This window comes from Echeneis naucrates, chromosome 11, assembly GCF_900963305.1.
Source record: "Echeneis naucrates chromosome 11, fEcheNa1.1, whole genome shotgun sequence".
Lineage (NCBI taxonomy): Eukaryota > Metazoa > Chordata > Actinopteri > Carangiformes > Echeneidae > Echeneis > Echeneis naucrates.
The window spans coordinates 4,000,931-4,072,647 of record NC_042521.1 but is presented as its reverse complement, the minus strand read 5'-3'; the positions used below and the strand labels follow the sequence as shown (position 1 = coordinate 4,072,647).

The 71,717-nt window shown below is 44.2% G+C and overlaps 2 protein-coding genes across 5 annotated transcripts in view; both read left to right on the top strand.

Annotated features, from left to right (window-relative positions):
* tmem170b (transmembrane protein 170B) overlaps positions 1–4,124 on the top strand; it is an 11,921-nt gene extending 7,797 nt beyond the window's left edge. Inside the window, exon 3 of the mRNA XM_029514234.1 lies at positions 514–4,124. Coding sequence (XP_029370094.1) covers positions 514–644 — 131 coding nt within the window. The 3' untranslated portion in view covers positions 645–4,124. The remainder of the gene's footprint in view (positions 1–513) is intronic.
* A 19,542-nt stretch (positions 4,125–23,666) lies between these two features.
* hivep1 (HIVEP zinc finger 1) lies at positions 23,667–71,342 on the top strand. 4 transcript variants are annotated; one of them, XM_029513571.1, is made up of 9 exons: positions 23,667–23,691; positions 25,748–25,884; positions 58,495–58,548; positions 60,880–66,671; positions 66,766–66,899; positions 67,002–67,177; positions 67,811–67,912; positions 68,535–69,067; positions 69,345–70,466. In XM_029513571.1, the coding sequence occupies exons 2-9, from the start codon at positions 25,845–25,847 to the stop codon at positions 70,464–70,466; spliced, it is 7,953 nt and encodes a 2,650-aa protein (XP_029369431.1). In that variant the 5' UTR covers positions 23,667–23,691; positions 25,748–25,844. The 4 variants fall into 4 exon arrangements, with proteins under 4 accessions (XP_029369431.1, XP_029369434.1, XP_029369432.1 ...); XM_029513574.1 differs by lacking the exon at positions 23,667–23,691 and adding an exon at positions 24,310–24,574 and having other exon boundaries at positions 68,535–69,202; positions 69,345–69,486; XM_029513572.1 differs by lacking the exon at positions 23,667–23,691 and adding an exon at positions 24,313–24,574 and having other exon boundaries at positions 69,345–71,342.
* Positions 71,343–71,717: the final 375 nt, after the last annotated feature.

Below are 71,717 nucleotides of genomic sequence, written 5' to 3'. Positions count from 1 at the left end.
CTGTTTTATCAGGCAGCTGAGAGTGACTTTCCCCTGTGAGGCCCAAATTATCCACAAACAGAAAAGATTAGACACAAGATCAAACCATTCATATCACTCTGTGTATTCAAATGAGTTTCTTCACTCTACGCAATATACTTTTTAAACTATACCATCCCACCTGTGGGCCATTATGACTGTGTGTACCTTTAGACAGATTTCTCTCTGTATGGAACCTTTATTGACAAATTATGCATCATAAGTCTGCAAATATTTTTTTTTATGACAAGTCACTGCAAAAGCTGCAACATAAGGCCATGTAATCACATTTATATGAGACAGAAAGGTGCATTTTAAAAAGCCGGACCTCAGGCTGAGAACCACTGAGCTGGAGTTGAAACTGGCTCCACCTGAGCTGTAAAATGCTACAGCTGCATTAGTGCTGAGTATTTTGCTGATAATACCTCAGAAGGGTTTTTACTTGTGGTGAGGTATTTGAGCACTTCTTCCTCTGATGTGTTTTTTCTCCTCCAGGTGCAGCGGTGGCGGGGGTTTACCGCGTGGCGGGGAAAGACATGGCACCGCTGGAGGCTCTGATTTTTGGCGTTGGCCAGACCACCCTCTCTCTCATCATATCTGTCTCACGTGTCATGGCCACTCTGTGAAGGAAAATTAAAGGACAGACGATGACAAGAAAGGAGAGCTAAAAAAATAAGAGACTCAAAGCTGCTCCTGGAGGCCGGTGTGAAGAGGGAGAGGGGGCAGACATGCTCTGGACCTTTAGGGTTGGATGCAGGACAGAGCGCCCCCACCCTCTCTGGTGTTTCTGTTCTGTTACTGCCACAATCACTCTGCAACTCAGAGGGGACTCAATGCAGGCGGAGCACCTTCACGGAGCAGCAGCAGGCGGAGATGGTGCCATCTCCAGCCTCTGGACTTGAAAGCCATGTTTTGGTTGTTTTCCCAGAGTTCAGTTCTTCGTGCCAACGACCTTCTCTGGGACGTCCAGAAGCCTTCGTGGCCACTGACTCATGAAGGCTTTCTGTTGCACTTGTAGGAAGAAAAATAAACCCTATTTTTTAAAAAGTGAGGCAGTGATGTTCGTAAAGATCGAATGACGAGCGTGAGAGCAAAAAGTTTGACAGCGAGAGGTGTTAAAGGAGTGACAAGTCATCAGTGTTCATCAGCAGAAACACTTCAAATATCAACCTCACCTCTACAGATTATCATCATCATCATCATCGTCGTCATCATTCCTTCTCAAACGGCTTAGAGGCTGCACCATCCGAATCGCGAGCGAGATGCAGCTTTGAATTTTTGCACTTTGTAAAATGTTGGAGACACTCTTTGCCCAAGACATGTGAAATCAGAGGACGTGGAGGAGAAAACCAGCATCAGTGCTACGTGTGGTTTGTTCTGCTGGAACATCTTTTCATTGTGTGCCAACTAAAACTCAGAGTAGAGACATTTTGGAAAATAATGAGTGTTTACTTTCTCGCTCTGGAAAGGTAGATCAGAAGATTGAGATGGAACCGGCAGGTGGTTGGCTCAACCCGGCCCCACACCGGAGCATGATTGGGCGGATTTTGGATCTGTCACCCCCACTCCCTCCCCATCCAACAACTGAGACTGGTTTAGACCAATGGGAACCATCTTACCAGGAAACCTCAGCTCACTGCCAAATGTGCAAGCCGAGTTTATTCTGTAGTCTCAGCAACGCCTTCATCGTCGCCCACCTGAACCAGCCAACAGCAACAGTCCACCTGGTTCGTTTTGTTCTGAAAAAAGTTTCCAAGTCCCCGAAATCTGAAATTGTTTTGTCATTTTTTTTTATTTATTTCTTTATTTTACATTGGTTAAAATTTTTAAATCTTATAGTGTTCACCAAGACTCTGCCTGCAGGTAACAAAACCCACCTATCATCACCTCTGAAGCCCTCAAATCATCATGTTACATGTTAAAAAAAGAAAAACACACAATTCATCACTTGATAGTGCATTTTATGACACTGATTTGTGTTATGTGTCTACTGTCCACCTGTAAAATTGTCAAGTCACTGTCATGATTGGCAAAAACATGAACTCTTTTCTCGTAATCACTAATACATTCTCTGTAGATTGACTAATTACATTTTGAGCTGCAAAGATTATATTATGAATTATTCATTAAGAGCTGGTTGGTGGGTTTTGTTTCTTTCAGTCAGATCCAGGCTGACTGTTTCATGTCCTTATGTTAAGATAAACAAGACATGTGAGTTGTCACATTTATCTCTTGGCAAGAGAGCGGATAAGTGTTTGTTTTTTTTTTTATTTCTCAACACGTCAGAATATTTCTTTAATTCGGACAAAGAAAGGACCGGTTGGTTTGGGCAAGATCAGGACTCTCGTCATCAGGTTTAAAGTGCGTATAGATGTTAAAAACTGACATTTTTCTGCGAATCTGAGTTCAGATTTTCTGTGGTCACGGAGGAGTCCAGTCCTCCTCGGACCAATGAACCGCCACCGTATGAATCCCCCGGAGGAAGGCCACCCCTCCCCGGCAAAGGTCGACAGATCCTGCTGCTCAGATCAGCCTATTTTTTTCCTCCATTTCTTTTTCTTTTTATGTTACGTATTAACCCGTGTTCCTTAAATTTAATTCTGCGGATTGCACTGAATTTTAATCTGCCTTGTTTCAGCAGCCATGTGTGAGTCTGGTGTGACACCCCGTTACCGCCCACAGAGAGGACGCTGATCATTTTGCTGAAGGATCATAACAGAGGAATGTGCTTGAAGCTACTGTACTCACTCACACCACTGATGAATAGAAACGATTTCATTTAAGTTTATTGCTCCCGGATTCCTTTAGCCCAGGGTGAGATGAGTGAGGTTGTAATGCCAAAGTACCGCCCACATTTTAGCTTTATTTATCATCATTTCATCGATGTCATGGCTGAAACCTATCAGTTTTATTCAGTTTGAGTAATATTTGCACGTCAGCTCGGGTATCAAACAGCCTCCCAGATGAAGGCTGCAGTGGATGTGAATTTGACACAGAAACAATGTTGATGTTTGTCTGCTGGGAGGCTCTGAAGGTAAACAGCGTTTATTTAAATGAATTATGTAACTGGCTGTATCTGACCTTCAGTACCAGCTCAGCACACTGGAGGGTGATGTTGCACAGATATGAACAGGCAGCACGAGCCAGACTGCCTGAAAGATGATTGTGGACTGTTTTGATGTAGACTAAATGTTTCTGCCCCCCCACCCCAACACACACACACACACACACACACACACACACACCTTCCCCTGAAAATTGAAGTGTGAAATGAATATTTGTGAAACGAGATGTCACCTCTGAGGCCCTCCTGGTTTTATCCCCCTGAACACTCTGCACCCGTTATGAATGTTTTAGCTCTATTTTTTTCAGGGACCAAATGTGAGTTGCTGCTGATGACTCACCTGCTGTCATAGCAATGATATCTCTGTGAATCTGTCTGCGGGGGCAGTTTATCTGTTTGATTTGTGCGTGTGGTCAATAGGAGATGTGACACGTGAGTGCTGTTGTTGCCGTGTTTGTCGTCTGTCAGTCTGTGTTTGTGTGTGGTTTGCATGTGAGTAGTAAAAAGAGATGTTTGTAGGAGAGTTTCGGGAGGGATTTTGGGGGGGCTCTCACATTTTTTAGCGGACCCCTGGAGCATCACAAAGGGTGAGGATCTAATTGTAGGTGACACTGTGTTCAGGGCAGCAGTCACAGCAGGTCACTGAGCAATGTCTTACATAATGTGATGGAAATAAAAAAAAAAAAATACACTGCAAGAGCTGGACTGGAGCCGTTCAGTCGGTGCACTTATTGTACATCCTGAGCTGTATATAGCCACAGTCTTCACCAGAACACTTTCACAATAAAAGTCTAACAGCTGGTATGAACAACTAACCATCAGAGTATTTTGACAGCCACCCAGTCGGGAGTGTTCACACTCGGTCACTAAGAATATCATTTATTTTTTGTTTGTTTTTACCTGCTTTAGGTTTCTGTGATTCAGCTGCCGTGCGTGTGTGTGTGTGTTGTAATGTCTAAGGTGACACCCAGCACCTAATAATACCTTCTGGATTTAAAAAAAAAAAGGCACTGCAGTGAAAAGGCCATCTTGATAATCCCATCTCCTTCACAGGCTTATAACTAAATCTGCCCCCCCCCCCATAAATCCACTGTTCTCCAAATGCCACATACCCCCCCGCCACCTCACCCGGGCACATACTGTGCACCCGCTGTGATTGCATGTGCAGTGCAGCTCAGATAATGTGTGAATGGACTATACGGACAATCCAACAAAAGACAATGTTGTACAAACCCAAAGTGGCACCTGTAGATAATGTACAATATGTTCTTTTTTAATTTTGTACCAGCCGGACCGCTGATATTTATAACTATTGCCTATTTATGTACAAATTGTTCTCCTGTACATATTCAACAGTAAGTTGAAATAAAAATCTTTTGCAGTATAAAAGCTCAGGAGTGATGTTTCCGTCCCTGCTCTTCCTCGGACCTCCTCCCAGCTCCTGGCTGCTTCTTCACTCTCTCCTTCCAGGTTCACATCAAGTTCATTAGCAGACGATAGAAGATGTTCCCCCTTTTCAGTTAAGTGTAAAGTCATTTCCAAAGTAATTATTATTATTATTTATGTAAAGTTGATGCATGTTATCAGTTGATAGTGGTTTCATGGAGCTGATAATGGCAGCTTGTATCGTCTTGTGTATAAAAGGTGGAAAATTAGCTCCACCTAAAAGAATCAAATACAGTTAAAATGGTGTTGCCTGAGCATGTCGAACCATTTTTGAGCATGTCAGTTTTGATGATTCTTCTACTTTCACTTAAGTACAACTTTGGTTTCTTACGTGAACAAATAACTCTCTTGGTGAAGTAAAGGATCTGAGATGGATGTTGACTCCAGGTCTGAAAAGTGAAGCCAACTCCAACCTATTGAAGACTATAGGAATATGTACCTGCTTCTTACTTGACTTATTAGCTCAGTAAATGTTTTTCAAATGAGTTTATAGTTTCAGGCTACAATATTTTTTAAATTATCATCCCACTGTTTGCCTTCTGGGGCTGCAATGAGAGGCTGCCACGCGCAGCCCAGTTTGTGAATGCATCTCTATTTCTATTGTCCTCAGGTCCAGGGACGTCACCTCCAGTCACAGCCTGTCTCCTGGTGTCCTCCCCCCCCCTCACACACACACACACAACCCCGGGCCGGAGATGGAGCGAATCAGACAGTAGGCCTTTACGATGCCGCCGACCTCCTGGCACAGTTGTGGGCACTTTGCTGCGCTGTACGTGCCTTCCTGCAGCGACCATTTTTAGGGAGGTAAAACTTGTGTTTTGTCTTCCCCGGGTGGGGGTGGGGGGAAGTTGGCTGTTTTCATTTGGGGCTTTGATACCCAAAAAAAAGTTTCCAGTACATGATGCCTCATCATTGTAACGACGGCGGGGCAGGACCTCCTAAAACATTTTGACTCCAGGCCTGAACAAAACACAATTCAAAACCAGACACAGTTCCTTATTCTCATATCTGATTTGACATTTCATTGCTATTCCGGCCTTGGGAGATGCCCCCCCCCCCCCCCTTCGGCTTGAAAGGATTTAGCCACTCAAGGATAAATATCCAAACCTCGGCCCAGTCAGCTGTCTGTTCTGCTGACCGTAATGTGTTTGTAATGCAGAGGAGAGGCTGTGAATAACACTAATGGAATTTAATCAGCATGCCTGATTTGAAAGGACAAAGGTTCCAAGGTTTTATCACTTTGTTTTTGTTATTTTATTCTTTAATGGCGGAGAACAGAGCCTGTGAATGTGTTCGAAGGTTTCCATTCATCAGCAGCTATGTGGACGCTCCTTTTATAACCAATAAGTGAGAAAGGCTGAGCAGGCCTGATAAGGGGTCAGCGGCGGCTGTATGAGAACAGGAAGTATTTCATAACACGCCAGGGAATGTGGCGTTGGTATTTAGAAGTGTTTCATGAGTGTTTGGTAAACTGAAAAAAAAAAAAAACAAAAACGCTGTGGTGCACTGTCCTGCAGAGACCATTCTCTTTAAGCTGCAAATGAGCAGACTCCATCACTGACTGTCCTTGAACGTGAATTCAGACATTTTTCTATACTGATTAGAAATCTTACTCAACTTTCCATTTGTTGCACACAGTCTCAGGCAAATAGAAGCAGGAGCCTCCTGAAAGGCTCCAGATAAGCTTAAATTACATAACTTATGTTGGATGTTTGCGTCTGAATGTATTTGCTGATTTTAGATTTTAGATTTAGGGTGGTAGTTAACTGCAGTACTAATTTATAAAAAAAAAAAAAAAGAGGCAATAATAGGGGGGTTAATGTTAATATAGAGCTACAGTTACTAAGTTTTAACACGTAATAGTAACTTTTGGAGGACACACTGCAGTCTGTTCTGAAGGAGCAGTAAAAGAGTCACTGTTCCTTTTATAAATAGTTATTAATCAATTTTTCTGCCAAATTAAATACACCAAACTAACAACATTTCCATCTACAGTGTCACAACAGTCAGTGACACAGTGGGTTAATTTGAAGCGATGAGTTGCTGATGCGAAAAACATCTCATTTCCTTAATCCATACTTCTCTCTCGATTTTCAAAGAAAACCTAATTCTGCCTTCTTATAAACCATCGAGAATCATTATCGTAGCCACTCGAGTCGAATAGTCCTTCATTTTCAAATAATCCTGTTTATCCTGGAGAGGAAATTGTGAAACCTGCAAGAGTCTTTGAGAGGGAAACAAATCGAAGCAGGACGAAATTGCTATTTTGTGATTACCGTCTAAAAGGCTAAATGTCTCAATCCCTGAAAATACCAATAATAAATCTTCTGGAGCTAGATGTGATAAACACAGAGCCCCATTTTTGAGGCCTGACTGTGAAGATCGCAGCTCCAAAGGTGTGTGGACGACCTGCATATAAAAGAACATGGAAAACTTTACCTTCCGAACGATGTCACACTCCTAAGAAATTTTCAAAGTTACTTTGCATATGAAAGTATTTAATGATGAAACCCAAACCCCGGCCTTCTGATAACTGCCCTCTCATGAGCCACTCGCCGCTATTGTCTTATTGTTTCCTCTGCAGGAAATACTCAAGAGTTAGGCATGAGCGCAGACGAAGGGATCGCATGCTTGCTTTGAAAAAAAAAAAAAAAAAAAGCACCCTTTCAACAATGGTTGGAACCTGTTCAAATCTGCAGGCCCGGCAGATCACTTCACATTATTGACCTTATCTTTGTGCTCGCTGACTTCAGTCCAGGTCCTCATAATGTACAGTACATAAAGCGCAGACAACAGACAAGTAGTCCATGAGGCCAGTCTCCATCTGAGGCCCGACCTGCTGTCAGAGCAGCGCCCGCCGTCTGGACGAGGCTGTGGTCTCTGTCTGTTAGGACACATCCTCCGTCCACGCCTCAGAGCTCATTGTCGTGTGCTGTCAACACAATGAGGCCCGAGCCAGGACGGGAACCGAGCGTACAAAGACCGATGATGATCATTTTGACCTATTCCCGAGAGGGAGAAGGGGGAGACGTTTTCATTTGCTGATGTAAATGAGGAAATACTGGAAAGAAGTGTTGAAATGTTAGCGAAGGTGCAGATGTGTTGTTGATCGCTGAGGTGGAGAAAAATAAAAGGTTCCACACATCAGGCCGAATGTAAGCCGTGAAAACACTGAGTGCCAGTTCAGAACTTCAAGAACTGAAGGATGAAATGAGCTGAAGTGTAAACACTTGACTTCAGCTGAAGTTTGTTTGTTGTCCTGAGTGGCCGTCCAAGTTTCGGCCCCGAAAGAAGCTGAAATGTCAAAGTGGAGATGATAACTTGAGCTGGCAATGATAATGTTGGCGTCAGAAGAGTTCAATTTTCAACATCTCATTTTACGTCACGAATGAATTTGAAACGTGGGAGAACTGATTCAATGTAATGTTACAGGTATCTGTAAACATGGTTCTTTCTATGGACCTCCGAGCTGTCTCTAATAAAGTACTACTACTACGACTCAAAGGGAACCATGTTCCTGTATAAGCTTACAGGAAATTTGCCCACAATTGTATGTTCTACGAAACTAATTTTGGAAGTCATTGTCATCATCCTGTCTCTGGGACGCTATCACACTGTCTGTCCCTTTGTCCTTCCATATGAAATGATGAGGAGGAGGAAAAACTGTTGAAACATGCCCCCATTGTTCTGCAGAGCCTTTGCTGTACGCTCCCGTTTCTCCTCTTCGATGAAAACAATGAAGATCCCCCACCGGGTCCCTCCTTCGCCGATGATTAGTTTCTGATGGAGGTCTATTGTTTCGGCCAACAGTGGTCGTGTGCGACGACAGCCGGTGTGACAAACATCAGCCAACACCCCCTCGGCCTCTGGCTCCTTGTCCAGACAGGAAGTCTCCATAAGCTTTGATAAATGTGTTTGAATCCAGGAAACCTTGAAAATACCAAATAAAAGTTTATCTGCTTTGAGAAACTGGAGCAGGACCTTCAAACAGTCAAATTCCTCAGTCACCTCTGATCTTTGGACCATTTACATCTCCAAGAGCCAGCTAGAAGTCTGGCTTTCTTATTTTTTCCTCCACCTAGCGATGCTCTTTTTATTAACCAGAAGTGTGTGTGTGTGTGTGTGTGTGTGTGTGTGTGTATATAAAAACAGCTTAAGTTCCTCAAAAAAAAAAAAAAGATAAAAATATATTTCTTTAGAATTTATGAGGAAAAAAAATCTGATCTGCAATAAATCAGAGAGTCTGTTTGTTCAAATCACACCTGGCCTGCTGAATCACTAATAACTGGGAGATACTACATTAATGAATCATTGTCTGAAAATCGGTTTTCTTCCTTATCAGTCATTCTCAGTTCACCTAGTCCTAAAAAGGAGGAATCCACAGTTGTAGTCTGATAAATGGGTTCGTTTCATTTGTTTGTTGGCAGAACTTAAGACAAAAACTAAAGAATGGCCCGACGAAGAAAGCTCCAGTCTGCATATTGGCTGTTATTCTCCTTAAAAGCCAGAAGAGAGCAGCATCACACCTCCCTGGCTGTGAGGCTGCGGTCTCTGCTGGGATCCCCACAGTGATTCATCCTGAGCAGCTGGGACCGACGGCTGAGTCAGAGGGCCCATCACTCATCCACCAGTCAATAGCTCATCTGAGCGGTGATGATCCGCCGTGAACTGAGGCTTTCGCTTTACGTTCACTTGTGGCACAGCAGCACCGAAGGCCGGCTGCTGTTCATCTCATGGGGGCTCTGACCGGGCCAATAAACACACAATACTCAGAACTATCTGTCAGGAGAAAACCGACCAGTCACAAGGAATATTTGCACAGCGTGATGTGATATTTGGAGGAAAAATAAGGGAGTTAGGTGTCGAACTTATCGTAGGAAAGAGGCAAATACTGAGGCAGCTCTGACTAATCTGCAGTCTGCTCTCTGAATCAGTCATCCTATTCACACCTGAGGACACACCGGGATTTATTTTCCTAAACGTTGTACGAAATTGTCTCAAGTTCTTGTTGATGTTTGTTTGAGATTTGTTTGTATAACTGAGTCCAGAATCACAGAATGATGGGGACATTATGAAATGGGAAACTGCAGAAGCTGACAGAAATCCAGCAGCAGAAACCAGAAGCAGCTGGAAAAGAATTATGTTTTGTTAAAATCTAAAAGCTGAAGTCTGGTTTATTTTATCAAAGATTTAGAATGGAAGCACCAACAATAGTTTGGGCCTTTGAGACAGAAAACAACACTGACATCTGCAGAAATGTCATCCATCTTTGTAATTAACTCTGGCCTAAAGAGCCCTTTTCTCTCTTTTCCTTCACATCTGATTGAATCTCGTTTCTCTTTTTCCTTTCAGATGGACAAAAGGGATTTGGAGTCGTGATAAGAATGAATGATGTGTCTTTGAGGATGACACATTTTTACAAAGTGTGATGGTAAGACGCAGCATGTCTCACGGCTGAGATAGCATCTCGCTGCACACGGTGAGTTCGTCGGATGTTTTTCAGACACAAGACTGAAGGATTTCTTCCGTCATGCACTCTGCTGATCTCTTATGTAATGTGTGTTATCTGCAGTGTCTGGTGGTTTCTTGAACCAGATGAGTTGTGCTATAAACAAGATTTCTTCTCATCTATAATGGATTTCCACCATAAAAACATTTATTGTCCCCTCACTTCAGGACGACTTGGTCCAACCTGACATCAGCAGGACAGTTATCGAACAGCAGGAGCAGCTTTTCCAACTTTTGGAAAAAAGGGGGACTGGCTCGGGCTCAGGTTTATCAGGGAGTGGATTTAAAATGTGATTATCAAAGCGATCAGTGTCCAAGACCAAGAGACAGCCCAACGTCACCCATCAGTTTATGAGCTGATGTTCTGGAGCCTTGAGTTTGAAAATTGGTTGTTGCCATCTTTTTTTTTTTTTTTAACCCAAGGGAACAATATTTGTAGGAGAAAGTGGAGCTGAGGAGAAGTGAGTGCTGGATCTGACCGCCTCTGTGCTTTCTACAGCAGGACGCTGTGTGTGCTACAGTCTGTCAATCACACAGTGGCCACGCCCTAACGGACAGCCTGCTTTTTAGTCTATTTTTAACAAAATGGCGACATCGTTTAACAAGTGGAGACTATGTTTTATCAAGGAAGACTTAAAACTAGAGACTGAGACCAAAAGCTCATCAGGAAAATCTTTACTGAGCAAATAAATCAAGGAAGAAGAACGGCCATTTTCCCATAAACTTCAATAAAACCTGGCTTCTTTTCACAACCAGTGGAGCCTTAAACTGAAGTGACTCGATCTGATTGCATTTAGACTTGGAAGTTGAAGATGAGTTTTAAAGCGTGTGTCGGGCTATAAAGTCTTTTTAATCAACTTGAGGTTTAGTGACTCGACTACGTCGCTGTGAGTTCTGGGATCCGTCTGTTTGGGACTGTCTGGGAAACCTTAGTGTTTTCCATCTGTTTCGGTCTAAAAGGCTACAGCCTCATACAATGGCATTCATCAAGATGGAGGGAACAATGGCGGACCCTGATCAGGCCCCTCGCCCGGCCTCCGGGCCTCCAGACCTCCCTGCCAGACCAGAAATTCACATTTTGATTGAGTAACTCCAGTTGGGTCGCAGAAACAAGCCACCGAGATGTTGCTGCTGATTTGTACTTCGGATGGGTGGGGGGGGGGCGGGACACCGGCTGACCTTCCTGCTGCCGTTGGTTTGGAAGTAAATGCCGATTAGCCGGGATGTGACAGTGATGTGATTTCCAGTGTGAGCTGGACAAACTCCAGGCAGCTGCAGTCTCCTAAAATAACGACTTTGCACCAATTCTGATCAGATCTTGTCAGAGACTGTATGCGGAGAGGATCGGGTATAATTCTGTGTTTATTGTGTGGAAATCATCTCACTGATTGCAGAGGAGCCAATAACATTCTCAGGTGGAAACAATCAGGAAATTCTACTTTACAGATGGATCAAATAGTTGTGCTCGACTCTTACGGGGCCTTCGTTAATAATAATATGCTATCACACAGATTCCTCATGTGAAAGTGAATGCAATTTATTTATTTATCTTTTAATCAATGAAGCTTTTATCCTGTGCAGTCACAGGTGAGGACTCGTTAGTGGCAGGCTCTTAAAAGCCACACTGCTACGAGAAGAAGCTTTGATTTGCATTTGTTAAACTGTATCAGCTCCTGAAATTATTTGACTCAGTACAAGCCGGGTGAGTCATATTTCTAAAGCCCCCCCATCCTCAGGCCCTACTGCCTTTCATGTTCAAAGAATCCAACACATGCAGAAAGCTATGCAGCTTATTTTAGCAGAATTTCTGTCTGATCGTTGCCTTTCACATCTTCACAGCGGAGCCTGTGATGCAGGAAAACAATATGTATCTGATTGAGGGATTTAATCACCGCCAGTATGGATATTCTATATGAGAGAATTTGATCCTACAGGAGGCTGAATAACTGTTATACATTCATTTTTATTTTCTCTCAATCGGATGAAGCCGTGATGAGATAATAACAATATTGTGCAGTTGGGAAACGTCTGAACTAATACTCCCTGTTTTTCTTCTTCTTAGAAATAGTGGTGGGTGGGTGGGCGGGCAGATTGTGGGGTAAAAATAAAGAGCAAAGAGAATGAGTCACCGTTCCCTCAATCCCAGTCTGGATATAAATAAATACATCCACATAGACACACGTACATGCATACGCTTCTCCACGCGTGGCTGCCATTACATAAGCTGGAGCGTGGGCGGTGTAATGCGAGGCATGTATAATTCATCGGTGTGGGACTCAGCTGAGGGGTAGCTCTTTTACCCCGAGCGAGCCCCCCAAACGCCAGCGGATATCAAACATGGCAGACAGTGAGGAGAAAGCTCAGACTGTCAGAGTCAACGGCGGCTGGAGCAGAAGTGGGGACCGGAGGAACACAACAGGCTGAAATGAAGAAGCGTTTGTGTCGACCCTGACAGATGTGAGTCCGGTATTCGCTCTCTTTGAGCTCCGTGTTTGTTCTCCACCGACTCACAACCTCCGAAATGAAACCGCAGGTCGGCAAACCAACACGCACACTCTGAGACACTCAACCAAGCACAACAACAACCAGATTTCATTACACAACTGGACTTTTTGTGCGTCTATCCGCACAGATGAGCAGATATGACGTTTTTCACTCCGCACGGTTATTTGAACTGTCAACCCAAAGCTGAGGATCAGGGCCTCGCCAACCAGTCGCAAGATGGCAGCTGTAAGATAGACAGATAGATAGATACTTTATTTATCCCAGACTGGGAAATTGCAATGTAACAGCAGCATTACACACAGGGAATAAAATATATAAAAAGATGTAAAGAACGGACAGAAATCACTGGATTATTTTATCTGTCAATTTCCGCAGAATCAGGCCTCACCTTTGTGTTCTGATTCATTTTTCTAACTCTTTAGTATCTTTTAAATCAGTTTTGATCAGATAATGGGCCGAGAATCATCTCGAACTCACCTTGTGGTTTATTTTTAAAAGCGATGAAGAACGTGCAGCAGGAGTTGACAGGAGTGTGTGCTTGTTTTGTCCACAGGGGGCACAAGAGAGCTGGAAAGCCAAACACCACCGCATGAATCTGCACTGTTAACTGGCTGCAAATGTAAGCCCACATCTTCTGCTATTTATACGATGTGGTGTGCATGCTCCATCATCCTAAAACAATTAAATTTTTCATTTTAGGAGACACTGTTGTTTATGGCCGACAGACTTTTCTGTCAAAAAGAAAAAGAAAAACACATGAAAGGCCGAGCTGCTGCCAACAGTAATGCCAGGAGAGCAGTAAAGATGTGAGAGAGCAGCTCCGGGGAAAGTCTGCATTTGATTTTGATTAGAGCTAATATACTTTAAGCTACTTAAAAGCTAATGTTTCCCGTCCGGAGTGACCAGATCAGAGTGATTTATGACCAGTTGAGATCAGAACTGTGGAAGTGCTTCATTCATGAAAAGCCTAGAATAAATGTTCGATTTGATAATCAGAGGAAACTCTGCCCACAATGTGAGATAAAAAGTAGTTTAGCTTTTTTTTTTTTTTTTACCTTTGAGAAGGAAAACTTATTAGAAAAAATATAATCGGCCTTCATATTAGCAGCTAAGTGTGTCAAATCTGATCCTGACGGTAAGAAGTAACCTACTTTCACACTGAACTTTAGGGGAAACACTGTATATATCAACAACAGCAACCAAAAGGTTTCATTTCCTCATTAAGGTTAAATACGACTAACAGACAAAGAAAGAAACCAAAACTAAACAGTTCAACCAAAGCAATAAATACAAAACCAAAAAGAACAAATGCAGGAACATTAAGTACTGACGAGTACTGACATCTGAACCATGTGAAGTTTAGCTTCACTGTGTTTGTGATTTCAGCTCTCAACAAACACAAACAAGGAGCTTGGTCCAGATTTCGGGCCTTTAATCTTTAAAGGACAATTACTTTTTGGAAATTATACAAATCAGGAGATACAAATACAGAGCCAGGATATTTGAATCCTTCCACCTGTAGCTTGATAATGGGTGTGTAATGAGGTTATAGACAAATCTCCTGTTTGGCCAAACATGAAAAAGAAAATGTGCCACCAGCCAAGCTGTTTCCAAGAAAAGAAGTTCGTATCATGCTTATTGTTTTCCTTACCAACTTCTGATGGAAAAAAAAAAAAAAACAAAACCCCTGGCTCGACAGTTGTGTCCGAGGTCAGTGTTTTAAAAACGGGCCCAAACTTTTACCAAAGGCTGCTCAACAGCACCAGAGAAGTGCTAACAGTCAACACAAGCGGATATTGTTTTTTGCACGATCACATAGTTTGGCAGCAGATGAAAAAAACGTTGCCGCTGAGCATTTTAGTGATGGGATCAGTACCAACATTTCTGCTGCTTGCCAAATATGTTAATTAATCGCATTCAGTGTGTGTTTGTGTCAGCTCTGCTTCGTCGTCTCCCTCGTTGGGACTGAAGCGTCCGCCCGTCTGGAAGCTAATACAGGCTGTTGGTAAATGACTGAAAACATCGACAGTTAAAAGCAGTCCGTGCTTCCTTCTCACAGAAAACCACACACACGGCAGAGAAGGTTTGAGGAGGGTTTACTTTCAGACTCTCATGCAGGTCTCAGAGAGCAGTTAGAGGATCGATAAATTGGATTGTGGTGGTTCCCTCAGCAGGCTGACCTGCAGGTCTCTGGGCTCTCTGCCTCGGAGCCCCCCGGGGCCCGCGCTCTCAGGGGCAGTGGAGCGGTCTTAAGTGCTAACCATAAATCAGCTGATGTATGAAGTACCAGGAGAGCTGCATCCGGCTCCTCCTCTCGGCCCTGACTGATGCAGTGTTTTTCCAACGTTTCTTTGTCTCCTCCCTCTTTCTTTTCCACATGAGGGCCTAAAAGTAGCAACAATACAGCTGACATGATTTTTCCCCCCCTTGTTTTAGTTTTTTTCCTGCGAATGTTTTCCAGGCATTCGGAGCACAAACAAGTGGAAAGAGGGAACAAACTATGATGATTTAGATTTAAAGCATGGAAGAGCAGGACGTGTAAAGAGTTCCACATATATACATTAATTCCCTTGTACACTTTTAGATGTTTACATTTTGCTGTGTCTCGTTACTGTCACTTTTAAGCTTTCAATGCCATCCTGCAGTCGTTTTAACAACATGGTAAGTCACGCAGTTAAAATTGTGAATTTTTCTGCAGAAATCAGCTTTAAAAACCTCCCAAGTGGCAGCAGCTCCTTTTACAATCAATATAATCCTCTTCCTTTAAAATGGATTTGACCATTTAAAACTAGTTCCTTCTTGTTGTCTTGTGGTTTGTCGTTCACCTTGTTGGTGACTCAGTGTGTGACAAACTAAACTGCTTTATGAAATGCAGTTATAATGACGAAGACTAGGAGGATTTAAAGTTTCATTTAACAAAGACTAACTCCACCTCAAATTACAAAATACCATCGTATCAAATTACAGTCGGTCAGATTAGAGAAGTCAGTGTATCTGCATTTACAGGATTAGTATTGATTATTTATTATTCTCTTTGCTCCTCCAGATTTAGACCTTCCTGATTAAACCTACAAGACAACATATTAATCTACTTAATGTACCTTCAATCTGATTTCATCTTTCATCAAAGTCCAGTTAATATTTCAATAAGAATGATTCAATAGTAGACATTATTACACTGCCAGGAAACGTCCATCGTTGTTTCCAGCTGTAATTTTATATATCGTAAGTGCATGTTGTTGCTGAATTGTAATCCATTTAATGCATTTTCACTTCTGAACTTTTTGCTGACAGATTTATGAATCACTTATGTCTTCACTGGCTAAAACTTTGTGAAACTTTTCCACAACTTGTTTCATTTACTGTGAGGTTTGACTGAGTTAGTCGGTTAGTTTAACTGCTGGCACCAAATGAGCGTTAGTAATGAACTGCATCTGAACTTGGTCAAGAAAAGCCCAAGATTTTGAAACAATACTAAACGAGTCCTCGGTGGAAGCTCTGAGTCTGTTTACAAGCCTTACCACAGTTCACATTTCTTTTTGCTAGAGTAATATAATTGAGTGCACCAACTCTCTTAAATATTTCTTTCTTCTCTTCCCTGGAAAGTAATTATTGAATTTCAGCTCCTTCTTTTCCTTTGAAAGCAGTTTATTTACTGTCATACACAGGCGGGCACTCAAACAATTTTCCCTTATTAGCACAGGCCGGCCTTCCCAACAGTAGGGATTTTTCCCTCTGTGGTAACGTCATTGGAAATGTTGACACAGCAGCAGTCTTCTCCCTGAAACACTCTTCTTCTTCTTCCTTTCCAGCCTGGCCTCCCCTCATCCCACCGTCCTACTCGGAGATGCTGTTGAGGTGTCGTCACAGCTCCGGCTCGGTGTCGTACCCTGCAGTCGCTCAGCTGCTGAATGGAAACACAGCGAGGACTGTCATAATTTACTGGCACTGGGTGTGTGGCAGGGAAACCAAATCCCAGAGAAGAGGGAAACAGGCCCTGCTTCAAAGAGCGGCTTAAAAACACATTAGACACCCCCCCCCCCCCCCCCCCCCCCCCCCCCCCCCCCCGCCTTCAACTTAAATGTGGGTCAGAAGGAAATGGTGAAAAAAGGCGGAATTTATTTTTCCTGAAGGCTCATTTTGCCGAGGACTGAGAGCTGGATGAAGCTGCTGGGGTTGAACGGGACACAGGGACGGGGTTTAGCTCAGCTTCGAGTTTAAAGCTGGCATCGGGCAAAGGGATTAGCGTCGGGTGTAAAATCTTTCACATCTTTCCACTGATTAAACATCAAATCCACGTAACTCCACGGCGCTTAGAGTCGGCCTTTAAAGTGGCTTTAGCTTGACTTGATTCCAGCTTTAACCAAGAAGATTAACACAAATAATAACTTCATTTAAAGCAGTTTGCGTCTTATCCTGCGCTGCATGTGTGAAACAAAGGAAGCTGAAGCTCTCTGAGGTGTCATCGGGTATTCAGGTGTTTTCCCTCTAAGGGCCAACGCTCTTCCCTGCTCACGCACAAAAAACACACAATTCACGCAGTCCTTCACCTCTTTTTGTCGATAGCCGTCTCTGGGTCAGCTCAGGTTGCTGAAACAATATGCCTTCATATCAGACGCAGTAGCATTTCTAGCAGGACTGAAACATCTCAGCAAGCATTGGACGCATCGTTGTTACATTTCGTGGTCCCCAGAGGATGAATCCTACCGATTTTGTGGGTGGGACGGTTTGGTTTCTCAAATTTTCGACAACCGTGGGTCACCCCCAGAAGATGAATCTGAGTAGAGATCTGGTTTTGAGTGACATGTCTCGGCAGATTATCGGACAGATTGGTTGAATTGTTGAATGTGAAGGCGGTTTATGGACAAATACCCACAAAGTTAATCACAGTCAGAGTCAGCTCTCCTTAGCTGAAAGCCCATAGCTTTATGTTTTTATTCACCAAAAATGCCTCATGGTGGAGCATGTTGGCATGAGTGTGGCTGGTTGTTTACCTCTCTGTGACTGATGACCTGTCCAGGGTGGACTCCGGCCTCGCCCAACGTCAGCCCCCATAAACCCCAACAGTTAGGTGGTACAGATGACGGATGGATGGCTGAGTGTCCCGGCCAGTGAGTTAAAGGCAAGTAACACGAAAACACGCCACATAATTAGACTTAAATGTTACTGTCGTGCCATAATTCAAAGGATAAGAGATGCGTTGCTGATGTCAAACTCTCTTTAAGCCTGCAGGAGGGTGAAATAATAGTCCTGGAGCAGAAAAGTGGCTTTTAAATGATCCGTTTGGTGACAGACATGGCAGCGGCATCTACGCCTGCCTCCTGGGCCTGAAGCCGGTTCCACTGACTGTCAGACGGCGTGTGACTGGAGCTTCGAGGCGGCTTTAAGGGCCGAGAGCTTGCTCTGCACTGTGCACCTCAACACAAAGAGGGCACCCGTCGATGTTATCGCACAGCTCGGGAAGGCAGGAGCGCCTTCGTGACCTTGAATTCATCCATTGAGCTGAATGCTCGCACAAAGTGAAGCTGAGGAGTTACATCACGTTTTTGCGTCGACGGCGCTTTTGACTGGCAGCCATAAATATCAAGTCGTTTCGGCCCAGGTAGTAAAACCTGGTGAATGTTTAATTTGTTTATCAAACAATGCCGGGGTGAGCCATCATAGCGATGTTTTACAGTCGCTGGTGGATGAAAACATCTCTGAGGAACAACATTTCCTGACACCAGAGAGAGGCCATCTCGTTAATAACGTGTATCAGCGGGCGATGAATCAGCCAGTCGGCTGTGTGGCCAGAGAATGTCCCATTGTGAGCGGGAATGTGTGTGTTTACACTGTGTGTGTGTGTGTGTCGAAAGAGTGGTAGGATGTTTGGGGGGAGGGGTGGGGTGGAGTTGCCACGGCAACAGCCTCAGTTATGTAACATCATATGGTGCGATGTAAACAAAGCATCCAGCATTGTGTACACACCCCAACCTTTTATCAGCGCTGTGGACAATACACAGAAACACTTTTAGCTCAAACCAAAATGTATATAAACTGCAGTCTGTCTCTCTGTATCCTCACTGCACTGATGATTTAAAAAAAACAAACAAACAAACAAACAAACTTTGAGGATACAAATAACACTGACGGCAGGGAACAGTTACCGTCTTACAGAAATACAGAAACAAAGTTTGTTGCTTCTGGATTGTTTAAATAGAAAACCGTCCTGTGATATGTGTGTAAGGTAGAGCTTATCTCCACAGAGCAGCTTGTGTGCCAAAACCTCTGTAACGTATTCATATATGGGAAGCGTACAAAGGAGAAAAAAGAAGGACACCACCCTATAAATACTTGAGCAACATCAGTCTTTATCCCAACGCCTCACTGTGTGGCGAGAGAAATAGAGCAGTCAGGCATTCCCTTATGAATACGCTCTTTCTTTGGAAGGTCGCCTTCAATAAATATCTATTTTTGATAAGAAGGGAAACAAAGATAGAAAAACAGCACACAAACCCCCTCTTAATGTTACAGAGTGACACAAACAGCAGCGCCTTCCCTGCACATAAGAGGCCATTGTTCAGGACAGCTGTGCTTATTTTCTGTGTCCACTCCAGGATATTAATAGCCCCGCTGCCATTCAGTAACATTGCTGTGAGGGCAGATGAGGAAGTCCCCTTCCTATATTATGAGATTATATCGCTGCACTGACAAAGAAGGAGGATGACACAGCAGACTTTGGGAGCCAAACTGTGGTCCAGAAAATCAGCCCAAGTAATCAGGGAGATGAAACACAGACTGGGAGGAGAACTGCTGATATCTGAATGAAACTGAAATATGTAGAGAGGTGAGCAGGAGTGTTAAGTACAGAGCAAACAGAAACAACAACAAACTACGGAGATAAAGAACGACTGACGAGTTCATTCACAAAGAAATACTTTTTATTATCCAGACTTCGCCATAAAACGTTCTGCTCTTTGGTAAAGCAGTTGTTGGCAGGCTGCAGGTTTTTCAGCGCCACTTGTGTCTCAGTAAAAGTCAACACATTCCACTGTTGTATGTTATTTGGATTATTTTAGGGGTTACATGTCTTAAATCGTTTGTTCAGGAGCTAACCAACGAGTCACACACCTCTGTCCATTAGAAAACGTCAGAATAAAGAGCGGGATGTTTTTACAAAAGTTAAAATACTTGCTGCGCCCTTAAATTCACAAACAATGAGGCCCTTTCTTGGGAACATGTATCTTTAGTCTGAGTCTGAGCATAATGCTGTGTCTGTAGCCTTCAGGGGCAGATTTAAGACGTTTATAAAAGTTCATCACTGTAACTGTAAAGGTGAAGGAACAGTTTAGTTAAGTTATGAAGCATCCAGTTTATCCCAGCAGTGTATCATCGACACAGCAGTGGAAATTAATCCAGCTCCTCCATATGAACCTTCCCAAAGGGGAATTATTAGGAGAGATCCCCAATGTGGACTAATACCACATTTCTGCTGAACCTTAAAGACCCAGATGGCCCCGGTCCAGCTCCAACCCACAAAAAAAACAAAAAGAAAACTCTGGTTTGATCCACGCTCACATTGACTTTGGCTCGCAGGATGACAGCTGAAGGCTCGATTAATAAACAATTGTCCTACTCTTGGCGTTGCATTAGCGCAAACCAAACAAGCTGTCTTCTCAGGAAAAAATGTGGTTATGTAAAAAGGTTTTCACAACACACAGACATATTTCCCCTCTTCTCCCCTACTTCCTTGCCTTTTTCATCCTGCTCTGAAAAACTGAAAATATCTACATTTCTGTGTGGGCGCAGAGACCGGCAGTGAATGCAAAAAATAAAATAAAATAAAACAAATAAAAGCAAAGGTCCATAGAGAAAAACGAGAAGTCTCCATCACCACTGTTTCCATCTGATCGTGTGTTAACTGAGAGGAATCGCCTTCAAATATACACCAGGTCACCGAAACACTTCATTCATTCATACAAAATAAATCCTCACACGAACACACACAAGCTGCATCAATACTCAGATACTCAGCTGTGAAAACACAAAACTTGCTCTTATAAAAAAAAAAAAAAAAAACTTCCACTATTCAAATGTGCCATTTAAAGTTTTTGCAGCTGAAGCAGGTGAGTCATAAAGCTCGACTGAGCCAGGAGTCCCTCTCTGCTGTCTGTGATATGATGGTGGGCGGCTGTCACACAATCACTTATTAATCGGTAGTTTTTCCGCGCTGCAGCAAAGTTTCTTTGGGTGACAGTGTGTTTCTCAGAGACGCCGACTGCAGACAATGTTCAGGCTGCAGGTTAGGCTTGTCTTTTCTTGAGCTTGTACGATGAAGTCACTCTTTTAAGTCGGATTTAACGAGTTATCCTGTGATTCCCTGCTAATTGTGAACACATATCCTCACAGAAGAGTTGGCCACCAAGCTCGACCTTTTGATCTGTGTATGAATTCTCTGTATTCGGAAGCTATTTCTGACCACAGCATAAAATAACTCGACCTTTCTCAGTTGCTGATGTGTCATAGTTGGACTAACACATCCGTGGTGGCCGTAGTTTGAGCAGTGCACGATAAAAATAACAGCGCTGTGTGTGAGAGCTAGACACGCCTCTGTGCCAGACATCCTGCTGCCATTTCTTCTGTAGCTAATGACAAAAAGATCTAATGGCAAACTCGTTTCAGCTATTTCAAAGCAAACTATGTCGTTGTACTTGTTTGTTTGTTTTTTGTTTTTTTTTTTGTGCCCTGTTAGAAAGGAGAAACTGAGCATGAGATAAAATTTCCCTCCACGCTTTCAGGGTTTCTTGTCATTAGCATTGAGAATAAAAGGCTCATTAAGCTAAAGCTACTGTGGAAACTATGAGTTAAAGCTGGAGAAACATGTGTGAAAAAGTGGGCGTTAATTGGGAAAGGTCATTTAGATACAGGTCATAGACGGCTATGCTTTGTTGAGTTGAAAGAAAATAAAGTCAAATAAATATTCTTTTTATAAAAATTGGTCATGTCAGGCTTTCGGTGGTGAACAGGAGTGTGTGAGGGAATTAACATTATATTAATGTGGTTATTTTAAAACAGTAAACGGAGGAAGAAAACTAGTGGTGATAAAAAGAGTCATCACGGTTTAGTATTGATGGTGACATTTTTTTTATTACTCTCCTGTGCATCGACAGAGTAGGACAGCACTTCATCTGCGAATAAGATACAGTTCCTCTGAAGGCTGTCAGTTGTCGTTTATAGTAAAATAAAAAGCAATATTTTTTCTGTGTAGAGAAAACACGCTTTCACCTTTCTTTACAGGCGTCATATAAAGAGCTTTAAAAGCTGACAGAAATGATGCTGTGTGATGCCGTAAAACCTCACAGAGGAAGTGATTGTCATATGTTGAGGAAAGGAAGCTGGGTGATCGTGTTACTGTAAACGTTGGCACCAACACTGAAGGCCCTGCTCATCTCTTTCCAGCTTCTAAAAATGGCCGCCCTTTCTGTTCGCTGCTGGTTGAGCTGCTCCGCGAGCAAAAATGTCCTGAACTAACTAACACAAATGTTTCTGTTCACCCAACAAGTCTGGGAGGAACACAGAATATGTTAGATATTTTTAATGTGTTTTTATCGATCCTGTTTGTGTTCTGCTGTTTCACTCATTTTCTCATGTAAAGTGCTTTAAAAATAAATGTAAATGTAGCTGAAGGGGATGTTTATTTTTTGTTGTTTGGTTTCACGGCTCCATTTCATTTGTTGTGTTTGGTTCAGATTAGCAACTCTCAGTTAGCATTTGATCGGACAGGGTTAGTCCGACACCTCGGCAGATGGAAAAGCATAACCTCAGCCTGTTTCGCACCATTTTGATCCACAGAATTTATAATTTACTTTACAGACAGACATAGATGGCATTAGTTGCTAACGCCACTATTTGTAGCTTATTGTACAAAAAACAACATCAATTAAAATATCTGAAAAATATTAATTGGGTTCTTTATTTTAATCCAAAGTCAGAACTATCACTGAATCCATACAAATAGTTTTAATTTTGAATTGGCACTCTGCCTTTTTTACTCAGATCGAAAGCTTCACTGGAAAATCCCAAACTCACCTGTTTTATTAACTGGAAGCCATTCAGATGTATTAAAAGCTTAAATTTCATTTCCAAAGCTCTTGAATACTGACCTGTGACTGCATGATTTACGTTTGGTCCTTTAATTCATTTCCAAGTCCAGGTTGTGTTTCACATGCTGATATTATTAAAGTCACTGAAATCTAAATGTGGTTGCTCAATAATTCACATCACCCTCCTTCTGTTGTATAAGCATTAAAAATATGTTTTAGCTTCGTCTGTTGAAGCCTGGAAATGTAAAGGAGGGGCGGATTCCCTTAAAGGAGCGCTATTGAGTTTTGGTTTTATTTGAGAGGTTCTTCTGGTTTCCATCGGCCCACAGGCTGCAGAGAGGCCGGGCCCCGGGTCTCTGCTGCGGGCCAGTTCACGGGAAAGCCCGGCTGTTGGCGGCGGAGGGGCACAACGTGACCTGAAGACAGGAACCTCCGGGAAGACCTCAGATATGTGCAGGAAGGACAAGGAAGGAGGGGGGGGGGTCACGACTGACGAAGTGTGCTCCTGCTCTTCATTCATGGACAGGCAGAGGAGGAGGAGGAGGATGAAGATCGGCTCCGGTGCTGAGAGTGGTGGAGCAGCTTGTCGTCCGTCGGGAGCCCCCCCTCCGCCCGCAGAGGAGCCCTGTGTGGCTGGGAGGCGGAGACGGGACCCCCGCTGACGTCAGAGGGCCTGTCCGTTTCCTGCAATAGAAAGTGAGCGACAAGGTGAAGGCAGAAAACAGAGCTGCCCCCCCCCCGTCCTCATCCTCCACCTCCTCCCCTCCCTCACTACACCTAAAGGTGCCTTACGGCCCCCCCCCCCCACCCATCCACCCACCCACCCGCCTTCCTCCGGCTGCACCTGTGAGTATGAACACATCCGGTCCGCCGGAGCGGGCTCGTGTCCCGGTGATCTCGGCCGCCGTCGGTCGCTGCAGCCTCGGAGAGTCGGACATGCTTCTGCCGCTGCCGGAGCTCCGCTCCGCTCCCAGCCGGCTCTGAACTTCAGCTTTTGTTTGTTTGTTTGTTTGTTTTGTTGTTGCTGCTCTTTTTTTTTTTTTTTTTTTGGGGTCCGGGAAGAAGCAGGTGAGAAGCTGTTTTTATTTATTTATTATTGAACATTTTTTGGCGCAGTGTGTGTGTGTGTGTGTGTGTGTTCTCAGCGGTGAGGACCTGTGCAGCGATCCGAGCTGTGAGGAGCCAACTTGGACTCTTTATTCTCCGCCTGCTCGCTCTCTCTCTCTCTCTCTCTGGGGCCCGGAGCGGAACCGGACCCGGTTCGTGCCTCCTCCGTGTGTTAGACGGAGAGCTGAAGCTTTTGTTGGGTAAAGCTGGTGTAGTGTAGCGTTGGGGTGGGGGTGGGGGGGGGTCGGAGGGGGGGGGGACGCTGCAGCCGGAGACAGTGAGGGGTTTTCCCTGGCTCCTCCCCTCCATGCAGGGCGTTCACGTGTTGCAGCGGGCAGCAGAGACGCCGTTCCCACGCATTGTTTTTGCTGACTTCACTGGCTGATTCCTCACAATCACTGTGCAACACAAACCGTCATGTCCACGCCATTCCCGTTATAGGAATGTGTTGTTATGTCACGCGCAGGACGCCGTCGGTGCGTGCGCCGCTGCTCGTTTTTTTTTTTTTTTTAATTAATTAAGAAAAAAAAAAAACAAAAAACATAATGTCCGCTCAGGCTCGAGCTCAGGTGTGAACGGAGGTCATCAGTCACCTGCAGCAGCCCGGACTGGGTGACAGACATGGCGGTGCAGAGCTGAATCACCGCTCCCTCTCCAGGATCAGGGTGTTTCCTCAAATATCTGCACACACTCAGAGAGACAGGCAGGCAGGCAGACAGGCAGACAGACCGGAGCAGCAGGGAGACAGAGATAACGTGCATGTCCTCCTCCTCCTCATCATCTTTATCATCCTCCTCCTCCGGCTCACCCGCACCGCCGAACCTGCACTGAGCATCGGATCCAGGTGAGCCTCTCTGCTGACCCCCCCCCCCCCCCCCACTCGTGTTCTGTGACTTCCAGCCGACCTGGATATGTTTTTTTTTTTTTTTTTTTTTTTTTTTTCCTGGAGCCCCATAAACCAAAATCCGCTGTGAGATGATGTCATTGCTGTAGCGCCACATGTACCAACTGTATGGAGGAGGGGATAGAAATCATATTGTAGTAAGTGTTATGTAATATTGGTGATGGAGTGTGATGGAGGGAGGAAGGCTGATTCCCGCTGTTTAGTGCAAGGTGCATTGCTCCAGCATGCTCAGAGGTGTTTGTGGAGACGTTGTGAAGATGATGCAAGGCTGAGAAAGCTCCCCAAAACGTGAGTAAATTGGATCTTTAGTCATGATTTCCTGTCTGAACGAGCTGAGCTGTTCCTCTCTGATTGTTGTTTATCTCAGAGAAAAGCTCTTCAGTCTCTGTTGTGAGCCCCCCCACACACCCTTCTTTTTTTTGTTGTTGTTGTTGTGGTTGTGGTTGCTTATTTTGTTATTATCAAGCTTTTAATCTTCCGTCTTTATGAGGGGCCATCAAAAGGAATGAGGCCGTTCCTTTGTGCAGGTGGGTTCAGTTCTGATGTTTTGACTTTCTGCAGTGAATCTAACTTCAACAGGGAGATCTCTCTGATAGCAGCATTTCATCACCGGCACACAGAGGAGCTTATTGTTTTTTTGCATCGTTCGTCATCTGCGCTGACATTCATCAGAGTGAGGAGCAGGGCTGGTTATCAGCCGCTGACGCGTCCATCAGACGTTTCCCCACAAACAGCGGCCGCTCCTCCGCCTTCTTTTTGTCTTTGCTTTGAGCTCAGAGTGGAAGATAGCAGCTGCTGCAGAGGTTGTATTGACAATGTGGGAGGTGACATATTCTCACCTGCTCCCACCGACAGCAGAGAGAAGCGCAAGTCTGCACTGCACATTATTATGAAGGAGGAGAGAGGAGGAGCAGGGAGGCCTGTGTGTGTTTGGGGAGGGGGGGGGCGGCCTGGGCACCTGTTCGAGGAGTAAACTCAATCAGCGGCTCTGTGCTGGACTCCCAGACAGCTGCCAAGTGAGACGCCAACATAGCGCCTTATTGATCTGTGGAGTTCACGTTGAGCTGCCTCTCACTCCATACATCTTTTTTTTTCTCTCCCCTCTCTCTGCAGATGTACCCAGACTGTGGATCAGGAGTTGGAGCTCATCTCAAAGTCCAGCATTAGAAACCACTTTCAGCAAGATGCACATGTGAACTGAGGCGGAAAGATGCCGCGCACCAAGCAGAACAACCCCAAAAATCTAAAAGGTGAGCTCGCCGCTTCCCGATGACTCCAAAACTTTGGCCTGGGATGTGTGATGTGACATCACATAATGGGGCCAATGTTGTGAGATGCTAAAAATGAATTCATGTCAAAGTCAGTGTTCGGCTGCACCGGCGTAGTTTATCTGGACTAAATCTGATGCTTCTGCTTTTAAACACTGAGGTATTTTGTGCTGTCGTCATCTCTTCACCGTTTCACGCTGTTGGATGAGCCTGTATTTGGATTCAAACGTCACTTTAGTGTGACTCCGTCGAGCAACAGCAGTCTTTGTGTTGTGTGTTTGCCGGCTGCACAGACCTGAATATACACCGTGAAGTAATTTGGATGTTGTGTTGTGTTCGAGCCCTCAACAATAAATATTCACAACCTCAGATAGTCATTTGGATTGTGGGAGCGCAGGTGAAACATGATCGTGTGCACAGTTGCGGGTGTTTTGTAGCAAATATGTTGCTCAGTTAGCAAGTTTTCAACTTGGTTAATAGTGAGTCATTTGGAGTCAGCGTTGGAAGGATTGTGTGGAGTTTTGTGCTGCCGCCGAGGAAATAAATGAAAAGAAACGACATCAGAGCATCTCCTGATGTCTGCAGAAGTAAATGTGGCACAAAATCTGTCAAACAGCCAAAAACTGGAGTGATGCAAGTGTGACAGGAAAGGATGGAAGTAGAAGTCGCATTTAAACCGGCGTTGAGCTGCTGCATCAGGTCCCCGACCCTCCATAACCGAACCTCCTCGGTACCATCACGGGGTCCCTCCCTGTTCCGAGCCAACTCCTCCACAGTGGAGTCAGCAGCTAAAGGCGCCGTGCTGCATTCTGCTGGATGTAGTAATGAAAGAGCCAATCCCAGCTGATGTGGGGGGGGGCAGGGAGCAGGGGGGGCGCCATGGACAGGCCGCAGTCTCTCACAGAGCCGACATATAGAGATATACAATCATGTTAACACCTGTGGGCAGTTTAGATGCATCAGTTAATGGAGGGAGCGAGGAGAAAGGCCCGGGTCCCCTCTTATTGTGAGACCAACCACTGGACCGTCATGTGGTCACACAGTGGCTGTAGTCTGAAACCCCATGAAGCCCAACGTGCCGTGTGCAGATGTGGATTTCAAAGCCTTTGCCGTTTGCGTTAACGTCGGGTTAAATCTGAGCAAACGCCTGAACATCAGGGCCGACGGCACGCTGACACGGCGCCGTCTCTCTGCACAGGATGCGAGGCACCAATTGGCTGGAAGGGCTTCGTGTTATGTTGAGAATTGACAGATTCACGTGTCAACAGACGTTTGCAGTTCACAGATCTCTTGAATTTGCAGCGTTACATGCTGGGTGTGAAAATGTGCATCACTGCCATTCCCCAGCAGTCGACTCGCAGAGCAGATTTCCTCGTGTCTGCAAGCAGCAAGCCCAGAGTCCCTCTGTTTATCCATCATAAAAACACTTCCTGTGCACTGTGTGTGTGTTTTTTCTTCTTCATTGAGCTTACTTGGCCAAACAACATAAATAATTAAGTTTTCGAACAGCCAACAGAGGACGGGCGAAACGGCAGCCAAATGATACTTGATTCTATTTTTAATGGTGACTGTTCCCCCGTTCCTGCCGGTGCAAACAACAGAGCTGCAGCTGCTGCAGAGCTCTGGGGTTGTTTTATGAGGCCAAAGGATCTGGATTAGAAAAGATCGTAATTGGCAATAATTTGAGTGGGACTCCTGGGGTGGGGGTGGGGGGGGGCAAATGACAAAGAGAGGTGTGTGTGTGTGTGTGTGTGTGTGTGTGTGTGTGTGTTTGTGCTGGGTTTGTGTCACATCCTGTGCTGTATTGCGGCTCTTCGGTGCTGTGTTGGCTGTGCTTTTGCAACTCTTCATGATTGTTTTGCGTGTGTTTGATCGACTCTCAGACAACCTTCCCCGGGAGGCTCCTGTCAGTGTGTCAGATCTCCACTTGAGCTCGACGTAACTTGTCATCTCTGGTTCTGGTGAAATGTTTTCAGTGAATGGGTGAACAGCTCACTTCTTCATCTTTACACAACGTGTTGAGACATTTAGTGCATCTGGTTGTGCTTTTTGACCCAGTTCATCAGCGCTCCTTCCTGGGCCGACACTGAAGGCTTCTTTTTCATCACACAGGAAATGCTAATTGTGTGGTATGCTATCACATGCTTAGACTTTTCTGTGGAAAATGTGTCTTCCTGGGAACTTGCAGATCTCTCCTCACGCTGCCTTAAAGCTGTCACGCCAAGATGCTTAATGCCTGAGACCAGCTTTGAGGCGAGTAAGTCTTAAACGCAGTATTTGTTTAATAACTCAGCAGTAATTAAACTTAGCGCGGATGCAGAGGTTGTGTTGAGCGCGGCCTTTTGGGTTTTGGCTGGATGAGAGGAAGCCTCTCCTCTGATCTTCTCTGCCTCAGAGGCTTGGCAGCCGTTGGACTCTGGTGTTAAAGAAACCACACTAACATTTTACCTCCGGGGTGTCTGAGATCTGACTGGACACGCTTTGTCCCATCAGGAGGCGGGAGTTGGGGGGGGCACAAAGAACAAATTGTTTTATGGACACTATCAGGTGAATCTGAGGCAGCAGGCTGTGTGAGAGGGGAATAGGAGCATGAAGGAGGGAACGAGTTTATACGGGCAATGAAAAGACATTAACTGCACTTTAATTTATGGCTGCAGTTCTGCATGATTTCAACCATAATTCCCCCCAAAACCCCAAAGTGAAGTTTATTGAGTGCAAAAAGTACAAGCCTTTAGTCAGTAGTATGATCAGATGTTTCGCAGTCACGATCAGTTTCCTCTATTAACTCTCCACCGTAAAGGAACAGTGATTTTAAAAAACCCTGTAGTTCGGGATCATGAGTGAAAAAGGACTGCGGTGTGAGCTGCAATGTCTGATTAACAGGAGCAGATGAACTTCTTCATGTCTGTCATCAATATATTTGTGATTCAGATACTCCAATCATTGAGGGTGTGTGTGTGTTCTTGCTTATCTTGTGATCTGTTACGTTGTCATGGCTTAATGAGATGAAAAAATAAATCGTTCTGCGATATAATGACTCATGATTTCAGATGAAATGATCACTTTGATCACTGAAGAAAAGAAAATCTGATCCATACACTGAGGCGTCTCTGTACCTGCACAGTGCTTCATTTATGGGACACAATTTTACCTTTTCTTTTTAGCACAAAATGGCAGCTTCTGTCATTTTGTGATTTGCAACACAACACCTTTTTGTAGAGCTTCTGCAAATGTTATCTTTTTTTTGTCCAATATAAAGAGATATTTAATTTACCGGGCTGATCGGTGTCATTTCAATATTTTGATCCATTGGTTGACTAACTTATTCAGTTAAATTCACCATTTTCTTCGAGTTTCGTTCTGCACTCTGGCTTCAGTCAGTACTGTGATAATCCTGATAAACAGCCAATGGAAAAGCACAAAGCAATAAATCCTGATGTGATCGCTGATGTTTTTAACTACATCGGAAACTGTGCAGGAAGACAAAGTGATTAAATGGCAACATCCAAATCTGACCCTGCAGAAAGTTTGTAAATCATAACATCGCCCTTTAGCCTGATGGTGAATCCTCCTGGAAACAGCTGGATTGCTGTACAATGTGTGTGAGTGAATCTAATGAACTGGAAATCAGCAGAGTGGAGGGAACTGAGTCAGAGGTGTTTATCAGTCTGTGGGAGAGCGTTTCTGTCTGAACCAAGACAAAACCATCACACGCTGTGATTTCTAAAATGCATGCTTAGTTATTTTCTGCTCCTTTCTTTGTTTGCGTTCATGAGACAGAAGGGAGGAAAGCTGAGTGAGTCACTTACCCTTCAGGGACAGTTGTGAGACTCATTCATTAAGCGTGAGGCTCATTAAAACAGAGCTGGGCAGAATAGAAATCTTAATTTTCACACAACTTGCAGCAGGTTCCTTATAGTTTCCAATCCTGCCATGCCAGTATGCAGTTAAAGTGTGTGTGTGTGTGTGTGTGTGTGTGTGTGTGTGTGTGTGTGTCCGCTGTGAAGCCCGATCCTATGACGCACTTTGTGGGTAGCAGTGCAGGAAGTGAGGAACTCCTGAGCCCCTCCCCTCAGTCTTTGTTTACTTTTCTCAAACAGCTGGTCTCTAAGCAGCTCTGGAGGGATACACAGTGGTTTCCCCTTCTGACAGACACACAAAACCACCAGTGTATGTATCAGCAGAAATCCATAATAATATGCATTCATGTGTCACTCAAATTCACCAGTTTCTCAAATTCATGTGACGTTAAAGAGGAAATAATGAACAACGTTGTTTGTTTGACATCAGAAATATAATAATAATATTTATCTATTTATTTATTTATTTATTTAATAATAATAATAATTGTAATTATTATTATTATTTATATAACATAAGATCAGCACAGCTATTACCTTTTCAGCTGTTGAATCAGACACTTCAACTTCCACTTAGAAATGTGCAGCCTGTAAAAAGTGTGATGGCGGTTTAGTTACCTCGGGTGTTTTGTTATTGTCACATTGTGCTGAAGCAGCATCATGATGTTGCTGAGGGACTAATTGTATTTGTGATATTGTGCTGTTGTGAGCTGAAGTGCGAACAGGCTGTATGTGCAGCTTGTTTTCTTTTAAAAAAAAAATGAAATCTCAACCCCCAGTCTGGTTCTGCTCGAGGTTTCCGCCTCTTAAAGGAAATTTAAAGGTGTTTTTGCTTGTTGGGTCTCAGTATGAGATGAATGAGATAAGCTCTGTTGTGAACTGGTGCCATACAGATAAAAATTGGCTCGACTCAGAATAAAACTTGCCATTTTAGATGGTAGTAACATGAAAGTCTTCACAGAGTTTACCTCAAACTGATCAGTGAAATTCCACCAACTATATTTTCTGTCATGAACGTCTTGGTGATTAAAAGTGAGACTAAAACTGTTGCATTCAGGGCCTACTATGTAATCAAACTAACACACTGTCACCTATACAAAGCCGCAGAGTACTATGTTGACTTTTTAACCCAGTGGAAGTTTCCACTGAAGCAGAAGAAAAAGGTCTGTGGTTCCTGCAGCTCAGGAACATTTCACACATAAGAAACACCTATTCAGCTGTACATTTACAGCATTATCTGGGTACGTCAGTTTTAAATGTGCAAAAGAAAATGGCATGAATTTTGAATAAAATGCAACTGGAAAGTTACTGGTGCTGGAAATGTGGAGCCTGCTGCCCAGCCGTCCCGTGAAAAGACCCCATCCTGCATTAAAATACAGCAGAACTCAGTTTAAACGATTCAACGGAAACCTGTTTGTCTCCATCTCAAGAAAGATGTGTGTGAAAATGGCTGGAAGTGATTCCTGTTTGAAGTCTGTCGCTGTGAAATCCTTAGAGCGTTTATTTCCACTGACAAAAAAGAGCAGAAAGAAAAGTGTGAAATCAGCTGCTGAAAATTTCATCTTTCCAAGGAGGCAGAACCTGAGAGACAAAAAGGTGAGAAAGGTGCTTTTTTAAATGTATTTATCTGATTTTTGTTTTTGCTTTTAGACTCCTGCAGCTAGAAAATCTAAAGCCAGAGAAAGCTTTGACAGAGACGGTCAAGCTGTGATGTTAGTAACCAGAACATCAGAAGTTAAAATCAATAGTTTTACTTTTACTTTGTCTGAAAAAGTGCATCTGTAGTTAAAGTGTTCACAATTTGCAGGCCTTTTTTTTTTTTTTTTTTTTTTATGAAAAATGCTTCAGGTTTAAATGGAGTCATTGGTTGTGAACAAAGGAGCCACTATTACTTTTCACTCGCGTATATTTCCGAATCACAGGCGACGTTTCCACCCAGAGAGCAGTGGAGGCCGATCGCAGACACAGAGGTTTACCTGCTCTGGTTTCCCTTTTCTAGACCGGAGGACCAAAAACCTCTAAAAACTGCCACAGTACGGTGACGTCGAACGGCCTGCATCATCTTCACCATCCCCGACGCAGGCCGAATCAGGAGTCCGCCCACTAAACAGCAGCAACGTTTGTTGTTTCTGTCTTCACACTAAAAGTCATTTTACTGGACTGACTAAAATAGGTGAATAAATGTTGATGGGACTTTCTTCACTTTATAAATATCGGTATAATTTGGAGTTTCCTCGTGAACTCCTGAGTGTAAACAAACTGACTCATGAGCTCGATTTGTCGTTTGACGCAGATCTGCATTCAGAGATTATAAATATTTCAACACTTTTCCTTTTGATAAAACATGAAACTTTGTTGGTCTCATGCAGGAAAAGACCACAAAAGATGCACAGGAGAAAGAGCAGCCGTGAACTACTGGAGATTTTTATGTTTGATGACTCTATTTGTAAACTAAAACATGAGCCTGGTTTTTCATTTCTCCACCACAACCTAAAGATTATCGACAATAAGATATGAGTGAATCTCCAGCTCGAGTTCAGTAGAAACTACATTTTATAAGCATCTACTTTACTAGATAGAAGTGAAACATGAAACTAACTGAGGCTTCACAAGCAATTAAAAAAAAAAAAATATTGCACTTCCATATTTAACTCCAACAGCCTTCATTTTGTGTTTCCACCTTGTCTTTAAATATGTCTGTTTTTTAAATGTAATGCAGTTGTCCATTTAATTTGTGTAAATACAGACATTACTGCAGGGCGGTAAAATGAGTGGCCTCGTTATTTGCAACACAAAATGTGATCAGGATATAAAACTTTTACTCCTCCTGTGTCGACCGGACATCGCTGCTCGTCATGTCCGTCCTGTGTTACGTTTGTTTGTTTGTTTTTTTTTTGCCCCCACCCTGCGGCTCTTAATGCCCCTGAAAATGCTCAGACTTATTAGCAGCACCGGTCTTTATTGACCTGAGTCTGCATTCCCCATGTCTAATAAAAGGCTCCTCGCACCGAAGCCCAACAGGTCTGGTCCTCACAGTCCGGCCTGCCCCCCCCCCCCAGCTTCATGCTGCGTGATAAATGGTGAACAACTGCAGTGAAAAGGTGGGGGCGCATTTAACAAGGTGGAAAATGTTTACCCTATAAAGGCAGGAGATGGAGTTCCCCCATCCCTCCCACGTCCCGCACTGTGCTGACGCCGATGCTTCTGCACAGAAATAACGTTTTTGTGCGTCTTCAGACTTTCATTAGACGGCCGGTGGTTCTTTACAAGGACGGACTGGGTTTGTTGTGATTTCAGCAGAATCTGAACCGCCTCAGTAGTTTGCAACAAAGTGACAGCAGTTTCCTGTTAATGATTAACGGCACATATGACCACAGCTGACTGAGGGTAAATATGCAGGGGGCAGAATCAGCTGCCCCAGCAGTAATCTCCAAATAACCCCACGGTGGAAACGCAGTTGTTTGTTTTAACATGTCAGGCTCTTCTGGCCTTGTTTTTTTTTGTCCTGACAAACGGTCGGAGGTTTGTGACGCCTCTTCTGTCAGCACTTTGCTGCGGCCTCGTGCTTCATGTCAGACCTGCTGAGAAGTTCCTCTCCAAACGTTCTTTGAAGCTGCTGCCGGATCAGGTTAGGGCTTCAGCTGCTGCTCAAACGGGACACAAATGAAGGACGAGCCGTTTTCTGTAGCTTCTAGTGAAAATAAATTATATATTATTCACCCCCCCGTCCCAAATCTTTAGCAATATGTCATTTCTAATCTTTGAGTGAAACCTTGACTCCCTTCACTCGGCTCTTTTTTTTTTTTTTTTTTAATTATAAACCCTTTTTGAGCCACAATATCCAAGACAGGAAACATCAATAACAACAAGAAACATAAAAAAAAACAACAACAACATGGAATTGTCTTTCAGTACTCAACTGAGCTACGTGGAGTTTAGTTGGATTTTGAAAAGGTTTTAAGTTCCAGTTTAATTTTTGCTCTCTTTGTGTACATATTTATATGTATTCAACAAGTTCTTCTAAAGATGAAATGATTTAAATGTCATCAAACTGTAACCTTTGACTGTGATGGGTTTGAGGTTTAGAGGCTATTTCCACAAACCGCACAATTTAAATGTCAGGTTTATTTTAAACCTAAAGTTAACACACGTGTCTTCTTGTAATTATTGAGAACATTTTCCCGACGTAGCTGCCTGAGCGGCTGCAGAGAAAGAGTTAACATCCCGGCCTCGGCGAACGGATTTTTACATGTTGTGTCATGCTTAGGCAGCCAAACCAGTGTTTCCGTACAGTCCCTTCAAATTACAGTATGTGAACGCAGCGAGACTCACACAAAGGGAACTTCTCTCCCAGAGGCAGGAATAAACTTGGGTTTTAGCAACAGTAACTACAACAGACGGGCTGAAACCAGTTCAGGGATGTCTGTTTAACTTGGTGGTAACCTCAGAGAGGCTTTCACTTTGATAGGGAGGGGCCAGCCAGGGAAGAATTTTCATGGCCATACCTCGTACACATGAAGCTAAATATGACACACACACACACACACACACAAAAGGAAAAGATGGCTCACATTTCCATCCTGAAATGTGGGCTAATGTCTATTCCTTATTTTTAATAGAGGAATAAAAGCAGATACTTTAGTGCTCTTTCACCGCCGACTGGCAGTTCAGACGCGACAAAATACGTTTTTAATGACGGAAAAATGTGATTATCGGAGAGCAGGAACTTGTGCCCTTTTTCCATTTTATGTGAGCTGCTAATTGTGAGGTGCATCGTGCAAATGCCAGTGTTTTTAATCACTGTGGGCTCGGGCTAAGTGGAGGGCGGTCACTGAGACGAATCAGCCCCGAGGCTGGGAAGAGGAGACCTCCCCAACACCTGGGAACATCTGGTTGTGGGGAAGCTAATTTGTCAGTTGCCTAATTTGTGAAGACGTCAGATGGCAGCCATATAATTATTATTATTTTTTTTTTTTTTTTGGAGACGTTGACATTTGTAAGTGTTGATGAAGTGATTGTGAGTCACATTTACTGACTTTATTTTATTGTAACCCACATTGGAAATATTTTAGTTTGAGTCAGAGCTGCATCAATTCAGTGATTTTTTTTTTTTTTTTTTTTTTTAACTCAGTCCTGCAGCTGAAAGTGTAATTGATGACCACTTTTAGTAAAATCAATCTCAGATTTAATCATTTTAAGTCAATAACAAAAGCATCGGCAAACGTTTGATGGTTCTACGGTCTGAAGTTTGCAGCAACAGCATGTTTTTGCTCTGGTTTGTACTGTTACACGTACCAAATGCTGAAGAATCCAGTCTGTTAATTATTGCACTCCAAAGGTCAAACTTTTAGGCCGAAGTATAGCTATCAATCAAATAACAGGACTCAGCTAATTAATAGCTAATTTTCTCTTTTCCATATTTTTGTTACATTGATGGTTCAGATTTGACCAAATGTGTAGTTTCTTAAAATCAGCTCTGCAGTGGCTCATCATTGATGAAACTGCTGATTATGTTCTTGATTAATTGTCTAAATGATGATTAAAAATGTCCCGTTCAGCCCCTAAAGCAAAGTAGACAGTCTTTAATTGGTCGATTTGTCCGCGATAGCCTCTTAACTGTAGCCTAAGACAAAGAAAAATGAAATCCTGCAGAAAGTTTGAGTAGTTAAATGTTTAATCATTGGTGGGTTATTAACTTGTTGGAGTTGCTGCCAGTGCAGCTGCATACAAACATATTTCCCTTCAGGCCTGTGCTTTTATCCACCTTTACCACAGTTCTCAGGTTGTTGCTGCTTTTGACTCAGTCCCACCTAAAACCACTGTCTGCGTACAGACTCTCACTTTGAATGTCTTTCGATCTTGACCTGTTTCTGAGATGCCGGTGACTAATACCACAGCTAACACCATCCGCCTGCTTCTGCAGAACAAGCTCTCACAAGCTTGTTTTTTATTTTTCTTTTTTCTTTTTTCCCTCATCTGTGCGTGTTTGTGCACCTTCTCATCTGTGCCGCTAGCGTCGCTCTGTGGAGGCCGTTGTGCATTTTTCTCATGAGATGTTTTCTGCAAATGTTCAGGAGATTCATTCATCTGCAGCTTTTTCTTTCTCTACCTGCCCGGTCGCAGACATCCACAGCTGACGTGTGTGTGTGTGTGTGTGTGTGTGTGTGTGTGTGTGTGTGTGTCACCATCAGCCTACTCTGGCAATTACATACGACTTCCTGAAGACGGTTAGCCTGCCTGTTTACAGCATTGTTTGTGTGTGTGTGTGTGTGTGTGTGTGTGTGTTCATCTTCGGTCAGTAACAGTGCCTGCTGCCCAATCAGGGAAATTATTGAGCTTAAACTTTTCAAATTGAAGCAGTAGTGAAGGGTTCAGGCAGCCGAGTCAAATTGGAGCTAACGAACGTTGCCTCTCTCGCGCACGCACACACACACACACCTTTTCCCTCAACAGGCCGCAAAAGTGCACCTGTGGAGCGACTTACTGGAAACTTGGTTGAGCAGCATTAATGTTGGCAACTCAGAAAGGTGAGCGTGGGCGTCGGAGCGGGAACGATGGAGGAACAAAGCGGGGAGGGGGGCCGGCAGGATTTGCCTCTGCTCACGTCAGCACACAGACCCAGAATAGTGGAAGAAATTCTCCCTGCGGCAGAGAGAGCAGGACCAACGCTGGGACTGGATGCCACATTATGTGGAAACGCCGCGCTCATGACACACTGAGGGGGCGGAGAGCGGCGATGCACACTGAGGATGTATGTCATCTGCAGAGAAATGCCCCAACAAAACCTGCCTCTGTTAGACGGGGACCGCTCGTTCCCAGGGGCTCCTTCTTTACGATTGTGGGGAAAATGTGATGGCAGTTCAGCTGCTGGAGTTTAAAAAAAAATAAATAAAATAAACAAATACATAAAAAAAAAAAAAAAAACCTGCTCACATAATTAAAAAAAAATTTAAAAAAGAAAAAGAAGAAGCTATGTCGGCCAGCCGGAAACACTTAAAAGGGTGGTTGTGTGGGGGCGCGTTGCTCTGTGTGTTTGTGTGTGTGTGTGTGTGTGTGTGTGTGTGTGTGCGCAGCTGTGTGTGTGTGTCTATGCAGAGCTGGCATTGCTTAATGGTTTGCACAAGCAAAGCCCAATGTGAGGGTTGCCAGGGAAACAGAGCAGCATGAGTCTCGGTCTGCAGGTGCTGAGCCTTGTGTCCTACTGCTGGATCCTCCTACGACGGAGGGAGGGAGGGGAGAAAAGCATTCTGGGAATGAGGGGTGGGGGGGAACTGGTAAAAGCAGAATAACAAGCGAGGAAAGTTGGACAAAGGTGAGGTGGATTCAAGTTAAAAATCAGAGCTTCTGCCGTTGATATCACTCAAACAGGGGCAGCGGCTCAAGTCCTTGTTTTTCTTTTCCATTTTCTTACAGGCTCTTAAAAAAAAAAATCAGACTTTGCTTTAATCAAAAAATTAGTTCAGACTCCTCCGAAGTTGTTGTTTTAAACATAAAGTCCCACCTTTGTGCTGACAAACATGCTCTGGATGAAAATGAAAGCGGTTGTGAAAGGACGAGAAGTGGCGGTGAGGTCAGTCAGGAAGCGGGCGGAGGTGGCTGTGTGTCATTCGTTGATTGTGTGGATGTGAGTTTAGACTGAAAAGGGAGGAGACAGCAGACCTCCCCCCCCACGCACACACACACCCCCTCTTGAGGATCTGAGTTGATCTGGAGCGTCAGGCTGTTGCTCGGATCATGCATGGATTCATGAAGCGGCTCTGAGAGCTGCTGACTCGGCCTCTCCCCTCAGATCTGTTTATGAACACGTCGTCTCTGTTCACATTAATGAGGGCAGTTTGTGCAGCAGCATAATGAATTCAACGTCAGCGCACACATCTGTGGCGGCAACTCGTTTTCTTCTGCTGTCGCCTCAGTTGGGCCTTCGGGAGGCCTCGTCCTCCAGATGCTGAGGTGGAGCAGAGAGCAGGTGGGAAGGTGGAAGGTTGTCTCTGTGGTTCCCTTAAGGTCGCGCCATGGGCTGCGTCTATCTATACTGACACTTCTCAGCTGCGTGGGACGTTTGTCATCGTTGCTGCTGCATGCCGGCCAATCAGGTTGTGCTGTTGACAGTCACAAGCACTAACAAGGACTAACTGTCAGGTCTCATGGGAACGGTGGGTGAACAAACCCCCACAACACATTAAAAACCCCACCTTTAAAATGTGGCACTCCTCTGCTCCACCAGAGATCAACCTTTAAAAGAAAAAAAAAAGGTTCTGGGTTTGATTCCTGGGACGGAGCAGCTTGTATTTTCTTTTTTTTTTTTCAGACCTGAAGATGATGTGCAGCGAAGGATGGTGTTCTGTGTGTTTGTTGACTTGCTGACAGCTGCTTTTTGAATGACACATCTGTTTGTCATGTTCAGACACGCTGAGTAACATTTTTATTGTATAGAATCAGCCCTTTCTTCCGATGCACAGCCAACCACGCCCTGACACCAACTCTGTACTTGGACGATACTTTCCAAATTTCCTTTGCCTGCCAAGCGCTGAACGTTTTGCTGCCGGTGGAGATGTGACATCTCATTATTTTTTTATGTCTAAAGGTCGCTGATCTCCAACCGTTTTGGATACAGTTATAAACTCGGTCTCTTCAAAGTGAACCCTTTAAAAGCTCCAATCAAAAAGTCACAATGGCTGTAAGAGACACTGAGCGTGAAGTTACAGACGAAATGTGCTGCTTTGTTCTTTTTCTGTTGGCATAAAAAAGAGAATATAAGATCTGTAGTAGTGATTTCATGTGGGAAACACTTTGGAGCCAAAGCCACAACTCTGTGTCAGCAGCTGTTGCAGAGATATCAGGTATCAGGAGACCTGGAGCTTTCGAGCTTTATGTCATTTGTCAGGGTTGGTGGGAAGATGGAGACCAGAACAGATTAGAACGCACCTGAAGCAGTGTCCACAGCAGAAACCTCTAAAGTGCTGAAAGGACACGTTCGAGTCCGACCTCAGCTTCCTAAATGTGATATCTCAGTAATGTGGGCAAGAACTTCTTTTAATTTCTTCTGACCTGATTTGATTTTGGTCGCTGAAGGTCAAAGGTCACCTCAGACAATATTTGGGTCTCGTGTGTCCTTCACAGAGTGCTTTGCAGATTTTAGTAATATTTAAATGATTGTGGATGAACAAATGTAACCTAAACTGGTTTGGGTGGAGGAGCCGATCCAACGGTCCCTCCCGGCGTTCAGCCCGAGCTGAGGCCACGTCCTCCTCTTGACATTCATTCATGCACTTGTTGACTCAGTTTGGAAACACACAGGCTTCAGCCGTCCGTCAGCAGAAAGCAGGATGCTGAATAATGGAGTTGAAACCAATATAGCATCAGACTGTGGGCGTTTTTACGGGAATCAGTGGACCCTTTGCATGTCAGCAAACAAGTTCCCCTGTGGGGCCGCTTTAAAGAAAAAAAAAAAAAAACAACAACAAAAAAAAATAAAAAATAATAACCAGGGGGCCCACCTCAGAGCAGCTCTGCCTGTCCATTCATAAAGTCCACTCTTTGTTTGGATTACTTCCTCACTGCTTGTGCAGGCTGGTTGCCATCAGCAGGAAATATGTTGTTTTTATGTGTGTGGTTTGTGTGTTTGTAAGGTATTGACTGAGTGAGGAAGAGGAGGAGGAGGAAGTGAGTGTTGTGTGCCCTAAAGAGTCAGGGGGTGGGGGGTTAGGTTGGCTGGCTGGCTGGCTGGCTGGCTGGATGGGACTTTTGGTCTTGGCGGCCCAGACCCAGCGGATTCCAGCGGGTCAATGCTGAAAGACTGAAAGCTCCCAAACAGTGAGTGAGCCATGAGGAAGGTTGAGCGGGATCAGCGAGGTCAGGTCAATATTTTAAAGGCGTACGCACACTGGCTGACAGACGAGGCCACACACGGTTGTAGAGCGAGGTCAGGAGGCTGTCGGCTGTGACAGTCAGGTGTGAAAACCCCCTGATTGTTAAAATATTTCCAAAATCCTCAGACGTTGTTACAAAGCCATAAATATAAACAATCATCAGCGCTATTGATTGATTATTGATATTCACTCTTTCCTGCTACAGGCAGTAATGTTGGTTATTAACTGTGATCGCTGTTTCTGCTCATCTGGGCCAATCAAAATCCGGTCCTGCTGGGTTTTGTCCTGACTTTCCTGTGATCTGCCGCATTATGAGAGTTAAAACTGGCGTGTGTGCGTTCACACCTGGATCGGTGAAACCTTCCTCAGACTCAAACAATCTTTCTCTTATTATCAGAGAAAAAGAAATCTGACCACAGCTCCTGACGTTTACCGGCCCAAACCACCAATTTCACCGGTTAACATACGAGAAACGAATTTCTGGATATTTAATCTTTCATATGTTTTTTTCCCTAAAGTGTTGACTTTAGCTTTACATTGTTAGACTCAGCTCCTCCCCACACGGACACATCGAGCCTCCGTCAAACTGCATCAGTCTGATGGGTCAGAAGAACCCACTTCCTTTTTCCGTTTTTGTTTTCAAATGGGAAGCTGGTCATCCGTACAGCAGCAGCAGCAGCACAGTGTTTCTTCAGCCACGGAAAATTTGAAGAGCGGGCAAAATGTGGATGGATGGATGGATGGATGGCAGAAACCAAGAGTTAAAGGTGTGAAAGAGAGCGTGAAAGAGTGATGTCAGGTGGGTTAAGGGGGACGATCCCAAACTCCAGTAAAATTAAATAGTAAATTAAAATCGAAGCCTTTATTTATAACCACAATTCCTATTTTCCATCTGTAAGCCGTGACTAAGAGTGTCGGCAGCAGCTCGCTCGCAGTAACAGAGAAGAAAACAACACACGGCGGCTTCAGAAAGACTTCAGATACACTTTGATGTTTGTTTCTAATATAGAAAGCTGCCGGTCGGTCCAGTTGTCCATTCTGACTCAGTGTCAATGTGAAATGTGTTTTACGGTATTTGGACTCCGTTTCACTCAGACTTGTGGGCTGCTGCTTTCTGTTTGCTTTAAGTATCTTTGAATAAAAAACCAAAACATCTGTGTGGACAAGAGCCTGCAGGCCAGACCAACTCACGATGAATCAAACGGAAACTTCCTGCTTGTAAATGACATTAAATTTAGCCACAGCAAGTAACCTCTGGATTCAGGAGGCGGCTGATGTTTTAGAAGCTTTTTAACCCGTTAATGAGCGCATGAATGTGTTTATTTTATTAACTTCCTGTCACAGTGATACCAACCACATCCTGACTCCAGCTCCTTATTTAAAGCACACAAAGACAGAAGTCGATTCTCTCCTCTCCTTCTGCCAACAGAAACAAGTAATCATAGTAATACTGAGCCGCCTGTTGTTGTTGTTGTTGTTTTTGGTTTTTTTTTTTGGATTTGGATTGGGGGGGAGCTTGGTTTGGAAGATGATGGCTTTTTGGGAGACTCCAGGAAATCACTCCTGCCGTCTTTGTGTTTGTTTTCCCCGTGTTATCTTCAGCGGTGCAGGCAGATGCATTTAGTTTCTCCTTGTTTCCTGTTTTTTTTTCTTTTTATGCTAAGCTAAACTAAGCTGTTTTTAAACTGCACCTCAACACACGCTCCCCACCCAGATTATTTGTCTCTCGGTGGCTTCATTGGCCCGACGGTGAGCGCCGCCTGCTCGTCCTGCACAGATAGGATCAATGCACACAACAGATAGATGAGTATTTATAGCCTCTGCAGGGACGTGGGAGGTTGTACGCCACAATTAGGTTAGCAGCTAATCTGATGTTGATAGTGTGTATGTGGAGGAGTTAACGCCTGCGAAGGAATTAGGGACTTCATCCTCCGTCCTGCTTTGTTTTGCTTCTTTCTCTCTCTCTTTTTTTTTTTTTTTTTTTTTAACACAAAAAGAGAGAGCGCTGTTACTCAGCTCGGGGAAGTCGGAGCTCAGGCAGGCAGGGCTTTCCCAGATTTTGAGTAGGGATTTAAAAGGAAGGAGGAAAAAAAAAGGGAGGAGGAGGGGGGAGGAGAAAGAAGCGTGGTTGCTGCACTGACAGTGGAGAAAGCGGGGAGAAGTGAAAGCGCAGAGACGCAGCTGTGTGTCGAGGACAGACGGCAGCCAGACGCTCGGCTTTCTGCTCTGCAGAGGCATTTCACTTTCCTCCTTTCTTTTTTTTTTCTCCCCCTGGCGGGGGACAGAGAGAGGCAGAGGAATGTCGGCGGTTATTGGTTGGGAAAGTGGTGACTGTCTGGCTCGGGAATGTCAGGTGTTCCCCCAAAAGAGAGCCTGAAACCAGGAGGGCAAAAAGCAGCCAGCCAGCCAGCCGCTCTCAGAGAAAGTGTCGACTTTCTTGGCTCCACTTCTCCCTCCTGACAGGTATTGTTCCAGCGCTGAGAGCTCCTCTCTGTGCGTTACTTTGTGTTTCAGTCCTCACTCACAGTTTTGTGTGTCAGTCTGGGCTCACTTTCATTGTGTTTCCCAATTATTGTTATTATTATTATTTTTTCCCTCCTGTCCATCTCGTCCTCCTCATTTGCTCTCTCTCATATGTTACTTTACATCCTGTCAGTCATCTTCAGCTCCCTCTGACAACCTCTTTGTCTTTTCATTGTTGGTGTGTGGACATCCAGCCGGGACTGGACAAATCCATTATTTCCTCCTCAATCCATTATCTTAGCACAGGGGGACGACTTCATATTGCTTTATTTATTTTTTTTTTTTGTCAGTCCAAACAATGAGCCATTCAAAGCAACTTTCAACAAGAGATTTTTAAAGACAACTCACATTTAATCTGTGAAATGTTCATTTTAACTTCAATGATGGATTGATCAGGAGAACTGCTGCGTGTTCAGGTGATCGGCTCATCAACTCATTGTTTTGGTGTAACTCATATTTACAATCAAACAGAAAAGAGGCTGAGTGTTGTTTGGCCATTCCGATTTGAATTATTTGGGCCCGTCCATCTTATCCATCAGATTATCAACAATGTTGGTCAGGGGGTTGACGGCGGGCCAACCCCTGCTGTGTCTTCCTGCCCTCGTCCTGGCGGCTGTGGCAGCTGACGTACGACATGAGCGGGAGGATAAGCCTGCGTGCTGCAGCCGGAGATGAGCCGAGGGCTGTTATGCAACAGCTCGGCCCAGAGATAGAGCAGAGCTGAACTTAGACACTTCTCGCTGCTTCTTCCACACACTGTGAGATCATCAGGCTCACTTAGCTCCGCTCGCTCTCCCCCGCCGAGCGGCTTCATGTAAGAATAGATGTACCTATTATAGAGGAGAAACACCATGAGGTCATTTATGAGGTCTGCTGCTGCTGCTGACTGTTGTTAATAGCTTTCCTTCTTTTCGCTGTCCTTCAAATGCATCAACTCGTTTGTCAACATCAGCTGGAATTATTCCTCCAGAGTCCGCGCTGCTTCCACTCACCTGTTCTTCTGCACATTCACAGGAAAGGTTGGGACCAAAGGTGGTGAAGCTAAATGGAAACAGACTGACTAATTCATGATGCATACGAAGCTCGTGACTCTTAGACACCAACATTCAGACACCGGAACAATCACAACATCTGCAGCGATCGTTGTGACATAAACATTTTTCAATCATATTTTCCAAATCTCATTCTAGCCTTGTCTTTTCTTAATATTTAAAGACAGCAGACTGAAAATTAGCACCACAAACCTTTAAATGTGCATTCGCATACATCGTGTTGTCACTGCTTTTAGTAAAAACTTCTCAAATGCAACAGTTTGCTGCTTTGGTTTATCTTAGATGAAAATAAATTGAAGATATTCAGGTTTTTAACTCAGCAGAGGAAGTTTGAAGATGTCGTGATGGACGTTTTCTGATTAATCGGCCCAACAAGTCCCAGATGAAGGAATTTATCAGCAGTTGGAGCTATTATTGGTTCTGGTGGCAGCAGTGGGAGCAGAACAGTTTGGTTTCATAAGACTCAGACATGATGTTGGTTACCATGTCCTCGTACTGTTTTTAAACTCTGATGTGATAGAAACGGAGGAGAGGAGTGGGCAGTGGAGCACTGGAGGCAGGAGGGGGGGGGGGGGGGGGGGGGAGGAAATGGGGGCGTAAAAGAAGGTGGAAGATGGAAAGAAGGAGGAAAGAGGGAAAGGGAAGACAAGATGGGGAAATTGAGAAGTGAGAAAATATCAAGACGAGGAGGTGGAAGATAAAAAGACAGCGAGGGAACGCCGTGTCTCTCGCTTGGCATAGTTATGCAACGTTACCTCCTGCCTACTGCTGATGGCAGAGCAAAGCACAGAGAAACAGCAGCAAATGGCTCGGGAGTGGGCGACAACAACACCACAGAGGAAGAATCAGCGGCGGCGTCCATGTCACATCATAGGTCAAAAAAAAATGTTTTCCATCTCCCTGTTTTTCCCAGAATTCAGTCTCTTCCAGACAAAAGAGGTTCACCAGAAACTGGCAGCATCACCATGAATCAGGGACCAACAGTCAGCATACTTTAAATATTCTGTCATAGATAAAGACTTTCATCAACAATCTGATGAAATAATCAGCAGACGGTGGAAACAGTTGCGAGCTGCAGCCCTAATTAGTATTTAGGCAGACGGCGTGCAGGGTAATGATGGTGCTCAGTTTCACTCCGGCTGCCTACTGTAACATGATAACCTGTAAATGTCTCACATACAGTTTTTGGCCCACGCTGACCGCCGTACGTCTGTTTCTGTCAAAAGAAACTTAAAAACCTCACATTTCCTCACAAGTTTGATTCTGGCCACTGGCGTGAGGGTGGGGGAGTTTTGTTGTGGCTGCTGCTGAGACACGTCCCTCCATGTTTACATGCAGGACCAGCCGCGTACATGTGACAGCGTGTATGTGCTAAATGAGCTATAAAAGCAGATGGCTGTCTGAGAGAAACCAGAGCGAGGCTCAGAGCAGCTGCAGGAAAGCCCTGTGGGAGTCTACAGAGACGGCCACCGGTCTCTCCGGGCGAGCCGACGGCGCACTGTAACAACACTGCAACAAGACGTTGTATGACAGAAACACACTGCTATGTGTGGGAAAGTCTCCCTTTGAAAGCGCTGTATCCATGTTGGATTACATCACTGAATAGTTCTGACTAAATTCAACCTCTTCGGGATTTCTTCATCGCTCCCGGTGTTTGCCCCGCAGGTCTCTTGTCAGTCAAACACTGTGGCAAAGTGCTGTGGTTTTTTCTGTTTAATGTTTGTGTGGTGATTGTTACTCAAGTCCAAACAAACCACCAATGGACTTTGAATCCCTTCACTTCCTTTGCGGCACAAAAACATCTGCAATTTAACAGACAACAACCTCTGAGTGTGATGATGAAAAAAGTATAGACCCAAACAAACTGTCCCCTTGTGTAGTTAAAAAGAGTTGAAGTGTGACCTTGATGAGGAACGTGGTATAATATTCTGCATTTGGTTAAAATTTGACCTGCCACATTTTGGAGCCACTTGAAGACTTTAAGTATGATCACGTGGGAGAAACGGGACAGTAAACCAGAAAAGTCTGGATCAGGAGACGGGAAAGAATCAAATTCAGTACCCAGATTCTTGGTGCCTTGTTGGCAGAGCGGAATCATTTTTATGGGCTTGTAAAATTGAGTATCATTAGCAAATTTCGTATACAGAGAGAACAGAAAAGGGCCGACAACAGAGCCCTGAGGTCACCCCACATTTCACAGTAGGCACCAAATATAGATTTCACTGTCTGCTGCGTCTCCATCTTTCTGGATTTATCCAGAAAAATGACGACAAAACTCATCTGCTCTCAGTTAAAATGTAAACGTTTGATCTGTTGTAGCCTGAAACACGAGTCTGTATGAGTTGAAACATTCATTTCACACTGTTGACGTGTGCAGCACATCCACGTACACTCGGGGCCCTCATTAACATCCGACCTCCTCCCCTGAGGCCAAGCGGCGCGAGGCAAATGGCTGTGGAGACACGCACATTGTTTTTCAAAAAGGGGGAGGAAGGAGGAAGAGAATAGGTGAGAGGGAGCTGAGGATCTGACTGCTGTTTTGTAACGCGATCAATGACCCGGCCTTCCCTCAGATCCTCATTTCCTTTTGTTACACTCTCACCGTACTGAGCCTCATCAGCTGCAGATCTCATTAAGAGTCATCTCCTTTCCTGAAAGACTCGGCCGCTGTAACAGTCTCTGCTGCTGCAGCGAGGATGCTACTGTGATTAGATTCACAGATACGAGACCGACATCTGTCGACCGGATGGAACTTATTGGCTGCCGTCACGGTGGATTCCTCTGATTGGGTGGTTGCGTCACAGCCTCCATCTCTGATGGGGGGGCGGGGTTGTCTGTGAACTCCTGTTTCAGGTTTTCAACATTTCCCCAGAAATGGCTCCCTGTGGTCAGCAGGGGAGGAAGAAATATGAAGACCCTACCAAAGTAAAAGCACCAGTACATTCATCACAGGTTCAAAGTAAAAGCACAGTTTTAATGTAAAAATACCAGTATGTTAAGGAAAAACTTAAAGTATCAAAATAAAAGTACTCAGCATAAAATATTTCCACCCTCTGACTGATATATCATCATTCATTATTAATCCTGATGTGTAAGCAGGATTTTACTGCACTTTTTACTACTCTTACAGTTTAGCCATGAGGTTCCCCGCTGAGGCATCAGGTTTTAAAAAGGGGCTGAGGATAAATGTGAGGTGCTGTGAAAGGATTAAAGGGAGCAGAAAGAGGAACAAAGTCCTGCTCCACCAGCCAGCTGCTGTTTGTGCAATATTAGATAATTTGAACTCAGTGAAATGAAACCATGTAAGAAGCAAGCAGTCTGATTTTTTTATTTATTTATTTTTTTTTAAAGATGTGACAAACTAAAAAGGTTTGCAGCTGTCGATTAAATCTTCGTGTGATATCTTTGATGAGCTTCTCGTATGTTTTAGTTTTGAAAAGGAGCCGGTCAGAGAGATGTGGCAGAGTAAACGTTGAGCTCTAAGTGGTGAAGCAGAAGTATGAAGTGGCTCATCGTGAAATTGACGAGTGGCCTCAAGTGACTGTGCCGGTTAGACTCTGCCGGTCTGCTCAGGTGGAAATGAACCAAATCTGAATGTGGCCTTTGTCTGCATTTCTGCTCTGATGTTGTGAGAAGAGGGGCATGATGGGAGCTCTGTGATCAGACAACTAGACGACGATGGTGTCAAACTGGAGAGTTTCGTTATTCGTCAGCTCTGACCAGGCGGTTTTGGATCAGATTCAGTTTGGTATTGAGGGTGTGAAGGAGTCTGCGTGGGCGGCTGCTGTGTGCGGGGAGCAGAGGAAGTTTTGGCAACAAATGCACTTGGACTATTTTGAAGATGAATGACTGAGGATGTGTGTGTGTGTTCTGCAGACATCTTTAACCTAATGGACACCGTGCATTAGTTGAATTATCACCAGCTCAGCTGTCATTGATTCAGATGTTCCTACAGGCATGAGGCAGTGTGTCCTTCATACACACACACACACACACAGACAGGCAAACACATACTTTGTTTGCAGAGTGATTCCTCTTCAGGTCATCTTTGAGAACAGGAGGGGTCGATTCGACGGAGCCGTCGGAGTGAGTCAGTGCTTACTTTTGTTTATAACTCACCAACAGCGACTTTACGCTGCTGCTTTGGTCGGAATAATTACAGAGCTCCGTGTTGATCCTGGACGCTTCGCCTGTCAAGTATTTATCTGGTGTGCCTCAGTAGTGACGCTGCAGAAAGTGTCTGGCCACACTGTTTGTTCTCCCCAGCCTGCATAAATATTATCTTTTTTTTTTTTTTTAACCTCTTTTGTGGCCAAACTGTAAAACCATCAGAATTCCCAGGAATGACGAATCCAAAAATAAAACAGAGAGAGCTTCCCGGTTTTTTTTTTTGTTTTTTCATTTTGTGAGGTTAAACCTACAGCCGAGCGTCAGTCAGGGAAATGCCTCTGTCATTTAAGAACCAGATAGTCATGTTTATGTAACAAAGCGGGCTTAGCCCTCACCGGGGTGAATCCCTTCCTTTAAATATCGACCATGCCGCTTTTTTTAAAAGCTCACAGTGAGCCCTTCCTCCGAGCCTGCAGCTTTATCTTGGCCGTCGGTGTCAACATCGGCCTGTCAGTCACTGACTGTTTACCAGCCTCTCCTCTTTTTAGAGCTCTAGCTGAGAGCTACAATTTCATATTGACTTTAAAAAGCTCTCCCAAGATCCTGCAGTTTTCCCAGCCTCTTCCAGCGCCCACACACGGCCTTGAATGTCTTTTTATTTTTTATTTTTTTGGAGTTAAAAACAATATTGCTGCTGGGTGTTTTTCCACGGATTCCCTCAGTTAAGATTAAGAGCAGCAACGCTTTGCTCTTTTTAAGTCAAAGCAAGGAAAACCTTTTTTTTCTCTTTTTTTCAGGCTGCTTAATGTGGTTTACATGGACTCCAGTCAGATAAACTGATAAAATCTAACTGAGCTTTAGAAGAAAATCTATTGGTTAGAGGTGCAGAAAGAAAAACATAAGCAGCACGGAGGGAAAAGAGAAATGTGCTTTTTGGAACTACTTTTGAAATTTGAGCTTCATTTATCTGCTGAAGAAGCCGTTTCTGTGCTGTAGAAGGATGAGTAGTGACATTTTGACTAATCTGGAGGTCGATCACTGACCAACCTCATTATTACGATTAAAATGTTCCGAAGTTGAACTCAAACGTGAGAACACTGGAATCGTCACCGTTTGATAATCTTAAGAAGAAAAAGGCCGAAATGAAGAAGCATTTATCAAAACTGTTGCCAGTTAATTTGTCACTCGACTAAACGATCACTACACCAATCAATTGTACTTTTCGATGAAGAAGGAGACAATTAGGCCAACTCATTGTGGAGAAGCCACATCAGTCACAAATGATAACCCAACCCAATTTTTGCTAAATTGTTCCCCAAATAGTTCAACTTTTCTATTTAAAATATATTTAATAACGTCAGCTGGAATAAACAATCAGGAATGCAACACAAAGGAAAAGCGTCCAAATCTTTCAACATGTCTGAAGGGGATTTTTAAGGCGACTCTGCTCTAACAAACACACAAAAATCAAACTGAAACCAACAAACTGCTAACACGCAACTTCACCACTGAGGAGGAACTGAAAGGGAGGCCGTAGGATCGCATCAGGTTGTTGAAATAAAATTTGTGCTCTGCTTCAAAAACCTCAGAGTTGTTCTCACTCAGTAAGTGGAGCTGTTGGGCAACCAGCAGTTGGCAGCGCCCGTTCAATCCCTCCCCTTCAAACACAAACACAGAGAGGGAGGGAATCTGAGAGAAGGATCCCCTTGAGGGTGCCAAAACCGGTTTGAGTGACGTCACCCAGCCTGCTCTGTTTGGGCAGGTCCTCCTCCCCCCTCCTCCCCTCCCTCCCCTCTTCCTGGGCCTTACAGGAATTCCCCTCCTCGTCACATTATTCTGCGGAAACCACTGGCTACACCCCACATCGCTGCAGCTCCACAGCTGATAGGATGAAAACGCACACTCGTGACTGCTTGTGTTGACACAGGAGTGTGTGGTTGTGTGTACTTGTTTTTTTTTTTTTTTTTGTTTGTGTTTTTTTTTTTTTTTTTTGTCAACTTGCCTTTTGTTCCTGAACAAAAGGAGTCGCTGAGTGTTTGTTCCATGAAACATCAGCAGAGTCCCGGGTAAGCACTGAACATTTTGTCCTCGTCACTGTTGAGAAACACTTTAACCAACAAGCTGAGAGCGAGAGATGCTGCATTATTTTACTATAAAGTGACTGTTTGTCCTGTGCTGAATGGGACTTTGAGGCCAGATTTGTGTGTGTGTGTGTGTGTGTGTGTGTGTCCGGGCTCCGAAGGGTTGAAAGCTCCTAAAAGCCGCCGTCCACCAAGAGATCTCGGCTCACGTCAGACTGGATGTGACAGCTCCTGTCAATGTGAACGGCTCAGTCAGTCAGTCAGGAAGCAGTCAGTGTGCTGTCACTCAGCTGTGGCGCCACGGTAGCCAACAACAAGTGGGCAGGATAGGACGGTGGCGCCTGAGGATTCACGCCGTTGTTGGTAGAGTCGCTCTCTGTTTCTGTCTGACAGGCACTGAGGGACCACTGGCAGCTCCGTACAAAACATACTGATGTAAGTCCTGAGTTTTATTCATCGTGAAGTCTGATTTGTCCATTATCATCACCACGAAGCTGTGACCTGCAAACTTCTCTTAAATTAATGTTGTCTGTTAGCTGCTTTACTGTGGTGCAGAGAAGCTTTGCATTAAAGGCTGCATGTTTAATGCAAAGACTTTTATTTGATTGTTTTCTGGTTTTATTAACTTTCAATAAAATAGTGAAAACTTGAAGCTGCTTAGCAGATTTCTGTCTAAAAAATAACTTTCATCAATCTATCAGCTTTTGCATATGAACAGCAGTAAACATGCTGTAAAAATGCACAGATGAAAAAGCCGAAGCACTTCAAAAGAAGCTTTTATGACTTTTATGAAATTCAAACCAACAGTTTTCCATGACATTTGAGATTTAAGACTAATCATATATCAGTAGCTAGATAAAGTCTTCTGTCAGTATGCTCAGGATTAGTTGACAGTTTCTTCATCATGATTGCAAAACACACTGTGGGTCTTTTTAAGGTGTCACCACTTCTCCTTTGGCTGACGCACAAAGCTCGCTGCGTGCTTGCCAAATGTGTTTCTGCACTGAAACCAGTGACATGTGCTTCCTGCCTGATGAGCCCCGTCCAGGCGTCGTTAGACGACTCTACAGCTGCGACATTAGTGTCAGGACTCTGACAAACCTGAGGGGCTGAGACGCAGACTGGACAGAGGTGATGTGCTGCTCGTTTTTTGTTTTTTTTTGTGCCTCCATAAAGAAGGAAGTGAGCAGTGTATACATTCGAGGTTGCGCTGCTGAATTCAATGAGCTGTCTGCAACTTATCTGACACAGTTAGACTCAAAATGACAGAAACCAAAAGTGAAAAGTAGTTCCGAGTTCAGTCAGGACTTAGAGAACCGCAGCTCAGTGTCACAGCCGAGAATATTTGTCTAAAAATATTTGCTCAGGTTCTTTACTTTAAGCTGCTATATACACATTTTAGCTGCTCTGTTCGACTGTAGTTAGCATGCTAGTTATGTAGCACGGGGTTTTTTCTGTGTTGGACTGACGGCACGATTCTGCTCGTATGAACATCTTGAACGCAGAGGTTTTACAAGTGCAGCATCTGGGGAGGATTTACGGTTTCTCTGTTGTGTGCACTCTTTTCTTTTTCTTTTTTTTTTTTAAACACTCTCTCTGACACTTTGTGGATTAAATCAATGTGGTTCCGCTGTGGAGCATGTGGTTGTTCTTTCAGCATCATTCTGCACAGCCGCAGCGCCTCTTAAATGTGTTTTGTATGCCTGGACGTCGGCTGCAGATCCAACACAGGTTATCTGCACACCGCAAACAGACTGCTGCTTTTATAGCTGCATTTATTGAAATGGACGAGTCATAATGATTCATTCAGTTTTATTGTTTGTCATTATCTGGAGTACGTTTTGTATCAGGCCAAGTATATCATGTCACAATCGCCACATTTTAGTTGTGACCTGACTTGTTTGTTAAAAGGAGACGATGAGGGAGTGATTTGTAAGAAAAAAGAAAAGAGTTGGAGGGCATATTTTAGTGTCTCAGGCTCAATCTGTCATTCTCAGAATGCACAAGCTGAGAAAAAGAGCCCAAAGATTGATCGGTAATGACAATAACGCATTAACTGCTTGCTGCAGGTTGTATTCTTGTGATTTATTTTACTACATCCTAAAACGGGCTTCCCAGACTTCACACCTTCTATGAGTTGCGAGTGCGAGGGAAGGAAATCACGACTTGGTGTTTCTTGGCTCGGCGGTTCTGTATTGTGTTTGCTCGGGCTCGTCCTCGTCTGTTTTGGTGCAGGCAGATTTTTGGGGGACGGTCTAGAAAAGATGCAAGAGGTAATATTCACATTCACATTCACGTTCCGTCCTCCACCTGCACTGTTACCCCCCCCCCCCAAAACACATTTCTACCCACCCAGTAGGTTTCTCGCTCTATCAATTTTTCACGAGGGTGCCCACGCACTCCCAATAATCAGTGGCCTCCAGTCTGCTGCTGCTTCTTCCACCTACAGTTTCCTGCGGGGGCAGCAGCACTGTACAGATACCGCACCAAACCACTGTCTGTGTGTGCAGGAGGCAGCGTGTGATCAATACTTCATGTGTTGACTGCTTGTTTGCAGCTTTGGAATAATTACTTCTCCTCCAATTACTGTCGTTATTGAAAATGGAACAGGTAACTCGGACAGCTGCATTGTTCATCCTCCGTATGTGTGTTTGTGCGCTACAGCTACATCTCTCCCTCCGTTCGCAGCCATACATTATTAAAAGGTGCCTTCCCAGAGCTCTGGCTGGTGCCGAATTTTTTTAACTCGTACCTGCCTCGGCTCTGTGGTTTTCTATTCAGCTGTTTGATGCTGCAGATAAACAACGTCTCCCCAGTTGAGGGCGAAACTCCAGCCTGCAGAGAGCAGGACTCACTTCAGCTCTTTGTTTTATACCGAACCCTAAACCCAACGTGAGACGTTTCATCTGTCAAGCTTTTTGATACACAACTCCAAATTTGATGGATTTGCTTCATTAAATGTGTAACTAGTTATTGATTCATAAAAGTTTTATGAATTTATTGTTCAGTTTTTTTAACAAAGCATATATATATATATATATATATATATATATAGATATAATACTGCAATTATTACTGAAAACATTTTGATTTGGTGAGAAAAGGATGGAACTAATTGACAAATCTGAATGTTTATTGTTAAATCTGGATACTCTTCAGTCAGTGTTACGGGCTAAAAGCTGAAACAATTGGTTTATAAACAAAATTTGATGGTTTTAGATTAAATCCCCAGCTATTCTTATTACTGATTCATATTTTCAGCCATGAAAATTTTCTTCCAGCCTTCTTCAAGGTGAATTTTGGATTTTGTCTGTTTGGTATAATGTTGTTATTTTGTAAATTTAAAAGAGAAAGCATCATGAAAATACAATTTTGATCTTCATGAAATCATGACAGGCATTAACAGGAACCCAAAATGAACAAACTAAAATTGGATTTTTTTTTCCTTTTGTAAATCTGATTGTCACCACCTATACCCAGCTCTGTCTTTACGTCTTCACCCCGTCTGTCTCTGTCCCCTCACACGTCCATTACACTTGACAGAGCGAACCGCTCCGGCTCTCAGTCTGACTAACTTGAGGAAGTCACTGAGTGGACTGATGATGACAGACTGTGTTGCATCATCGTCCGTCCATGATGACCGGGACAGAAATCACCACACTTCCTGTAGCGCTCGCTCTCCTCAGTGAACTCCCCAGGCTGGCTTATCTCCCCGGTGGCTGCCGGGAGTTTCTTTGTACGGGCGTGTCCATGAACATAAAGACCTTGTCAGACGCTGACAGTATCACTGACAGCTGCTGAGGGCTGCAGAAAACAACCTCTCCTCGGCAGGCCGCAGGAAGAAAGAGGAGATAAGATCAAGACGTTTCCCTTAAAGGAAGAAGGCAGATCTGCAGAGCTCACACATCACCCAGCTGTTGTTATGACGATCGGAGGAGATGTCCCTGTTTAATAATAGCTGTTTTATCGCATGAAGCATGATTGCAGTTGTTCAGAAAGTGATTCACTGTCAAGGGAGGACGTTTCTTTCACATGAAAGAACAAACTGGGCGTTTTTCAAAGTGAACCTAGCTCAGGATTTGGCTGCTGCAGCTGGATGGCGCTCAGCCTCCTGCAATGAGACTCACTGTAAAACAGTGTAAGGAAAAGCCATGTGGAGGGAAGCTGCAGCCAACAATTACAATTACTTATGAATTCATCTGTGGAACAACCGTCTGTTTAATCAGTGTATTTTTAAATGTCAGAAATATGAGGAAAACATGATGAAAATCATCCCAATCTGCCAGAACCTGATGTGACATCCTGTTCAGCTTCAGCTTGCTGTTACATAAAACGAAGCTGGAAATCTTCACCCTCAATGTTTGCTATTGTTCTTCAACAGTCTGCTGGTTCAGGTTATTTTTCTGCTGATTACCTAATCCTTAACTTCAGCTCTAATGTTAGATGTAGATGAGCTTCATGTTACGCTTTTTTTTTTTTTTTTATTATTGTCAGTTCATTTCTCTGTGAAATGTAAAATGTCAGAAAATATGAAATAGTTTTTCAGACAGTGTTTTTTGTCCAGAATCTGAAATTATTTTCAAGATCACATAAGACATAGAAAAGCAGGAAAATCAGTGGAGTTTTTTTTATTTATTTATTTTTTTTACTTACAGGGTCAATAAACGATTAACATCCTGTAGCAGGTGCTGAATTTTCTTCGGCTCAGCCAACAGCCTGCGTTTAGGTTTCCGCCCGTGTTTACCATCTGTTTTTGTTGGGTTGGAAAATGTCTTTCTCGGTGACATCAGTCGGTGTGTTTGATGTTTGTGTGTGTTTGCACTCAGCCGGGTGGGTACGGCGAGCTGGTGGAGGTGCTCGAGTTACATAATCTCCAGCTCCCTCCCATAGAGTGAAAAGGAGGAAGGGGGCAGCTGCCGATTCCCTTCTCGTCATCTTCAGCCTGCTGAAGCATCTCGAGCTTTCCTCTCCTCCTCACGTGTCTTTCCCTCTTCCCTCACATCCTGCTGCTCTCATCCAACCATCAAACCCATCTGAACCTTTGCAGAAACACGAATACGAGCTCCACACCAACAGGGGAATGACTTTAAAGCATTGCTGTTGGGTCTGTTGCGTCATAAGGTGACTCGCCGTTCACTCATCCGGTGCAGTTCCTGCATGCTCCTCTGCTGGTGGACGCCCCATCTGTCCACACACTGTGGTCCACTGGCATTGTTCAGGCTTGTTGCTGGTATGCTGGCGCGGTGCTGCGCATACTGATGACACCTCAACCCTCACAGATGCTGTTTTTGCTAAACACCCAGCCGACCCCCACCCTTCTTCCCTCAAATCTCATCTTTGATGCTTGCAGCAAGAGCTGAAGCCAAGCCGCCAGGGCCATCTGAAGCACGTGAATGCGCCGCATATGGCTGTCATGAAAAGCTGCCACTATGCCGTTGATGGCTGCCACTTGGCAGGGTGAGGCCCAGCAGGGCAGGCTGTTGAGCAAAATATGAATGAGTTACAAGCTGGCTGAGGGGGAGGGGGGCGAGGAGTCCGGTGGGTATTTGTTGGGCAGCAGACGGGGGGGGGCGAGGCAGTTGTGCTGGCCGGAAGTTGCCACTTTGCTCTCTGTAATCTCATGTAATCAACGGGGGGGGGGGGGGGTCCGTTTCCATGAGTTCGGTTTATTAGGTCTGCAGGTCTTGAGGCGAGTTGGTGCTATAGCTCATTAGCATGTGTTTAGATCTGCAGGTCTTTTCTGATTCTGATCCCTCTTAATGAAGCTTAGATGTGCTTCCCCTCCCACTGTGCACCCCCCCCCCACCGGCTGCAGCTCACACCAGGTGGGTGGCTGCGAGTCAAAAGTGCACACATTTCCTGTGCCGTGACGTCACTTCGGCCCCCTGCTTATAAGTGCTGCCGTTGTCATGACAGTGACCAGTGAAGGAGGCCGACTCCCTCGTCCATGAAATCCTGTTGAACTGACGTGCAACCCCCCCCGCCCCCCCCCCGATCATCCTCAGATTTCACGTTGCACAGATCAAAGATCACGAGTCACCAGCCTTGAGAAAGCAAACAAACCGCCGTCCTTGTGTCTGTGTTAGCTCCAGGAGGAGCCATGTTGAAGGTTATCACGCTTCAGAGTATTAGGACTTATGAACTGGAGGGCAGCTGTAACTATACAAGATGAGCTGTACTTTAAATGGATAATGCAATAAAACTACCACGTTTAATAACATCAGCAGAGTATTAATTCATATTTCACTAAATTATTTAAGCCAAACTGATGTTTTTTTATTTGAGCGAGTGGCTCTGTGTTTTCAGAGCGTTGGCAGCTTTAACTCTGGCAAACAAAGTTAAAGAGTGACTCGTCTGCAGGTTGCACAGTACACGAATCTTAGGAGGGAGTTTGAACATCCTACAAAAGACACATTTTCTCTGTTTTGTTTAAAACCACACTTTGTAAACAGTTTAGTCATAAGCAGAGCTGTGTGACAGTGCTCTCTCTCTCTTCCTGCCCTCAAATTTTGTGGTCGTGCTCCACGGGCTCTGGTTTTCATCTCGGACAACATGCGGCATTTGTGTGCATTCCTTTTGTTGTTTTTCCTCGTGGTTGAAGGACAGTTGAACGGATGGTGATGAATGTCTTGAAGCCCCGCAGTGAAACATGTAGCCATCACCGCGACCACCTCAGCAACCCCAACAGCCAAAATGAGGGAAGTTGAAAGAGTCTGTAATTATTCCCTGTTGTCCTAATAACTCGGGCTTTGGGAATGGAATACTTTTTTTTATTTTTGTCCTTTTGAGGGTACCGCCACCTTGTCCCTTTCCACTGGTTTGGTCTGGGCTTTCCTGTTCTTTTTCCATGCTTCAGAGCTTTACTTCATGGGTGTTATTCAGCCCAAGGAGTCCTGTTTGTGGCTTGTTATGCAAGGAGAGCAATCAGGTCTATAATAGTTTACACTCCAGTCTCCAACCATACACAACCACAAATAAGATTTTTGTTTGGCAGTCATCACTTATGCCTTCGTTTGCCTGTGCGGTCTAATACGAGACATATGTATCAAGCTGTGCAAACAATGAAACATAGACAGGCGAAAATCTTCCTCCAGGGTTTCTTACCACTAAAACAAGCATTTATTATCACAAATTGGTTTGCAGCAACACAGCTATTTACCCGCGGAAGCCGTAGTAACCGAGTTGGCAGTGCTTGTTGCTAGGAAAACACGGACCACCTGATTCTTTTGTCGGACGGCAAAGGTGCTCCGATGGTCATTTATATGTAAATAGGCCAGAGATGAGCGCACACCTCTGTCTGTTTCTCTGCCCTCTCCTCGTGTGCCTCAGTCGCTGTGTTTTCTGCTGGCAGGATGCCTTTGTTTTGCTCCACGGCAGCAGAGGGGTGGGGATGCATTATGTAATGTGTGGTGTGTGCCCGGGATATAGAGGAAACAGAGATGGAGATGGGTGTGACTATAGTAGCGCACACACACACACACACACACACAGATGATGACATAATCTACTGACCTCCTCTGTGGCCCGCTCATGTCCGCCCCCTCCTCTGAGTATTCCCGGCATCGCACTCTAATTTTGGGAACCACAGAAGAACATCCTATTTCACCCTCGATTAGTGTTTGTTCAAACTAGGACAAAATTGTTACCACTGGTCTTCCAAGACTTGTCTTACACTCTAATGTCATGTGCAGGGCATGAAAGCCGCAGTGGGTTTTTCCGTCTAGTTTCCATGGTCATGGGAGGCAGAGGCATGCTGCAAGCTGTGCCAGGCTTTTCTAGTAATCACCCATTTTCCTCTCTGGTTAATGTGCATGTTGCATGTGCACTTGTACTTGCGTACTTACTGTGTCTCTGCTCACCTTTACGTTTCTGTTTCCTCCTGCAAGAAGAAAGCGATTATTGTAGTTTACGTTCAACAACATTTGACTTTGCCACCCAATAATCTCAGGAAGAGCTTCCTGGAAAGAGTAAAAAAGAGTGTCCTCCGCTCACTTCCTTTTAGTTTTAAGTAGCATAGCTTGATACTATTATGAAGAGGACAGGGGGTGTACGAAACATCTAAAAGAAAACGAACATAGAGTTCAGCATTAATTTAGAGTGAAGTTTGCAATTATTAACTAAATGAGTGGAGTCATTGATTTGACGTTGATTCATCCGAAGGCCAATAAGTAGACTCAGTAATGTCTCGACTGTGATTTGAACCAAACCACACGAGCTTTTTCCTGGAGAATTTAAAGAAATGAATGAGAAATAGCGGACTTGTAAAATGAAGCGTTACCAAATTGTCTTGTGGTGAGCGCAGCCAGAAAATGCTTCACCTAATAGGAAGTGAAAAGAAAAATAGGGAAAATTGGAAAATAGCTGCTGTTGGTGCAACAGATCTCCTCCTCAAAGTAATTGGAAAACAAAACTTTTTAAAGTAGACTTTTCATTTTAAAATGTCATCTGTCTTTTCATATTTTCAACAGATTATATATAAACCTGTAGAAAACCTTTCCTGATGAAAATAGCAGGTTTAGCCATTCACACCAAACTGAGTCTGCGTATATAATTGATATTGATTATAGTAACATGCAGTCAGTCACTTCCCACACATCCATACGGTTCATGCAGAAGCAGTCCCTCACCTGGTGCATTGTGGGGGAAGGTTGTGACATGTAGAGGTTGTCCTCTCTCAGGGTGGTGTGGCGTCTGAACGTGCAAATTACTCTGTAGGTTTGATGTAGCTGTGATAATGAGAGTGAACGAACTAAACTTGCTTGCAAACTTAAGCTGTATACTCTCGATGTGTAGGCCTGCCTGTTTGGTTGTGTTATTGTGTGTGTGCGCACAGGCACCCCCCCCCCCCCACCCCCACCCCCACCCCCTTTGTGATTACACTAGTTTCCATAATGGAATAGCGAGCGCGCTCCCTCAGCTTTGGAAGAATATCTGGTTCTCATTTTGAAAGCCCTTCATCCTGCTTCAGCCGTGTGGGAAGCATCCCCAGTATCATTAGTTACATTCTCCACTGCCTTCACTGTGCAGCGGGAGCCCATGTGCATGTGTGCGCCGCACGCTCTCCGTGCTGAAAATGGTTTCTGCTCTTCTGTTACAGATAAAATCGAAGAGGCGCAGAAAGAGCTCAAAGACCCCAAAGGCTCACAGAAAGGTAAGAGATATTGACTGTGAGGAGTTCCTTTAAAAAAAAAAAAAAGAAGAAAAAGAAATGTGAGGAATGTCTGTAGGAGAATTAGTTTTGTGTTTTCCTATTTTCCTATGGTCTGAACTCTAAAGCTGTGTTGTTTTTATAATTGCTGTGTTTTCCTGTAATTGTAATTTAATTTGGCTCGATTATTGTTTTGCTCATTACGTTTTCGGGGACAAATTAAACTATTTACATGTAGATGGAATTAATGATAATATTTAATTGTTCAAATAGCAGTTTTGGATTTCTGCAGAAGCTCTTTTCATGATTGCAATCACAGAATTATATATTACAGATTTCACAAATTGTGTTTTTCTATCTTGACAATATTGACCTTTTAGTAAAAATCTTAAACTTGCATTTTTAATATTTTTTCCAACTTTTAATTCGGGTCTCTACATACAGAAAACACTGCACTGCAGTGGCATCAGAATAATGGCATCATTACTTTAGTCAAGTTGTTATGTAACTGCATTCAAACAAAAAAATCGAGTTTGGTTGAACCAAGGCAGCTTCATGGCATTTGGTAAAGTTGTGTCTGGGAGTGAATCAGCTGAGTTGACTTTAAAAAAAAAAAAAAAAAAAGACCCAAACAACAACAACAACAAAAAACGAGGTTTGATTTTATCAGCCACTGTAAATATGACTGAGTGGAGAGGCTTGATAGAAACACAGTAAAATAATATAGCTCAATAATGCAGCAGGTGCTGATGTCAAACATTTATCATTTTGACAACCACCTTTTAGAAATAACTGAACTGTCAGGAAGAATAAGGAATGACCTTTGTTTTATTTTGAAAATCATATATTCGTAGAATCATGGAATTTAAAACGAGCAATCATTTACAGGAAAGGAAAATAATATCAAGTCTTGTTACCAGTTGATGGAATTTACTGATTAGACAAATTTTATTTTCACCCAAAAACATAAACAACCTTTTATACCAATAAAGGTTCAAACTGAAGATGCAGTGACAAATGCTGTTTGTTTATAAAGCCCTTTTCATGATGGAAAACTTTTGGTGAAGTCATGGAATGTCTTTTGCAGATTTGTCCTAGCAGTGGGTAGGAAGAACTAATCCTTTTCCCATGTCTTTCATCGTCTTATTAAAAGGGGCTATTTTGGTGAAATAAGAAGGTTTGTTTAAAGAGCATGTTATATTTGTTGTGTGCTGCTTTAAAAGGTTTGCTCGTTGCATGCTTGTGTGGAGAACAGATTAACCTATGTCAAGACAAGGCGTTCCTCAATCTAATTATGCCAGAGGCCCTGAAGGAACCCTGACCTCATCTTGGGAAATACCTACATACGCCAGGAAAGTGTGACAGGGCACTGCTAATGTTATGCAATGCGTTCTTTAAAAACACTTGCCTAAATCATTACTGCAGAAGCGACACGACAAATTAGGGAACCACACTATGGGTGCGCCCTTTTTAAAAACAGAACTGCGTTATAAGTTCCGAAAGGTTGAAGTGTAAGGTTTTTCACATTTTCAGATCAAGCAAGCCTTCGTAGGATGAAGTATCTGAAAAGCACAAAAGAGAAAAATAATAGTTTACTTATGTAAGTAATGGAGCGTAGGCCTCTGTGGTATTAGTCATGCAGGAAATTAATAAAAGGACGGGTCAAGTGTCCTAATTATAGAACTTTTACAACCTTTTAGCTTTAGTAAACGATATCCAGAAAATAAATGTGAAAGGCTGCTGAGTGCAAGATTTTTGTTACAGAAGAGCCATGAATGCTGTACATAAATTGTGTAGCCACGTGGCATTGTAATTGAGCTTGAACAATTTTATGTGCTGTGTTCACTTCAAACAAGAACAAATGACTGAAGAAGCAGTGTGTTATCCTCCACAGTTTGCAGTCCACTTGGTGTCGAGTTAAAGTTAAACATAGTCCAGTAAAGAGTGTAATTTAGCAGTACTGTAAAAGAGATCATTGAAAATGTAGCAAATGAAGCTATATTTGCTCTTTGTTCTGAGAAAGAAACGTGCCATGTCCTCATTTTTTCCAGTTTGCTCAAAGAAAATGTATCAGTCACAATAGCTTTATAACCTAAGCGTAGTAATTTAACATGTTAGTGTTTGCCAAACAGTTGATTTAAATTACTAAAAAAAAAATAAAATGAAACCCTTCATTAAATATAGCACTCCATAAAAAATATGTAAAGAATTTATTTTCTCAGCAGGGACTTCTGTGCTCAGTGCCCATACAGTAGAGGGAGAAGTTTGTTGTTTGCCAGTGCTGCCTTGTTTTTTTTTTATTTATTTCTCATTGTTCTCTCTCTCTCTTTGCAGGAATAGCTGAAAGCAGTCGTAGGAATGCAGATAACATAAAAGGCCTGAAAAGGAAAAAGGTTGTTGCAGAGAATCAACTCAAGAAAATTCCCAAATCCCCCGTGAAGAAGCCCCTGCAGTCGAAAACAGCTGAAACGGCGCTCCACAGCACATCATCCAAGGAAACGACACATTTGTCCTCCTCAGCCTCAAACAGTCCCTCCCACAATCCTTCACCTTCACCCAGTGGGAGGAAAGAATCACAATATGCCCCACCAGCTGCTGCATCCCCTGATAAGGGGTCATCTTCAACTGATGCTGAAAGGCTGAATCGGGAGGAAACGTCTTCCAGGCCGCCACCGCTTGAGCCCACTGATGGTGAGGAGGGCTCTCTGAGTGCTGCCAAAGTGTCTCAGCCCAAAGACATCAGCAGCCCAGACCCTAGCTTTGAGGGAGCTCCTTACCACAGCAGTGCTCCACTTGATGTCCTTCTTAAGGCCATGGAGCCTGACTTTAGTACACTGGCTGAGAGGAAAAACTCCTTGCAGGTCATAGCCATTGGAAAACCAGCCTCCACCCTTCATGCTCAATCCAGCGATGAACTAACAACAATGCCAGCAGTCAATGTTGGTCTCCAGACCCCACCCTCCCATATGCAGACTTATTATATCGACAAACAAGGCAACTTTATTGGCATTGCAGCACCAATACAGGGAAATGTGCAGACATCTACACAAGGTACCCCCATGCAGTCCTCTCCGCTTGCTACACCGCATTTTATGTCTGTTGCTCCAAATCCAGAAAAGCCAAGCTTGCACATGAGCTTTAATACTGGACCATCCATGATAACTCATGCACCTGTTCCATCAGGGTCCAACGCTTTGCCACAAAGCCAGCCACCTATTGTGCACACATGCCAGTCCCTGTCAGCAAGTGTTCCCAGCACCATTCAGGTCCCAGTTACACCTGGCAGCAACCAAGTTCAGATGACCACTGTTATGAACTTTGGTGCCGAACAGGTTTCCAAGGACCAAAAGCCTAAGAAGCCAGGAAAGTATGTGTGTGAATATTGCAGCCGTGCATGTGCAAAACCCAGCGTGCTGCTCAAACACATCAGGTCTCACACAGGAGAAAGACCATACCCATGTGTCACTTGTGGCTTCTCATTCAAGACCAAGAGCAATTTATACAAGCACAAGAAATCTCATGCTCATGCTATAAAACTTGGTCTCATTGCACGGTCCGAGTCTGGAGCTGGATCACTGTCTCAAGAATCGGACAAAGCTCTCGGGACACATTCAGAGGCAGAAGAGAGCGGAGACAGTGATGAGGAAGGTAGCACTGCAGACTTGGACCCCGACTCTTCACAGAGCAGTGTGGCAGCTTTGTCTGAAAGCAGCTTACAGAATGCAGGTACGACCCAAGCAAGCCAAGGGGAAGCAGACTTATCAGCTGTGTTTGATTCAATCAAGCCAGTAGCAGGCCAGAGGGCTCATGAGCCGAAAGTGACAGCTGCACTTCCCAAAGTTGTAGTATACCCAGTTAATGTCTCTCCACTGAGGGCAGATAGCCCAAGAGTTACAGGTGCAGCACCCGAGCAAGCTGCTGCACAACGACAACGAGACTTTCAGACAGCTAATCTGAGATCAAGTATCACAGTCTTGTCTTCTCTAAAGGAGGTGGAAGGTACAAATCCCTCACTGGATACTGTGAGTGAAGATGAAGACCAGCAGTGCAAGTCCCCACTGTTGGGTGGACACGCTCAGCTTCAGAGGCAACAAGCAACAGACTTCTCTCAACAGCAACAGGCTAAGTGTTTACTCAGTCCCCGCAGTTTGGGAAGTACAGATTCTGGCTACTTCTCACGTTCTGAAAGTGCTGACCAAGCCATGAGCCCTCCCAGTCCTTTTGTAAAGATAACTCCACCCATCGACATTGACATTGCCAAGAATACTCTTCCAAATGTCCCTCCTGTGGTCGCCACAGTGATGCATGTAGCACCTGACCAAAAGCCACGGGCCACAGAGGGACAGATGCGTCCACCATTAGAAGCCAAACCACTCTCTCTGGAGGAACGCATTTCGAAGTTGATATCTGATAATGAAGCAGTCGTTGACAACAAGCAGTTGGACAGTGTTAAGCCAAGGCGGACATCGCTCTCAAGGAGAGGTAGCATAGACTCCCCCAAATCATACATATTTAAAGACTCTTTTCAGTTTGATCTGAAACCAATAGGAAGAAGGTCAAGTTCCAGCTCAGACATCCCCAAGTCCCCATTCACTCCCACAGATAAATCTAAGCCAGTATTTCTCCTCTCTGTACCTTCTCAATACCCTCCAATGGATTGTTTGCCAATCACAAGGAGTAACTCTATGCCTACTACACCTGGACACTCTGCCCTTCCCCTCAACGTTGCCCCCCTCCCCCACCCTTTGCGAATTTGTCAGTCATTTGATGACAAAATTAGTTCCCTGAATGATGATGTATTTTCATCTGCACCATCAACCCCAAATCCAGCAATGCATCCTCGTACATTGGTCAGACAAGCAGCAGTGGAAGACTTTTCCACAAGCGAGGGGCATGGTCTCCCTTCTGTTCGCTCCATGGATGATGGCTATCACGGCCCAGGCAGTTCGAATGAACTGATGCAAAGAAGCAGATCCTTCGAACAAAGTCAAGACAGAAACAGGAAGCCTCTGCAGAATAAAGGCACGATGTACGAGTGTGAAACCTGTCGTAACCGGTACAGAAAGTTAGAAAATTTTGAAACTCACAAGAAATTCTACTGCTCAGAGCTCCATGGTCCAAAAAACAAGCCAATCACTGTTAAGGAAACTGAGCATGAAGTTTTTCAGCCCTTAGTCTCTAGATCAACTTGTGGCCCAGGAATACTTGATCACCAGACATCAATTAGGAAGCGAAGGAAAATGAAAAGTGTTGGAGATGAAGACGATCAATCTCCAACTGACACCATTCCACCTTGTTCTGTTAGTTTTGAGCTACCAACGGCTCCGCCAAGTCGAACTTTTTCTCAGCCTGCTGTAATAGTAGATATACAGCCCAAAAACAACCAGCCAAAACTACCTCAAATTCAGCTCGTAGCAAGAGGTCTAAATACTTCAGATTCCAGGCTGTCACCAATACGAGAGACACAGATCAGCACTTCCACTAAAGGAGAAATGCAAAGGCAAGGCAGTGGTACATCAGTCATTCGACACACCAACTCTCTAAGTAGACCCAATTCATTTGAGACAGAATCTACTGACAGGGCTTCTCCTGTTGATAGTATGGAGAAGGATCTCCAAAACAAGCCCAAAATAGATGCAATGGCTGGTGTTTCACCTGACAGCTACCAGGAAAAAATATCCAAACCTAAAAATGCTGACTATGGAAAGCAAAGGAAAGAACAATGTGCTGATTGCACAGTAGCAGCAGTCGGTGAGAACTCCACTCCTGTCCATCAGTCTCGGCTGGTTCGTCAAAATAACATCCAAGTTCCTGAAATTCTGGTCACAGAGGAGCCTGATAGAGAACATGAAATACAAAATACTGAGCCAGCAGATAAACCCACAGATCAGTTCAGCTGGCCTCAGAGAAGTGAGAGCTTGTCAAAGTTACCAGCAGAGAAACTTCCACCGAAAAAGAAAAGAATTCGTCTGGCTCAAATGGACCACTCCTCGGGTGAATCCAGCTTTGAGTCCAGTCTCTCACGAAGCCTCAGTAGGGACAGTAGTCTCTCTCGCTGTTCAAGCATCTCTGCCTCTTTTGATAGAGATGAACCGTCCAGGTCGGAGAGTCCTTCTAGAGGGGAGTGTGTCAGCAAGATTACGGAGCCTCAAGGTTTGCCCACAGCCTTCAACACCCTTGGTGTGCCTGGAATTATGAGGCGTGCTGCATCTGAACAGATCACTTATACACAACCCTCTGTGGAGATTTCATGTGACTACCGTAGCAAGTCTTTTGACTGTGGCAATGTTTCTCCGAGCAGATCTGTGTCACCGGTTGGCCAGCCAAAAGGTGGACAAAGCTCCCAAGCTGCCCAGGTGCCACTAATTGAAAGGAGGCGGGGACCACTAGTTCGTCAGATGTCTTTAAAGATAGGCCCAGAGAGTCAGCAACCAGTTCGGAAAGCAGTTTTACCTTTGGATAAACCTCCCATTACGAATGTTAGCTCTTTAAACCAGAATAGATCCCAGCAGATTCACATTGCCAATAGGCGCCCCATGGCTCAGCCTTTTGTCTTAAAAAGTGGTGAGCCACCCTTGCAAAAGAATGAGCAAATGGTGCAAAGCATTAACTTAGGTAGCCCAACTCAGCAGCCTCAAGTCCATGGCCTTCCACACCCTTGGCATCAAACATCAAGGGTTCAAATATGCCAAAAGATTCAACAACCGCTGAGCCAGATCTTAGTTTGTCGTGACAATGTCCAAAACACTGACTCTGAAGAAAAGAAATGTTTTGTGCCCAAATACCAACTACAGTGTCCGACTCTAAGAGCAAGCCAAAAATTTTCATTCTCCAGTACACAGGGAACTCAGATAGCCTTGCCAGTTTTAACAATACCTATTGCCAATCCAATTTTGAGCATTTCAAAATCCTCGGATGTAATCAAAAATGTATATGCTGCTCAACCCAATCAACCAGCCTCTGAGATTAAGACACAGACCGTAGTTCTGTCAAATGAACAGCATAGAGACCCATTTGATCAAACCCAAGCAGGTGGTATATCATTGCCACAGATCCTGATAACCCATGAGCAGTTACACCCTGCTCCCTCTGTGTCCAATAAAAACAGCCTCTTATCCACTCACAGTGTAGATAGCGATACTCATGCTGTGCCAACTGCAAAGGACAGGACTCCAATTCAAACAATTAATGCTCATAACCTCCATAACCTTGGAGAGCGACCATCCTCTCTTGGGTCATTACACTGCACACAGAAACTGGCCTCAGTGACTTTATGCCCACAGCAGGAACCTACAGCTTCGAGTAAACGAATGCTGTCACCTGCCAACAGTTTGGACATCTACATGGAAAAGCACCAGAAACGTGCTAAGGACGAGCACGGTGTGGCCTGTCTGACTGACGGCAGGTCAGTCAATTATCTCAATTCCAAGATGTCGGAGGTAACCCGCCAGCGGAAGCTAACACTTGTTCGGCAGGTGTGTACAACTGAACCCGTGGACAGTCCCATCGAAACCGAGGCTCCACCTTTGCCCCAGGTTAAAACAGATGGGGAGAAAGACTCAGAGGCTACTGATGATGTTAAGCCCATGTCACCTGATTGTACCCGGCTGGAAACAGGCACAAGCACTGTTATTCACGAGGAGGCAGCCCCCACCCTGAATACTGCACCTGGAAGCCAGGGCACATCCATACCGGTTCATAACACTCTGAGACCCCAAGAAAAAGATGAGGAACAGAAGTGGACCCCTGCTAAATCCCCCATTAGGCCTTCCAGTTTCCATGGTGGTCAGGTCAAACTAACTACATCTGTGTCAGTGGTGAACACAAAAGACAGCCACCGCCTGTCTTTCCCCAGCCTGAAGACAGCCACCACTTTCACGTGGTGTTTCTTGATGAAGAGGAAACCGCTTCATGTTCAACAGACAGACCTGAAGACTTCGGCATACGCTGCATGGACAGTCAGCCCCAATAACCCTAACCCACTTGGGCTTCCCACCAAGGTGGTTATGTCTTTATTCGACTCCAAGCAAAGCTCCAAAAAAATACACTACACCTCGGCCATAAGAACAAATGGAAAGTCCGATTTCTTGTCTTACACGGGCAAGCTGAAAGATGTCATGCCCAGGGTAAGACATAACATAAAAAAAAAAGTCTATTAGATTTACTTCCTTGGCTCTTGATAATATCATTTATTACATCAATTACTACTTCTTCCTGCAGGTGCCAATAACTCAGAGGTCTGTATCAGTTGAAACCAGAGGAAAAGTGCAGACAGAAAATCAAACCAGCAACGACTCAGACAAGGACTTGGTATCTAAAACGGAGCCAAGACGAGTCAAAATATTTGATGGAGGGTACGATTCAAATCAAAAAATGGATTCATCCAGTGATTGTCTACTGTATTGGTCTTTTAAATAACGTGTTCGATTTGCCATCTATCTTGTGTCCTGTCACAGATACAAATCTAACGAAGACTATGTTTATGTACGTGGGCGCGGACGCGGTAAATACATCTGTGAGGAATGTGGAATCCGCTGTAAGAAGCCCAGCATGTTGCGCAAACACATCCGTACCCACTCTGATGTCCGGCCATACCACTGTGTCCACTGCAACTTCTCATTTAAGACTAAAGGTTAGAGCTGAGTGCATGATCAGTGTTCACAGTTTTAAATATGACGCGTATAATGTCAGATTTGTTTTTTTTTTACTATGCAGAAATCAACAACGCTTTGAAATTCCAAGGCTGAACCTTATTTAATTTCTGCATGTGCATAATAATAATTTCCCAATTTGCAATATGCAAATCTAGATGTTAGTCATTCATTACATATTTTTTTATTTAGATACACAATAGCTGGATACATATAAATAAATACACCACAAGGAATAGAGTACCAAACCTTTGACAAAATACTTTTTCAGACACTGATCGGAGCAATTCACATTTGAGATTACATGTTTTTAATTGACTCAACTGCTGCAGTTGTCTTCTTTTTAGAAGTTATTAAATTAAATATGTTCTTTCACCATCACTTAAACCAAGACTGTATGAATCACCATCCTTTATCGAACTTGCCTACCCACGCGACACTGCAGAACAGTACTTTGTGTCAGAGCTACCCACATTCATTTAAAAATGTCTTTATCAGTTACTCACCCTTTACATACAGCTTGCCCAAAGACCGCAATCTCTTACATAAACTCCTTCTGTGCTATTGTTTGAGCTGTACCCACCTGTAAGACCTTACTGCTGCTCTTCTTGCAGGAAATCTGACCAAGCACATGAAATCCAAGGCACACAGTAAGAAATGCATGGAAATGGGGGTGCCTGAGGGTCTCATTGAGGATCAGGATGCAGAGGACTCCGGTACAGTGCTTCATTGCTCAGCTTTTGTTCAGAGGGATATACAGATATGCATACATTTTGGGTTTTATTTACAGTATATTGTTCCATATTTAATAGGGACTTAGTACACAAGTCTTGTTTCCCCTATCTGCTTTCATTTCAAATAGCAGCTAGGCATCTTTTGATAGTTTTCCTGTTAATGAGATGAGATATAAAACACGGATTGTCCTTGCTTCTGCTCTGTTGCTATGTCGATCAATAGCTTTGCCATGGTCTAATTAGAAATTCTAAATGCAGCTTCCTCCTCTGTTAACTCGAAGCGCATGTGGGCAGCATTCACAGCGTTTAGAAAGAGGAAATTGCTGCATCTAATTTTAGAAAAAGAAAAAAAAAAAAAGAGAGAAACTGCCTGAAAGCATTCGATGGTCCCAGTCTCTGAAAGCATATTTGTTTTTCCTCCTCTAACTGTGATGGAGCTCCGGGGTGTATGGTGGTCTAGGGTGTGAAACACTGTTGCTGCAGTATACATAATGGTAGAAGGCAATATAGCAAGATATTTAATGAAAGTACGCTTCTCTCTGCTTTCTAAGTAACTAATAATACCAAGAATGGACTTCCGTCTAACCTGCTCTCTCATCTCCAGGAGACCGCAGTCAGGTGAGCAGTGCTGACCGCCAAGATTCAGATGGTGATGACTCTGACGGCCCCGATGATGAGGAGAACGATGACAACGACGAGGAAGAGGAGGACAGCCAGGCAGAGTCCGGCCTGTCGACCAACCCCTCTGTTTCTGCCAGCCCACAGCACATTCCTTCCAGAGAGGCCGACGTCCCTCCTAGCACCCTCCTAGCCCAGATGTCAATCAGCTCAGTCTCCCTGCCTCTGTCCCAGCCTCTGGCTTCCAGGTCCTACACATCAGACTCAGAATCTGTCCCCATGATGAGCCCTGTGTCCTTGAGCAAACAGATATCTATCTCTGCATCCTGCTGCAGCTCATTGCCCCTCCCCAACTCACCTCCACCTGTTGCTACCACATTGGAGTCCTACACCTCAGACACAGAGTCAGTACACATGATGAGCCCAGTTTCACCATGCAGGCAGATGTCCATCGACTACCCTGACTTTGACGTGCCCCCTAGTCCCCCAGTTCCAGGCAAGGGCTCCAAGCTAGGCCAGGTGAGACCCATGTACTCTCAATGTGTGTCTCTCCACCCATCCCTGCCTGCCTCCATTCTTTCCTATCCATACCCTTATTTTGAATCCAGCATGCAAGACACTTCCACAAAGCTCCTGTGAATGCTCTGAAACAAGGTGAATAGCCTCACTAGTTCTGATTAGGCTTGGTGGATTGATGCAAATACTGCTGCATCTTAAGATCCTCAAATCTTCTAGGATTGTGCCACAGTTGAGTCATGAAATAAGACTGAATATTTAATATTTTATCTTTTCACAGGAGACTTCTGCCACCCTGGCCCCTGCCGTGGTGAACAGCAGTTCAAGCATACCAGTGGACCGCAGCACTCAGACTTCCTCCTATGCTTCTCAAGGTCCTGCACACTTTCCGCTGCAGGGTCTATCCCAAGCACCAGGAACAGATACCCAGACCCACCTGTTCAGTCACTTGCCGCTGCACTCCCAGCAACCGTCTCGTTCTTCATACAGCATGGTCCCAGTCGGGGGGATCCAGTTGGTGCCTGCTGGCCTGGCAGCTTACTCCACCTTTGTACCAATCCAGGCTGGCCCCGTCCAGCTCACCATCCCAGCAGTGAGTGTCATTCACAGAAACACAAGCCCGTTACCAGCTCCCAACACTCCACCCCAGCCAGAGGGCTTGCAGACCCAGCCACTTGTGGTGCCAGAACCAATCAGCAGTGTTGTTCCCTGCTTCCCCCTTGGGCAGGTCGCTGGCCTGCAGGCTCAAACCATACAACCAGTGGGTCTGGAGACCCTTAACCTCATGGGGCTGACCAACACGGGCCTGGCATCCACCCAGCTGTTGTCCCAGCAAGGGCTCACCCTCAATGCCACTCTTGGGCTGCAGGTTTTAGCTGCCAATCCCACCTCCCAAAGCAGCACTGGCCCACAGACACATGTTCCAGGTCTGCAGATAGTTAACATCGCCTTGCCTGCCATCATTCCTTCTCTCAGCCCTCTCTCTGCTCTTAGTCCTCTCCCTGGCTCCTCTGAGAGGCAGGGCAGCCCTGAAGCTCCAGGAGCACAGACATCTCAAAATGAACAGGGGGTTGACTCCTCACGAACCTGCATGCCTGCTTCCCCCCACGCCCCTTTGAAAGTCAGCAGCCCGCCAGAACTGACCTCAGGCAACAGGGCTAGCCCTGGAGGCAACAGCAGAGCAGACTTCACGCAGACTATAGAGAGGAAAGAAAGGGATAAATCTCCACAGCATCCGTCACCGGCCGAGAGCTGGGCCGACAGTGCAAAGGCGATACCAGCTGAGGGAACCAGCAATTCTACACCTCCGAGACCACCGCCAATGACCAGCTGGCAGAAGGTAATTGATGACTATAATGAGGTTTCCAGTGATGATGAAGACAGACTGGTCATTGCCACCTGAAAGCCCTGGGTGGAAGGCTCTTCTTGTTCTCTTTTTGCAATTCTTGTCACTTTGTAAGACTGAAAACACTTTTCAGGGGTTTGTTTCTTTACAAATCACCTTTCAAAGCACAGATGCTGACATTCATATTGTATGTGCAATCATATGATGATTACAATGATGACCAATCATTTTATTTTTACCTTTTCTGTCAGCTCCAGACAATTTCTTTTTTTGTACATGTTGTATAGACAATTGTGCCTTTATGGAGTTTCTTGTTTAGGAACCTGTACATAATTCCTTATAAATTCAGTAGTTGCTTGTGTTACAAAAAATAATAATAAAAAAAAATAGAGGTAAAGAGGCATAACAATGGAGACTATCAATTTTATTTTGGAGGATTTGTCATTCGTAAATTTATGATATTATAAATGTTGTACTGGTATATGTACATTTCTATGGATTATGGGGCAATGTTTCTGTGTACAGATGTTGTGTTCAACTATTTATTATCATCCATCTAGTGCCCATTATGATTCATAGGTCCATAGGTATGTGCATTATAGTAGCTTTACATTTCTGTATCAATATTCTTAACTGTATCAGTAAAAATTTGTTTATAAACATTGAAGTGGTGTCACTGTATTATGTTGATTTCACACTAGCAACATAGCCACAAAATGACTGAAGCTGGACAAATACAATGCCAAAGACATAGCTACCACAGCTGCATTACATAATATGTAAAAGAATGATTAGAATATGTCTCCCTATTTAGCACTGATATGTAACATATAGTGTTTCCATGATGGTGAACTTTGAACACATCACCTTTCCAGTATTGTGAAAATGGACTGTACATGTTGTTTAATATCATTGGTTGATTTTATATGGTGATAAAAATAATGACAATTTCATTCAGCATGCATTTAAACATCCTATGTGCTAGATATTGTGTCGCACAGATCACTGTTATTCAGTCTCAGGTGACAACCTCAACCCTTTCATAATCGCAATAATACAACTTGATTAAAACTGCTATTTGCCAACAAAGTGACTGGCACTTGATATAAAAACGTTGCGGTTGTATTTTGCATCGATGAGAAAAGTCATGGCAAAGAGCGTCCTGAGGATCAGGAACAAACAGAGTGATCTGACCTCAGGGAGGTTTTTACAGTGCTAAGATGCTTTTTCTACCCCATTTGGTGGGTGACTCATCCATCTACAGTAGAGACCCCATCATCTACCACCCTCCGCCTTCAGCCTTGGGTG

What these genes read in the sequence shown, in the direction of transcription:
- hivep1 (XM_029513572.1), top strand. Translation starts at nt 25,845, where the DNA reads ATGCCGCGCACCAAGCAGAACAACCCCAAAAATCTAAAAG. An exon ending in TGAAAGATGTCATGCCCAGG is followed by an intron (nt 66,672 to 66,765) that starts GTAAGACATAAC and finishes TTCTTCCTGCAG; the next exon opens with GTGCCAATAACTCAGAGGTC. An exon ending in CTTCTCATTTAAGACTAAAG is followed by an intron (nt 67,178 to 67,810) that starts GTTAGAGCTGAG and finishes CTCTTCTTGCAG; the next exon opens with GAAATCTGACCAAGCACATG.